At 44.5% G+C, this 58,262-nt stretch overlaps 2 protein-coding genes across 2 annotated transcripts; one reads left to right on the forward strand and one right to left on the reverse strand.

Moving 5' to 3' along the window:
- The first annotated feature begins 14,179 nt into the window (after positions 1-14,179).
- On the forward strand, positions 14,180-25,938 carry LOC127341824 (fasciclin-like arabinogalactan protein 3). Its single transcript, XM_071827116.1, has 2 exons — positions 14,180-14,714; positions 25,637-25,938. Exons 1-2 carry the CDS (start codon positions 14,180-14,182, stop codon positions 25,936-25,938), a joined length of 837 nt encoding a protein of 278 aa, XP_071683217.1.
- A 399-nt stretch (positions 25,939-26,337) lies between these two features.
- LOC139837825 (uncharacterized) lies at positions 26,338-41,122 on the reverse strand. The gene is made up of 3 exons (XM_071827117.1): positions 40,943-41,122; positions 40,745-40,897; positions 26,338-26,910 (listed from the first exon to the last, which is right to left on the reverse strand). Exons 1-3 carry the CDS (start codon positions 41,120-41,122, stop codon positions 26,338-26,340), a joined length of 906 nt encoding a protein of 301 aa, XP_071683218.1.
- Between the last annotated feature and the right edge of the window lie 17,140 nt (positions 41,123-58,262).

Consider the following 58,262-nt stretch of genomic DNA (forward strand, 5'->3'; position numbering starts at 1 on the left):
CACACAAGTGTTTGCTTCTTGAGATGGAGAGAAATAGGTGAACTGACTCAACATAAAAGGTAAAAGAAAGGCCCTTCGCAGAGGGGAGCATTGATTGCTATATTTGTGCTAGAGCTTTGGTTTTGAAAACATAAAGAGAGCATAAAAGTAAAGTTTTGAGAGGGGTTTGTTGTTGTCAACGAATGGTAGTGGGCACTCTAACCCCCTTGCCAGACAAACCTTCAAAGAGCGGCTCCCATGAATTATTTTTATTTTTGGGTGGCACTCCTTCCAACCTTTCTTTCACAAACCATGGCTAACCGAATCCTTCGGGTGCCTGCCAACAATCTCATACCATGAAGGAGTGCCTTTTTATTTTAGTTTTATTATGATGACACTCCTCCCCACCTTTGCTTTCTCAAGCCATGGCTAACCGAATCCTTCGGGTGCCGTCCAACAATCACATACCATGGAGGAGTGTCTATTTTTGTTAATTAATTTGGGACTGGAAATCCCATTGCCAGCTCTTTTTGCAAAATTATTGGATAAGCGGATGAAGCCACTAGTCCATTGGTGAAAGTTGCCCAACAAGATTGAAAGATAAACACCACATACTTCCTCATGAGCTATAAAATATTGACACAAATCAGAGGTGATAAATTTTGAATTGTTTAAAGGTAGCACTCAAGCAATTTACTTGGGAATGGCGGAGAAATACCATGTAGTAGGTAGGTATGGTGGACACAAATGGCATAGTGGTTGGCTCAAGGATTTGGATGCATGAGAAGTATTCCCTCTCGGTACAAGGCTTAGGCTAGCAAGGTTGTTTGAAACAAACACAAGTATGAACTAGTACAGCAAAACTTACATAAGAAACATATTGCAAGCATTATAAGACTCTACAGCATCTTCCTTGTTGTTCAAACCCTTACCAGAAAATATCTAGACCTTAGAGAGACCAATCATGCAAACCAAATTTTAGCAAGCTCTATGTATTTCTTCACTAATAGGTGCAAAGTATATGATGCAAGAGCTTAAACATAATCTATATGAGCACAACAATTGCCAAGTATCAAGTTATTCAAGACATCACCAATTACTACATGTAGCATTTTCTGTTTCCAACCATATAACAATTAACGAAGCAGTTTCAACCTTCGCCATGAAAATTAAAAGCTAAGAACACATGTGTTCATACGAACCAGCGGAGTGTGTCTCTCTCTCACACAAGCATTTATTCAAAAAAAAACAAAAACAAAAGCACACAGACGCTCCAAGTAAAGTACATAAGATGTGACCGAATAAAAATATAGTTTCAAGGGAGGAACCTGATAATTTTGTCGATGAAGAAGGGGATGCCCAAGGCATCCCCAAGCTTAGATGCTTGAGTTTTCTTGAAATATGCAGGGATGAACCACCAGGGCATCCCCAAGCTTAGAGCTTTCACTCTTCTTGATCATATTGTATCATCCTCCTCCTCTCTCGACCCTTGAAAACTTCCTCCACACCAAACTCGAAACAAACTCATTAGAGGGTTAGTGCATAATCAAAAATTCACATGTTCAGAGGTGAAACAATCATTCTTAATACTTATGGACATTGCTCAAAGCTACTGGAAGTTAATGGAACAAAGAAATCCATCCAACATAGCAAAAGAGGCAATGCGAAATAAAAGGCAGAATCTGTCAAAACAGAACAGTCCGTAAAAACGAATTTCTAAGAGGCACCAGACTTGCTCAAATGAAAATGCTCAAATTGAATGAAAGTTGCGTACATATCTGAGGATCACCCACGTAAATTGGCATAATTCTGAGTTACCGACAGAGAATTAGGCCCAGATTCGTCACAGCAAGAAATCTGTTTCTGCGCAGTAATCCAAATCTAGTATGAACCTTACTATCAAAGACTTTACTTGACACAACAATGCAATAAAATAAAGATAAGGAGAGGTTGCTATAGTAGTAACAACTTCCAAGACACAAATATAAAACAAAGTTGCTATAGTAAAATAAACACATGGGTTATCTCCCAAGAAGTTCTTTCTTTATAGCCATTAAGATGGGCTCAGCAGTTTAAATGATGCACTCGCAAGAAATAGTATTTGAAGCAAAAGAGAGCATCAAGAAGCAAATTCAAAACACATTTAAGTCTAACATGCTTCCTATGAAAAGGAATCTTGTAAGTAAACAACTTCAAGAAGCATAATGCAACAAGCATAGAAAAACTAGACAAGCTCAACTTCAAGAATTTCAGCACATAGAGAGGTGTTTTAGTAACATGAAAACTTCTACAACCATATTTTCCTCTCTCATAATAATGTCCAGTAGCATCATGAGCAAACTCAACAATATAACTATCAAATTCAACATTCTTATCATGAGTCTCATGCATAAAATTATTACTCTCCACATAAGCATAATCAATTTTATTAGTTGTAGTGGGAGCAAATTCAACAAAGTAGCTATCATTATTATTCTCATCATCAAATGTAGGAGGCATATTGTAATCATAATCAAATTTATCCTCCATAACAGGCGGCAGCAAAAGACTACTATCATTATAATCATCATAAATAGGAGGCAAAGTATCATCAAAGTAGATTTTCTCCTCAATGCTTGGTGGACTAAAAAGATCATGCTCATCAAAACCAGCTTCCCCAAGCTTAGAATTTTCCATATCATTAGCAACAATGGTGTTCAAAGTATTCATACTAATATGTTCCATGGGTTTTTTAATTTTCGCATCAAACCATCCATGTCTTAACTCAGGAAAAAGAATAAAAAGCTCCATGTTGCTTTCCATTATGCCAAACTAGTGTAAAACAAGAAACAAAAAGATACAATTGCAGGATCTAAAGGAAATAGCTTCGAGTACTTACAACGGCGGAAAATAGCTTAGTAGCCGAGATCCGGAGTGTGAGTACCTTTTACCTTTCCTCCCCGGCAACGGCGCTAGAAAAGTGCTTGCTGCCCAGGACTGGCGCGTGGTTGACGAGGGAGGAAATGGTGTAGCTTTCCTTCGTTCCCCGGCAACGGCGCCAGAAAAGTGCTTGATGTCTACGGGTGCTTCTATTCTTGTAGACAGTGTTGGGCCTCCAAGAGCAGAGGTTTGTAGAACAGCAACAAGTTTCCCTTAAGTGGATCACCCAAGGTTTATCAAACTCAGGGAGGAAGAGGTCAAAGATATCCCTCTCAAGCAACCCTGCAATCACGATACAAGAAGTCTCTTGTGTCCCCAACACACCAAATACACTTGTCAGATGTATAGGTGCACTAGTTCGGCGAAGAGATAGTGAGATGCAAGTATTATGGATGAGTATGAGTGGTAATAGCAATCTGAATAAAATATGGCAGCGAGTAAACATGCAACAAAACAGTAAACAAACGGAGATTCGATGCTTGGAAGCAAGGCCTAGGGATCCTGCTTTCACTAGTGGACACTCTCAATAATGATCACATAATAGAACTACTCTACACTCTTTTGTTGGATGATGAACACCACTAATTGTGTAGGATTACACGAACCCTCAATACCGGAGTTAACAAGCTCAACAATATTCCATATTCATGTTTAAATAACCTTAGAGTGCATGATAGATCAACACAATTACACCAAGTACTAACATAGCATGCACACTGTCACCATCACACTATGAAGGAGGCATAGATCACATCAATACTATCATAGCAATAATTAACTTCATAATCTACAAGAGATTACAATCATAACCTACGCCAAGTACTACACGATGCACACACTGTCACCATTACACCGTGGAGGAGGAATAGACTACTTTAATAACATCACTAGAGTAGCACATAGATGATATTCAACTAGATCACATAAAGAGAGAGATGAACCACATAGCTACAGCGGAGCCCTCAGCCCCGGGGGTGAATTACTCCCTCCTCATCATGGAGACAGCGATGGCGGTGAAGATGGCGGTGGAGACGGCGGTGGAGATGACTCCGGGGGCAATTCCCCGTCCCGGCGGCGTGCCGGAACAGAGACTTCTATCCCCCGAATTGGAGTTTCGCGATGGCGGCGGCTCTGGATGGTTTTCTCTGGTTTCGTCAATCGGGGTCGAGGATTTAGGTCAGGGACGACTAAATAGGCGAAGAGGCGGAGTCGGAGGGTCGACGAGGCGGTGACACAATAGGGCGGCGTGGCCAAGGCCTGGGCCGCGCCAGCCTATCATCTGGTGGGCCTGTGGCCCCCCTCTGGCGGCTCTCGGGTGTTCTGGAAGCTTCGTGGGATTTTAAGATTCTGGGCGTTGATTTCGTCCAATTCCGAGAATATTTCCTTACTAGGATTTCTGAAACCAAAAACAGCAGAAAACAGGAACTGGCACTTCGACATCTCGTCAATAGATTAGTTCCGGAAAACGCATAAAATCATCATAAAGTGTGAACAAAACATGTAGGTATTGTCATAAAACAAGCATGGAACATAAGAAATTATCGATACGTCGGAGACGTATCAGCTCTAAGCACTGTATTTTGGCATACAATTTCCTAGTTGTGCTAAGTAATGTGCACGATAATTTTAGCATGCATGAACATTTTATAAAAGTGAAGGGATCCCAAAAGTGAAAGCATGTACCAGCCTCCGGATCAAATACATATCAATATCTTCCCAATCAAGTTGGGATAGAATTCAAATCATACATACGGATGTACATGGACACATCAAGAACATGGAGAAGCTTTTTTTGAGACGGAGGTAGTAGTTCGAAAATTTTTATCATAATTTATCCAATTTGCGGCGTCGAACACGGCCGCGCAGCGATGGGCAAGAAAGGCCGGGACGACGGGCGGCTGAGGGTGGTCATCTGCGCCATTCGCCGTTGAAGCGATGTTATCCGCGATGGCTTCAATGTTCGTGGCATCGATGACCACTGTCGGAACCGCCGCTATCTTGGTGTACTTCATCAGCGACGGATCTGCGGAGGGCTGGATCGGCGGCTTTGCAGCGCGGTTGTAGACGATGGCTTCAATCGTCTTGGCATCGATTCGCACTCTCGGCACCGGAGGTGAGACATCAACAGGCTCCGACATTGAAGGCTGGGTCTACGCCATCGAAGCGATGTTGTAGGCGATGGCTTCAATGTTCGTGGCATCGATGACCACTGTCGGCACGGCCGCCGTCTTGTTGTCCTTCATCAGCAACGGATCTGAGGAGGGCAATGGAAGTGAGACATCAACAGCCTCCGACATTGAATGCTGGATCTGCACCGTTGAAGCGATGTTGTAGGCGATGGCTTCAATGTTCGTGGCATCGATGACCACTGTTGGCACGGCCGCCGTCTTGTTGTCCTTCATCAGCAACGGATCTGAGGAGGGAAACGGAAGTGAGACATCAACAGACTCCGACATTGAATGCTGGATCTGCGCCGTCGAAGCGATGTTGTAGGCGATGGCTTCAATGTTCGTGGCATCGATGACCACTATCGGCACGGCCGCCGTCTTGGGGTTCTTCATCATTCAACAGATCTGAGAAGAGAAACAAAAGTGAGACAGAGAGAGACATTTCAACTATTTCTGACGGTTAGATCCTCACCAGCACTCTTAGATCTGCGCCACCGCACGCCACCGCACGCACGCCGGAGTAAGAGAGGAAAGAGGAGAGAGGAAGATGCGACTGGAATATGCGACTGCCAGGGTTGGTAGGTATGTGCTCTGCTCTTGTCTCCGTATGCGTCCATCGTGGTAGAGAGAGATATACAGGCCGTTCGATCATAAATGATCGAACGGTGCAAGCGTTCGTTGAGCTTTCAACCAACCAAGATCCGTGTGACATACATCTCGACCAATCAGAGATCAGCCAGTGGGTACAAGTTAGGAAAACTGAGTAGAACTAAGAGGGGGAAAAGTGAGGAAATGTTTATCGGAAGGGCAAAACTGAGTAGGACTGAGTAAAACAAGTGGGCCCGGAGGGGGAAAACTGAGTAACACTAAGTAAAACAGGGGCACCCAAATAATAAAGGGACTAAGGGAAATTGAAGCTTTTGGCATAAAAATTGTAAAATTGTGTTATTTGAACAATATATTACATTTTGGCCGACTAGATATTGTTTGCAATTCAAAGATACACAAGTGTGACGAATTTGGACTCATTTGGACAAAGTTTGTAAGCATAGTGGGTATTTGGGAGGTGTATTGAGCAGAAAGCCCTACATCTTCATAGCTACTAGCTCATGGACTAGGAAGTGGTTTTGAAGCTTTTGGCATAAAAACTTCATATCTCTATATTTCCTTTTCCATTATTATTTCTCTAGGTTGTAGGTAACATAACAAGACTCCATGGGAAGGTTCCACCATGTTTTGAATTATTTTGAATTAAACCCTAAACCCTAAAACCCTAAAACCCTAAAACCCTAAACCCTAGAGAAAATGATAAATGTGGCTTAAATGTGGCATACAAATTGTTCATACACAAAGGGAACCCCAATACAAATTGTTCAACACAAATGGATCCCCAATACAAAGGGAACCCCAATACAAATTGTTCATACAAATTCAAATTGTTCAACACAAAGGCATCCCCAATACAAAGGGAACCCCAATATAAATTGTTCATACAAATTCAAATTAGTTGTTCAGAATAAAATCTTTCTCTTGCTCCTGGTGTGACTCGCTGGGGCCACCACCTTACTCCGGGTAACCCTACCAGGGATATTACCGGTGTCTACCTTCCTTTTGCCCTCTTTCTTGTTCTTCTTATTCTGCGAAGCTTGTGCTTTTTCTTCTGCCATCTGCTCTTTGAAGTTAGCAATAATCTGGGCCATACCACTTTCGGTGCACTCTCGATTATACTGTTCCTTCTCCTCTGGCCTCATCGGTTGAAGCCATTCTACATCCATCTGTTCCCTCTGCTCACAATCCATCGGTTCAAGCAGCTCTACATCCATCTGTTCCCTCTGCTCACGATCCATCGGTTCAATCTCCTCATGTTCAATTGCTGCTTCAATCTCCTCTGCATTTGCTGCTTCAATCTCCTCATGTTGAACTGCTGCTTCAATCTCAAGTTGAATTGCAACTTCATTCTCCTCTGCATTTGCTGCTCCCGCCTGATCTTCCATTCCAAAAGCTGGGTCAACTGGATTTTTACAAAGCCTAGCAATGTGTCCAGGGATTCCACAACGTTTGCACTTACGTTTTCGAATCGGTGCACCACCCTCTGCACTAGCTCTGATCCTATTCTTCCTCGGCCTACCTGCCGGTCTAGTCAATACTGGAGAGTACAGTTTGAAGCCTGGATCGACTTTCATCCATTGGTCTTTTCCCAACAAGGTAGGAACATTCATAGCATATGCAGCCCTAAATTTGGCAACGGAGAAATACTCTGACACATACTGATCAACTTCACCATATTCACCCCCTATAACACTCATGAAAAACAATGCGTGTATGCAGGGTATCCCACGGATCTGCCATCCCCTACAATGGCATGTCCTATCAACCAAACTCACTGGATACCTCCACTGCCTGTTTTTACTGTCAGTGTAGGTTACCTCAGCCTCCATTCCTTTTCTGACGCATTGCATCCTCAATTGTTTTGCCCTGTCATGCAAAGATTTAATCAAAGATGGGAGCATGAGATGGCCAGCATATTTTGTGGATGCAATTCTTTGACGCATATCGATCTTTATCATGATCATCTGCCTAATCTTATCAAATATTTGCCACAGCATAAGCCCTTTCAATGACTTGACCTTTGAATTGAAACTCTCCGCAAGGTTACTTGTTACATAGTCTACCTTGCAAATTTTATTGAATTGGCTTCTTGACCACACCCTACCGTGATGTTCATCCAAGTACTCCTTCACCCCAGATTTTTGTTTATACAACACATCCAAATGAAATAGATGCTTCCTAGAGCTGCATGTGTATGAAGCTGGCCATAGGTTGTCAGTAAAAACTTTACCCTTGATTTTCTTTGTAAAATTATGTACCAAGTGTCGCATACATTCCCTATGCTCCACTCTAGGGAATACTGCTTCTACCGCACTCTCCAAACATTTGCAAGCGTCTGTGTGGATAACAAGTCCCGGTGGATGACCTATAAGGTCGCGCAAATTCTGCAGAAACCAAGTCCAACTTTCCTCTGACTCAACCTCCAAAACTCCATAAGCAACAGGGAACATCCAATTATGTCCATCAACTGCAGTAGCAGCAACTAGCTGTCCTTTAAACCTGCCATGAAGAGCTGTTGCATCCACGGCCAAATAAGGCCTGCAACCGTCCAAAAAGCCTTTCCAGCAAGCTTTGAAACAAACAAAAGCCCTTCTAAAACATTCCTTGTGCATTACCTTCCCGCTTTTCAATTTGTAGGGAACTGTATACTTGTCTATCGCTACAACACTGCCTGGACTAGCCATCTCCACTTCAGCTTTGAAAGTGTAAAGCAACTGAAAGCTTTCATTCCAAGGACCATTGATCTTGTCAAGAGCCATTTCCTTTGAATAGAACATCCTCATGTAAGGTACTTTCATTTTAAACTTCTCAACCATCTTTTTCTGGAGTGCTGTTGGACCAAGTGAAGGAGTTTCTCTCAGCCAATCTAGGATTATATCTGCCAACCACCTAGTCTTCGCTAGCTTTGTTTTCAGCTCTGGCTCTCCCCCTAGAGGTGGACAAGAATGGACGTGCTCATTCTTCTTTATTTGAAACATAATGATAAGGGATGTCAGTAATAGATAACAAATTTTACACCGTGATCTAAAATACACAACTGGTTGGTGTAGTACCTGAACCAAGCTGCTTCTGCGCATTGTGGATGCATGCAGCCTCCACCTACACCTCTTGTATGGGCATTTAACTATGAACCTACCTGGCTCACTTTTAATAACCTCATAATTATTCTTAGAGAGAATGCAATATGTAGTAATTGCATTACGGCAGTCCATCATCGTTTGAAACACGGTGCCTTCTGCAAGCTGAGGATCCTCCCTGTTCCACTCAATTGTTGGCAAGTCATCACCTTCGTAATCGGCTAAAACGAGGTTGTCATTGTTCTCATTCTTTTCTTCATCATCAGTGTCATCAAATCTGGCACCAAAAGCAATATCTTCCATGTATTGATCCTCCATTGCCTGCTTACTGCATCGATCTACCAATTCAGGAAACATCAACTCATCCTCATCATCTTGAGGAGACTAATCCTCAATGTCTGCATCGTCCTCCACATCGATCGTACGAACGATCAGGCTACCACTAGCACTGGGGACAGATGGTGCTGCTGTGGACCTACAAGGAGCGCCGCGGTGCACACTATTAGCAGAGGCAGCAGCAGTAGAGAGACATGATGCCCGACCACCTGATGATGCCCTAGCACCAGATGATGCCTGGCCCCTATCCACATGGATGCTAATTTTACCGAACCGGCAAGAAGCATCATCTGGAACAAATCTTCGCTCCGGGCTATTGAAATATTCGAAATGAACTGCATCGAAAGAGCTCCAGGTGTACTTATCGTAGATGTTAGCTTTGAAATCCCTCAACGAGATGGTGGTTGCAACCACCGCAGAGAAGTAAAACCCATTCTTACAGCGTTTAGAATCACGCGTATAGCTAGAATCCAGCCTAACCACCAGCCGAAAAGCCAGCGCTGGATCCATCCTTTCGAAAAGCAACGCAATTAGTTGAGCAACAACGATTGGCGCTCAAAAACTGCCTACTGTTAATTCACATAGGCAGACGATGCGTACCCAGATGGAATCCATGCGTTAGATCCCTCCGATTCTCAATCTTCTCCACGGCCGACGGGATTAGGCGGCATACCAGACGGAAATACAAAGATGACAGGGGTAGATCCAGATCTGGTGGAGGCGGAGCCCTCTGCGCCTCCCGGGGGTGGTGGTGGGGGCGGGGCCGGCTCGGCGGCGGACGACGCCATAAGGTAGGTGGGCAGGACGGTGTGGCGGTGGACGGGCGGTGTGTGAGCTCCTCCAGTCTCGGGCGGGGGGGGGGGGGGGAAGCTTTGGGTCAGCTCTTCCAGTCAACAGTCAACACATTTCGAAAGCAACGGTCAAGTCAAAACCACCGCGGCTCCCTAGCCGTCACCGGTAACGGAAGACCTCTGACCAGACGGCAACCCTCCCGTCCGAGCGTCTGCGAGGGGTTTCAAACTAGAGGGAGGGGAAACTGAGGAAAAGTTAAGAGGCTGGGGAAAACTGAGTACAACTAACGAACCAGGGGCACGAGAACAAATATCCCTATATTTTATTGATCAAATTAATGGTTAAACTTCATCTTAAACTACGTGCGTACCTCTTAAACTGAGATGAAGGGAGTAAGTACTTGAGACATTCATAAAGCAGGGTTGACTGATAAAGAATCAGCTAAAAAGCAAAGTTCAACGCGGATAGTGTGACTCGATCATTCGATTGAGAAGTAGAAATTGAGCTAGCTCAAATCACTATTAGCTAGGCAGCTAAGAAAGTCTAGATAAGAACATTGGATCGATTGATAGTGGCCAGACAAACCACGATGGTCTTCGCGTCGCGGCAGTGCGCTGGACCTGGCGGCTCCTTTGAGAGTTCGTTCACAGGGCGGAGCATTTGGACTCCGGCTGCGGCCTTCCAGGTTGCTGAAAGCGGACGGGGCAGATCAGCAACCTTCATGCGACGGGGCAGAGTATCTGGAGCGTTGTTGCGAGCCAAGAAACAAGGACACCCTCCCGAAACAACTCTCGCCTAGTTCTCTCCTCCGCGCCGCCGGGCCGGACCGGAGCCGTTCTCGCCGGCGATGCTGACCGGAATATCAAAGGAAGGGCGCTGAAAGTAGTAGTAGGTTTAGTCTTTGTCTAGGTTTACCCTTTGTGGATTTTGGGAGTTGGGGTTGGATCCCATCGGCTGGATTTGGTACGCCCTTTGCTTCGCCGACCTCAAGGCCCTGCTCTGGTGGTGGGAGCTGCGGCTTGGGAGGAAGGTGGAGTTAGGCTAAATTTTGTCAAAAAGGATCACCTGTCCGAGTGAAATGGAAAAAAGGACCGCCTCTCAGTGCAAATGATAAAAGTGCAGTGGTGGCGTGCTCGTCAGCCGACACGTGAAGGGTGCCGCCGCAGCGGGTGGCCGCACGCCCTGCCGCCGTCACCTCTGGCGGCACGTCTACCTGCCCGGCCTTCCGTCAATGGCGTCGTCTGGTGGTGGACCCTGCCGCCTCTGCCCGCAATGGCATGCTAGCGTGGCAGGGTGCCGCCGCACGCCTCCTGCTGGCCGACAGCGCGCCATGCCTACGCGTGAAAGTGTGCATGAGTCCCATGTTTTTGGCTGCGTGTGTGTGATCATTTCCCATGCTTTTGGCTGTGGCGCGTGAATTGATTAATTGTTGTATGGGTGTAACTCGCCCAAGCATGTGTTTGGTGCAGATATGAAACGATTGATACAGGAAATAAAACTGAAAGTACTTTAGCATTGTGACTCCGCATGCTTTAAAAGCAGCTACTGCTCACTCCTCCCAACTCATTGTTCTCACTCACGCGCAACTACTCTCCTTCTCTCGCTTCTCTCGTATGAGCAGATAGAAAATTAGCATAGATAGTGATTAAATCCGTGATTAGGTGCATGAAGCAGTAGAAGGCAGGGCGGAGCCAGAAACGGCCCAAGACTGGTGCTAAAACTGACTTAGTGATGGTAGTTACCTAGGATTTTCATATTTATACCCTTCAAATTTGATCCAAGCTCGTTGAAGATGAGCTGCTTGACCGGTGCTAGAGCACCGGTAGCACCATGCCTGGATCCGCCCCTGGTAGAATGAATAATACTCAAGGTGAGTTATGTGAGATCTTTGATTTTATTCGTACATGCACAATTTTTGTTACCATTTGTTGTTTAGTGCATTGTAGCTTACTTTACTAATTAGACATGCAATACTGGATTAGCATAGCATGTACAGCACAGTGAGATTTTATAAAAGACTTAATTAGAGTTTGGAATGAAATAGGTCGTAATCTAGTTTAGTATTATTGTATGTATGAGCGAAATTTTAACATATGAGCAAATGGATGAATTTATTGAAGAAGTGACTGCGTACGTTAGGCGTATTTTATTAAGTCATGATCTCGTATGTTTCGTGAATTATCGTAATGAATTTTTAGCTATATTTTTGAATTTATATTTTAGGTGAATTCTAGCATGTAGCTGCTCTAGTGTCGTATTATTATATGTATGAGTGAAATTTTAATATATGATCAAATTAAGTAATTTATTGAAGAAGTGACTGCGTACGTTAGGTGGATTTTATAGAGTCATGATCTTGTATGTTTCGTGAATTATCGTAATGAATTTTTAACTATATTTTTGAATTTATATTTTAGGTGGATTCGAGCATACAACTGCTCTATGATTGTTGGTATAGAAGTTAAGCATTTATGTTGTTGCTGATTAATATTATTTGAAAATATCGTGAGGCGTAAATTATTTTTCGAAGAACACCTGTCTATGAATTGAAGTATAAATGGTGTCATAATATTTTTACAGTATTATTTAAGGTAGGATGTTACTAATATTATTTTAAAAATCTGATTGTGCGGTAGGTACGATGGAAAATTTGGTAGTACGTGTTCTATGGGGACGTCGTACGTGACGAATTTGGTGGGGTGGATTTCTCGAACTGCGACTCGATGGAAGTTGCAGTGATAGATATGGTCAATAGAGCATTTGCAGATGTAAGAATAAGCATCCGAGTCCCATTTGGTAAGGGGATGCGTGGCAGGAGGATGAAGGTTGAGGCTCTTATTTGCGTAAAAGGAAATTATAGGACAGGACCTCCCCGTTGGGGTTTGCGGGAGGTTAAAAATGATACAAGTTGGCGTACATACATGAGGTTTGCAAGCACACCTGGTGCTGCTATGTATGGATGGCCGATGGTGTATGTGAAGTTTATTTCAGCTAGTGATGATGCCGGAAGCAGTAGGAGCGCTGCAGAGGAGCAGCTGTCCATCACTGCAGGCCCTAGCATCGGCCCGTCAGAGCAGGTTGCCATCACCGCTGCTCCTAGCATCGGCCCATCGGAGCAGATGCCTAGCCACCATAATGCTAACCCTGGATATTGGTCCGTGGTCATCGACATCAGCGAACACGTGGAGGGATTAACTGAGGTGTTGGATGATGAACCTCGTTCATCTTCGTCTGAATCCTCATCGGACGAAGAACGTGTTGGTCCTTCCCAGAGGGAAATTCCAGGTCCAATGGACCCTGACTTCCTACAGATCATGACCATATGCAATGAATTTCGCTCTGTTCTGGGCCTCGGAGAGGATATTCTGCTAGTTAGGCAAAGTTTTCCTGACAAGGACTCTGCTGACCAGGCAATAAAGAGGTATACATTGGGCATATCTCAGGAGCACGGAGTGAAGCAGTCTGATCAAAGTCAGCTAAAAGTGATATGTGTCTAATTGAATGAGGGATGCAGGGGGAGAGTGATCCTCGAAAGAGGCATATCTCAAAACTAGAACCACATAGTTGCGAGCGGGTTGGGGCTCTGGATAAGCAACGCAACGTCACCGCAAAATATTTTTCACATATCATGCAATTGGGCGGTGGAAAAAGAAATCAATATTAAGAGACTGCAGAAGATTAGATTGGCTTCTATGTCAGCTCCGGAAAGGCAAGGCGTGCTAAGGAGGACATTTTCCAGAGGCTGTATGGCACATATGAGCAAGCATATGGCCTAGCCCCCAGACTGCTCCATCAGATATCATCAAGTAACCCGGGGACTCCAGTATTCAGGAGACAAGGTCAACACCCAAGGTAGCAAAATGAAGAAATACTTGACCATTTATTCTGGGCATTCCCCCAGGCTATACAGGCATTCCAACACTATAGTCCAGTGTTGTCAATAGATGGTACCTTCCTCATTGGAAAGTACAAGGGCACACTCCTGTTGGCAATCGCAGCAGATGCAAACAATCAGCTCCTTCCTATTGCATATGCATTGGTGGAGAGTGAGAACAAAGATAGCTGGTTTTGGTTTCTTTGTTGCTTGAAGATTTCAGTTGTCAGAAAATCGCTCCGATGTTTGCATCATCTCTGATTGCAACACGGGGCTATTGAGCGTGCTCGAATTTATGAAGGTGGCACAAGATCTCTTCTCCAAAATTAGCAGCGCGCCCAACCTATATAACCAGCCATACATCTCGACCATCGACACATAAGTCGCCCCACTCATCCACTCTCTTACATCCTCCATTAGCAACGATGGCCTTAAGGATTCTTCTCCCGCTCCTCCTTCTCGCCGCTGCCACGCCGGCGTCTCTAGCGGCCATCGACGTCGTGCAGATGCTCGCCGGGAAGCCGCAGTACGCGACCTTCCTGAGGCTCCTGAGGGAGACAAAGGTGAGCGAGGACGTGAGCCGGATGAAGACGGCGTCGGTGCTGGTGGTGCCCGAGAGGGCCGTGAAGCCACTCCTCTCCATCCCGGCCGACAAGCTGCGGACGGTCCTCCTCCACCATGTGCTCACCAAGTACTTCGACCCCATCCAGCTCGCCGAGATGAAGACCAACGTCGCCAAGCTGTTGTCGCTGCTCTCCGTCACCAACAAGAACCTCGGCACCATCAACTACTCCATGGAGAAGGACGGCCAGATGTACCTCCGCTCCCCCGGCGCCGACTCCGAGGCCAAGCTCATCAAGGTCATCGCCGCGCGACCATTCTCCATCTCCATCATGGAGATCAGCGCGCCCCTCGTCTGCAAGGAGATCCTCGCCCAGGGCCGTCTGATACGTCTCAAACGTAACTATAATTTTTTATGTTTCATGCTACTTTATTGATGATACATATATGTTTTATACATACTTTATGTCATATTTATGCATTTTCCGGCACTAACCTATTAACGAGATGCCCAAGAGCCAGTTGTTGTTTTCTGCTGTTTTTGGTTTCAGAAATCCTAGTAAGGAAATATTCTCGGAATTGGACGAAATCAACGCCCAGGATCTTATTTTTCCACGAAGCTTCCAGAAGTCCGAAAGGGAAACGAAGTGGGGCGACGAGGCGGCGACATGCCAGGGCCGCGCGGCCAGGCCTGGAGCTGCGCCACCCTGTTGTGTGGGGCCCTCGTGGCGCCCCCTGACCTACCCTTCCGCCTACATAAGCCTTCGTCGATAATAACTCCATTACCGAGAGCCACGATACGGAAAACCTTCCAGAGACGCCGCCGCCGCCAATCCCATCTCGGGGGATTCAGGAGATCGCCTCCAGCACCCTGCCGGAGAGGGGAATCATCTCCCGGAGGACTCTTCATCGCCATGGTCGCCTCCGGAGTGATGTGTGAGTAGTTCACCCCTGGACTATGGGTCCATAGCAATAGCTAGATGGTTGTCTTCTCCTCATTGTGCTATCATTGTCGGATCTTGTGAGCTGCCTAACATGATCAAGATCATCTATTTGTAATGCTACATGTTGCGTTTGTTGGGATCCGATGAATATTGAAATCTATGTTATGTTGATTATCAATATATCATCTATGTGTTGTTTATGATCTTGCATGCTCTCCGTTATTACTAGAGGCTCTGGCGAAGTTGTTACTTGTAACTCCAAGAGGGAGTATTTATGCTCGATAGTGGGTTCATGCCTCCATTAAATCTGGGACAGTGACAGAAAGTTCTAAGGTTGTGGATGTGCTGTTGCCACTAGGGATAAAACATCAATGCTATGTCTAAGGATGTATTTGTTGATTATATTACGCACCATACTTAATGCAATTGTCTGTTGTTTGCAACTTAATACTGGAAGGGGTTCGGATGATAACCTGAACGTGGACTTTTTAGGCATAGATGCATGCTGGATAGCGGTCTATGTACTTTGTCGTAATGCCCAATTGAATCTCACACTACTCATCATAACATGTATGTGCATTGTCATGCCATCTTTATTTGTCAATTGCCCAACTGTAATTTGTTCACCCAACATGCTATTTCTTATGGGAGAGACACCACTAGTGAACTGTGGACCCCGGTCCATTCTTTTACATCGAATACAATCTACTGCAATACTCGTTCTACTGTTTTCTGCAAACATCATCATCCACATTATACATCTAATCCTTTGTTACAGCAAGCCGGCGAGATTGAAAACCTCACTATTAAGTTGGGGCAAAGTACTTTGGTTGTGTTGTGCAGGTTCCACGTTGGCGCCGCACTACACTCCGCTGCCATCAACCTTCAACGTGCTTCTTGGCTTCGATAACCTTGGTTTCTTACTGAGGGAAAACTTGCCGCTATACGCATCACACCTTCCTCTTGGGGTTCCCAACGGACGTGTGCTTTACCGTCACAAGCAGCAAAGCTTTTTCTGGCGCCGTTGCCGGGGAGATCAAGACACGCTGCAAGGGGAGTCTTCCACTTCCAATCTCTTTACTTTGTTTTTGTCTTGCTTTACTTTATTTTATTTACTACTTTGTTTGCTGCATTATATCAAAATACAAAAAAATTAGTTACTAGCTTTACTTTATTTACTGTCTTGTTTGTTTTCCTCATATTAAAAACACAAAAAAAATAGTTACTTGCATTTACTTTATCTAGTTTGCTTTATTTACTATTGCTAAAATGGGTACCCCTGAAAATACTAAGTTGTGTGACTTTACAAACACAAATAATAATGATTTCTTATGCACACCTATTGCTCCACCTGCTACTACAGCAGAATTCTTTGAAATTAAACCTGCTTTACTGAATCTTGTTATGAGAGAGCAATTTTCTGGTGTTAGTTCTGATGATGCTGGTGCCCATCTTAATAATTTTGTTGAATTATGTGAAATGCAAAAGTATAAGGATGTAGATGGTGAAATTATAAAATTAAAATTGTTTCCTTTCTCATTAAGAGGAAGAGCTAAAGATTGGTTGCTATCTTTGCCTAAGAATAGTATTGATTCATGGACTAAATGTAAGGATGCTTTCATTGGTAGATATTATCCTCCTGCTAAAATTATATCTTTGAGAAGTAGCATAATGAATTTTAAACAATTGGATAATGAGCATGTTGCCCAAGCATGAGAAAGAATGAAATCTTTGGTTAAAAATTGCCCTACCCATGGACTGACAACTTGGATGATCATCCAAACCTTTTATGCAGGATTGAATTTTTCTTCACGAAACCTATTGGATTCAGCTGATGGAGGTACTTTTATGTCCATCACTCTAGGCGCCGCAACAAAGCTTCTGGATAATATGACGATTAATTACTCTGAATGGCACACGGAAAGAGCTCCACAAGGTAAGAAGGTAAATTCTGTTGAAGAAACCTCTTCCTTGAGTGATAAGATTGATGCTATTATGTCTATGCTTGTGAATGGTAGGACTAATGTTGATCCTAATAATGTTCCGTTAGCTTCATTGGTTGCTCAATAAGAACATGTTGATGTGAACTTCATTAAAAATAATAATTTCAACAACAATGCTTATCGGAATAATTCTAGTAACAACTATAGGCCATATCCTTATAATAATGGTAACGGTTATGGTAATTCTTATGGGAATTCTTACAACAATAATAGGAATACACCCCATGGACTTTAAGCCATGCTTAAAGAATTTATTAGTACACAAACTGCTTTTAACAAATCTGTTGAAGAAAAGCTTGGGAAAATTGATATACTTGCTTCTAAAGTCGATAGTCTTACTGCTGATGTTGATATTTTGAAATCGAAAGTTATGCCTAATGAAAATAAAGATATTAAGTCATTTGCTACAGCAAACGCCATCCAAGTTAGAATTAATGAGAATATAAGATTGATGGCCGAATTGCGTGCTAGGTGGGATAAAGAAGAAAATGCTAAAGATAACAATGTAGCTAAAGTTTGGACTATTACCACCACTAGTAATGCTAATGCTTCACATGTTGCTACACCTCCTACTATAAATGTTAAAATAATTAGTGTTGGCAATGTTTCCACTTCTAATGCAAAGCCTGCAAAACTGCCTGAACCTGCTAAAACTGCTGAAATTGCTTGTGATAAAACTGCTGAAATTTTTTCTAATGTTGGGGACATTGATCCCATTGCTTTAGATTATAATGGTTTATATTTTGATGATTGTCACATCTCTGAAGTTATAAAGTTCTTACAAAAACTTGCTAAAAGTCCTAATGCTAGTGTTATAAATTTGGCCTTTACAAAACATATTACAAATGCTCTCATAAAAGCTAGAGAAGAGAAATTAAACCGTGAAGCTTCTATTCCTAGGAAGTTAAAGGATGGTTGGGATCCCATCATTAAGATGAAGGTCAATGATTTTGATTGTAATGCCTTATGTGATCTTGGTGTGAGTATTTCCGTTATGCCTAGGAAAATCTATAATATGCTTGACTTGCCACCATTGAAAAATTGTTATTTGGATGTTAATCTTGCTGATAATTCTACAAAGAAACCTTTGGGGAGGATTGATAATGTTCGCATTACGGTTAACAATAACCTTGTCCCCGTTGATTTTTTTGTGTTGGATATTGAATGCAATGCATCTTGTCCCATTATATTGGGAAGACCTTTTCTTCGAACTGTTCGTGCTATTATTGATATGAAGGAAGGTATTATTAAATATCAGTTTCCTCTCAAGAAAGGTATGGAACACTTCCCTAGAAAGAGAATGAAGTTACCTTTTGATTCTATCATTAGAACAAATTATGATGTTGATACTTCATCTCTTGATAATACTTGATACACACTTTCTGCGCCTAGCTGAAAGGCGTTAAAGAAAAGCGCTTATGGGAGACAACCCATGATTTTACTTCTGCACTTTTGTTTTATATTTGAGTCTTGGAAGTTTTTTTACTACTGTAGCAACCTCTCCTTATCTTTATTTTACTGCATTGTTGTGCCAAGTAAAGTCTTTGATAGTAAGGTTCACACTAGATTTGGATTACTGCGCATAAACAAATTTCTTGCTGTCACGAATTTGAGCAGTAGTCTCTGTAGGTAACTCAGAAAAATCTGCCAATTTACGTGAGTAATCCTCAGATATGTACGCAACTTTCATTAAATTTGAGCATTTTCATTTGAGCAAGTCTGGTGCACCTAAAAAATTCATCTTTACGGACTGTTCTGTTTTGACAGATTCTGCCTTTTATTTCGCATTGCCTGTTTTGCTATGTTTGATGGATTTATTTATTCCATTAACTTTCAGTAGCTTTGTGCAATGTCCAGAAGTGTTAAGAATGATTATTTCACCTCTGAACATGTGAATTTTTGATTATGCACTAACCCTCTAATGAGTTGTTTTGAGTTTGGTGTGGAGGAAGTTTTCAAGGATCAAGAGAGGAGGATGATACAATATGATTAAGGAGAGTGAAAGATCTAAGCTTGGGGTATGCCCCTGTGGTTCATCCCTGCATATTTCAAGAAGACTCAAGCATCTAAGCTTGGGGATGCCCAAGGCATCCCCTTCTTCATCGACAACATTATCAGGTTCCTCCCTTGAAACTATATTTTTATTCGGTCACATCTTATGTGCTTTACTTGGAGCATCTGTTTGTTTTTGTTTTTGTTTTGTTTGAATAAAGTTGGATCCTAGCATTCATTGTATGGGAGAGAGACACGCTCCGCTGTTGCATATGGACAAATATGTCCTTAGCTTTACTCATAATGTTCATGGCGAAGGTTGAAACTGCTTCGTTAACTGTTATATGGTTGGAAATGGGAAATGCTACATGTGGTAATTGGTAGAATGTCTTGAATAATTTGATACTTGGCAATTGTTGTGCTCATAAGGATCATGGTTAAGCTCTTGCATCATATACTTTGCACCTATTAGTGAAGAAATACATAGAGCTTGCTAAAATTTGGTTTGCATGATTGGTCTCTCTAAGGTCTAGATATTTTCTAGTAAGGGTTTGAACAACAAGGAAGACAGTGTAGAGTCTTATAATGCTTGCAATATATTCTTATGTGAGTTTTGCTGTACCGGTTCATACTTGTGTTTGCTTCAAAGAACCTTGCTAGCCTAAGCCTTGTATTGAGAGGGAATACTTCTCGTGCATCCAAATCCTTGAGCCAATAACTATGCCATTTGTGTCCACCATACCTACCTACTACATGGTATTTCTCTGCCATTCCAAAGTAAATTGCTTGAGTGCTATCTTTAAACACTTCAAAATTTATCATCTCTGATTTGTGTCAATGTTTTATATCTCATGAGGAAGTATGTGGTGTTTATCTTTCAATCTTGTTGGGCAACTTTCACCAATGAACTAGTGGCTTCATCCGCTTATCCAATAATTTTGCAAAAAGAGCTGGCAATGGGATTCCCAGTCCCAAATTAATTAACCTTCATAAAAAAAATTTTGAAACCTTTAACAGTAGGAAAGGCTCCTACTGTTTTAAAATATTAACACAGGGGTCAAAGGACCCAGTAGTTACATCTGTTACACAGGGAAGTTCAGAAGGGAATACAGGGGGTACAGGAGGGTGTAAGAAGGGGTCTATATCTAGAGGGTAGCTATCAGGCTTCGAATAAAAGTATGTAAATCTGTTTTTGTTCTATGTTCCAGCAAAGCAAAGTCTTGCTTAAAGCGTCTAGCCCAGGAGTCAATATCTGGATTAATGCCCTCAAAAAGTTTCCTGTTTCTCTCTTTCCATATGCTCCAAGAGGCAACAATCACCATTTCCATGTATAAGGGTCTATGCCAATGTGTACGTCCTTGCTCTATAATCTCCAGCCTATCCTTATTTTGCGTCCAAGTCATCTGCAGCTTACTCCAACAGGCTTTACTGAAGTCACAGTAAAATAGCATGTGCTCAATTGTTTCTTCAGGTGGGTAGTGGCACATCAGGCAGTCAAATGAGGAATTCAAGGTGTAGTTTCTTCTTCTCAGCATATTTCTGGTATTCAGTCTATCTACCAGCACAAGCCACCAGAAAAATTTAAGCTTGGGAGTACATTTGGATTTCCATAGCCAAGAGAAAGCAATATGGGCAGTGCACTCCCTGAAGCAAAATTTATAGTAAGCCTTGGAGGAATATTCCACAGCACCCCATTCATATGTCCAAGAGTCATGTGTATCATTTGTGAAATCAATGTAAGAGGATGAGGCTTGCAAGGTTCGAACTTCATCAAGTGCTTGTGGTGTCAGAGGCAAATAAAAGTTTTGTGATAACTGTGTAGAAGCTAGGAAGTCTCTGACTGAAACATCTTCATTCTTGGTGAAGGAGTAGGCTCTCGGAAATTCTTCTGAATTTATGTCTTGTAGCCATTTATCTTTCCAAAAAAGAGTACTTCTTCCATCATTAATATTACTCATAGATATTCCTCTAAAAGTGGGTGAGAGATTAAAGACAGTGCACCACCAATGTGATCCACATGGAGCCATATTATGAGGTACTTTCCCAGTATAATAAGTATTCCAAAGTAAGTGAACCCAGGGGATATCCATTTTGTTATAGAATTTGTGTAGGTATTTGAGGAGTAACCCTTCATTCTGTATTTTGAGATTTAGAATACCAAGTCCTCCTTTATCCTTTGGTTTACAAACCATGTCCCAGGCAGCTAGTGAGTTACATTTCACACCATCATCTGTTTTCTTATTCCAAAGGCAGTGTCTTCTTATTTTCTCCACATGGTCTAGTATTTTTGGATTAATTTGAATGGAACACATGGTAAAGTTTGCAATAGAGGTCAAAAGGGAGTTTACCACTGTGACTCTTCCACTATAATTCATCATTAGGAAAGTTGCAGAGACTCTTCTCTCAATTCTATCCACCAGGGGCATCAGATCTTGGACAGTTGGTTTAGTTGTGCCTAGAGGTAGACCCAAATATGTGAAAGGCATTGAGGCTATATTGCATCCAAGAAGGCCAGCAAATAAATTTGCCTGTTGTGTGGAAAGATTGATTGGTATGAGAGAAGACTTACGGAAATTAATGTATAGCCCAGTGGAGGCTGCATATTTTTGCAGAATATCTTTCATAATCATAACTTGAGTAGTGCATGCTTTCATGATTATAAGTGTGTCATCAGCATATTGGACCACAGGGAAGTCCATTTGGTAAGCATTGGAGAAGGGAGCCTGAAGAATACCATCTCTGAAATATCTATTAATAGCAGACTGCAAAAGATCTGCTGCAAGCACAAAAAGGAGAGGAGACAAAGGATCTCCTTGTCTGACACCACATTTGCAAAAGAATTGTCTCCCAGGTACTCCATTGAGTAGTACAGCAGATTTACCAGTACCAAATATAGCTTGTATCTAGGTTATCCATTTCTCATCAAAACCCATTTGTTTCATAATCTTTATCATGGCACTGTGATCTATAGTGTCAAAAGCCTTGGCAAAGTCTAGTTTGATTAGAAGAATTTCTTGATTAGATTTTTCACATTGATAGATAAACTCAAAAGCCCAAGCAAGGCAGTCCTGGATAGTTCTCCCTTTCAGGAAACCATATTGATTATTGTGGACAATTCTAAGGACTATTTTCTGCAGTCTATTTGCCAGCAGTTTTAGAACACAATTCAGCAAAGTGATTGGCCTGTAATCATTGACTCCCTCTGGATTTGACACTTTTGGGATAAGTGTAATATAACCCATGTTAACACTCTCAAGGTCCAGTTTCCCTTCATAAAAACTGAAGCATAAAGCATATATGTCTTCTTTGATGATAGGCCAACACTTCTTCAGGAATAGTCCATTAAAACCATCAGGTCCTGGTGCTTTATCTACTGGCATAAATTTTATAACATCATCTATTTCTTGGGTAGTGAAAGGAGCAGATAATTCTTCTAGACCAGGAATAGGTGTAATCAAGGATGGCAGATCAAATTCCATTTGTGGTGAAGAGCAGGTACCAAGTCTTGCTTTATAAGTTTGAAATAAAATTTCTTCTTTGTCCTTATGTTCAGTGACAATATCTCCATTAGGCAGTAATAGGGAAGCCACATAATTCCTCCTGTGTCTCTCAGTAGCAATTGCCTGGAAAAATTTAGAGTTTTCATCGCCAAACTTAGTCCATCGAATAGTGCATCTTTTCTTCCAGTAGTCATGCTGATAGGATAGTAATCTAGCCAGATGTATTTTTAAAATCTTCCTAAAATTCATTTCTGGCACAGAAAGAGATCTAACTTCCTCTATTTTATCTAATTCTGCTATGGCTTGATTGCAGTTTTCTATACAAATAGAGAGCTTGGATATAGATTTGCTCCAATGCTTGAGATCATATCTGAGCCTTTTGAATTTGGCATTAAGAGTAGCTGCACTATTCTTTTTATAAACAGGTTTATTCCAGCTATCAGCAACTATCTGTTGGAAACCAGGGTGAGCTGTCCAAAATGATTCAAATCTAAAGAGTTTGCTACCAGGAATCTTGGTCTCAATAGAGATTGTGCATGGAGTATGATCAGATGTTGGTTTACCCTGGATCATAACAGTTGTAGCAGGATATTGGGAAGTCCAATGTGGTGAGGTGAAGAACCAGTCTAATTGCTCAAGAAGAGGGTCATCTTGCATGTTGCTCCAAGTGTATTTCCTCCCTTTGAGTGGGAGCTCAGTGAGATTCTGGACATGAATAATATCATTAAAGGTGAGTATATCATTGACATTCCCTCCAGGTTTATTTCTATTACTTGGTGAACGAATAAAATTAAAGTCCCCAACAATGAGCCAATCTTCCCCAGTAGGAATATTGAGATCATAAAGCCACTGAACAAAATTGTCTCTGTGCTCTCCATTACAAGGTCCATAGATATTAACTAGAGTCCAAGACCGAGAGGATTGTGTGGAGGTAAAATACACCGAAAGTGTATAAGGTTCGCAATGCATAACAATCCCAGTAAATATGGCACTTTTCCATATGACAATTAATCCCCCAGAAGCCCCAATAGAAGGAACATAGACAAATTCATCAAAACAAGAAGGACAACAGGATTTGATAAATTTCAAGTCAAAATGCTCCTTTTTTTGTTTCTTGTAGACAGATAACATCATAGCCACTAAGTTTTATAGCATTCATAAGAGCAAGTTGCTTGGATTTTGCATTTAGTCCACGAATATTCCAGCAGAGTACAATCCATTTTTTCAGGAAGTTCATAATTACTACAAAATATGAAATATAGATATCTAACACTGTCTAAGCAGTGCCAGCATTGCTTGCCACCAGTGCAGTATTCTGGTCATCTGGAATTGGAGCAAGCATCCTCCATGGTATGTGATTGTTGGACGGCACCCGAGGATTCGGTTAGCCATGGCTTGAGAAAGCAAAGGTGGGGAGGAGTGTCATCTAAATAAAACTAAAATAAAAAGGCACTCCTTCATGGTATGAGATTGTTGGCAGGCACCCGAGGATTCGGTTAGCCATGGTTTGTGAAAGCAAAGGTTGGAAGGAGTGCCACCAAAAAATAAATGTTTTATGGGAGCCGCTCTTCGAAAGTCTGTCTGGCAAGGGGGTTAGAGTGCCCACTACCATTCATTGACAACAACAAACACCTCTCAAAACTTTACTTTTATGCTCTCTCTATGTTTTCAAAATAAAAGCTCTAGCACAAATATAGCAATCCATGCTTCCCTCTGCGAAGGGCCTTTCTTTTACTTTTATGTTGAGTCAGTTTACCAACTTCTTTCTGTCTTAGAAGCAAACACTTGTGTTAACTGTGCATCAATTCCTACATACTTGCATATTTGCATTCATCATTACTTTATGTTGACAACTATCCATGAGATATACATGTTACAAGTTGAAAGCAACCGCTGAAACTTAATCTTCCTTTGTGTTGCTTCAATGCCTTTATTATGAATTTACTGCTTTATGAGTTAACTCTTATGCAAGACTTATTGATGCTTGTTTTGAAAGTACTATTCATGAAAAGTCTTTGTTATATGATTCAGTTGTTTAATCATTGTTTTTTCCATTGCTTCGAATCGCTGCATTCATTACATGTGCTTACAATAGTATTGATCATCGTCCCAAGGGTAAGGGCAGGGGCGGCGTCAAGATGATGTCCGCCGACACCGAGGCTGCCGCCGGATCCTCCGTTCAGGCATCGGCTCCGGCTGCCACCGCGCGCTAAGTAATTACAGGTTCAAACACGCAAGCGCCATGAATAGGAAGCCGGCCCGTATATTGTTTTATCATTTTTTTTCTACAACGTAAGTGTACTGACCGTGCCGCACGGTTGTACTTCTCGATGGAAATGTTTTTCGTAGTAGACTTTTCTTTTCTTTTCTTTTTACACCTCTCATATTGTATTTAGTTACGTTTTTGCTCTCACGCATCTACACTGGACTCTTTTCTTCGCGTACTTCCCTTGCTACTACTACATCCGTCTTGGTTTAACAGGCGATCATGCAACCCAAAAAATTACTTTAACCATTATTTTGGTCAATTAAATATAAACTATATGTTGAAAAAATTATATCATTATAAACCTTTTTCAATGCAAAACGAATGGTATAATTTTGTAGACAAATAATTTATATTTTATTGATCAAATTAATGGTTAAACTTCATCTTAAACTACGTGCGTGCCTGAAGGGAGTAAGTACTTGAGACATTCATAAAGCATTGTTGACTGATAAAGAATCAGCTAAAAAGCGAAGTTCAAGGCTGATAGTGTGACTCGATCATTCGATTGAGAAGTAGAAATTGAGCTAGCTCAAATCAGTATTAGCTAGGCAGCTAAGAAAGTCCAGATAAGAACATTGGATCGATTGATAGTGTAACACTGTTAGTGTTACAGGACAAAACCAAACAACGGGAGCAGTGGCCAGACAAACCAACGATGGCCTTCGCGTCGCGGCAGTGCGGCCGGACCTGGCGGCTCCTTTGAGAGTTCGTTCACAGTTCGGAGCATCTGGACTCCGGCTGCGGCCTTCCAGGTTGCTGAAAGCGGACGGGGCAGATCAGCCACCTTCATGCGACGAGGCAGAGTATCTGGGGCGTTGTTGCGAGCCGAGAAACAAGGACACCCTCCCGAAACAACTCTCGCCTAGTTCTCTCCTCCGCGCCGCCGGGCTGGACCGGAGCCGTTCTCGCCGGTGATGCTAGTCGGAATATCAAAGGAAGGGCGCCGAAAATAGTACAGTATGTTTAGTATTTGTCTAGGTTTACCCTTTGTGGAGTTTGGGAGTAGGTGTTGGATCCCATCGGCTGGATTTGGTACGCCCTTTGCTTCGTCGACCTCAAGGCCCCTGCTCTGGTGGTGGGAGCTGCGGCTTGGGAGGAAGGTGGAGTTAGGCGAAATTTTGTTAAAAAGTATCACCTATCCAAGTGAAATGGCAAAAAGGACCACCTCTTAGTGCAAATGGCAAAAGTGTCGTGGTGGCACGCTCGTCAGCCAACACGTGGAGAGTGCCGCTGACAAGGGATTAACTTGTCAATGCCTAAGGATTGTAGACTAGGATTTAGTTGGAAGTAGAGGATAAGTAGATCTCGAGGGTTTCAGCCGGAAAAGTATTCGACTACTAGAAAACTAGGAAGGGCCTGGTGGCGCAGGTCTCCATGATCCGGCACGAAGATGCGGCGCCCATGGAGGAGTAGTCCCTCGTCCAGGCGCCATGGCGCGGCCAGCTCGCCGTCGGCCAGGCGCTGGCACAGCTGCTGCGCATCCGCGGCCTCGGCAGTAGCGCGGCGAACCTCGTCGATGAAGGCGAATGACGGCCCGGAGTGGATGCAGAGGGCCGCACCGACCGTGGGCGCGTCCGCGGCGTCGTCGATGTCGCGGCGGGACAGGGCGTCGGCGACTGTGTTGAGGCGGCCGGGGCGGTACTCGACGGTGAAGTCGAAGCCAAAGAGCTTGCTGATCCACTGATGCTGCATCACTGTGGAGAGGCGCTGATCCAGCAAGAACTTCAGGCTGTAGTGGTTCGTGCGCACACGGAACGTCCGGCCCCAAAGATAGGCCCGCCAGTGGCGCACCGCCTGGACCTGCCCGATCAGCTCGCGCTCATATGCGGCGAGCTTGTGGTGGCGCGCGGCGAAGGGGCGGCTGAAGAAAGCGAGTGGCCCCTCGCCCTAGTGAAGGACGGCACCGAAGCCGATGCCGGAGGCGTCGCAGTCCACCACGAACGGCTCATCGAAGTCCGGCATCTGAAGAACGGGGCCCGTCGTGAGTGCCCGCTACAGGGCGGCGAAGGCCGTGGCCGCCTCCTCGTCCAAGGAGAAGGTGTCGCGGCGAAGCAGGCGCGTGAGAGGTGCGGCGATGAGGCCAAATGTAACAACCCAAAAATTTCAAAACAAAACAAATGAATTTCCCTAGTTCCAAATTTTGGAACCAACAAAAACTTTTATTAAAATGAGATTGATACATATAGATCTTGTTTAAATCTTGTGTTTTGCCATGATGAGTGTTATTATGCTTATGTGCTAAACCCTAAAACCCTAAAGTGATCAAGTGAAGATCACCAACCCAATAAAATAAAAGAGAAAGAAATCAAATAAGAAAGAGGTATATGTGCCTATGGCTATTTTTATAAAACTTTACCCTAAGCCTTTCTACTTTGCTCAGAGGTTTGGAAAACCTTCCTACACCTTACCTAGTACCTATCAAACCAAATCCAAGTGGTTTCCAAAGAAAATAAAAAGAAACTAAAAATGCCATAGAGGCATATGAGAGAAAAATGCAAATTTGAGAATTTGAGGATCTTGACCCTAGGACTTGTTGTGAATGGTTGGATCACTCCTATATACCATTTCAACACTTAACAACATCAATTGGGCCAAGAACACTCAAATCCAAAAATCAAATGCCACATATGCATAGAAGCATATGTGCCACATAGCCATTTCACCAAACTTTGACCTATGGCTTTAAACCTTGACCAAATGGTGTGAAACCATCTCTCAACCTAATATAACACTAAATTGACCCTAACCCATGTCCAAGTAAAGCAAGGTGAACCCTTTTCAAAAATAATAAAACTTAACACATCACCTCTTATGTGTTATGGCCAATTTTGCAAATCCTTGATCAATACCTTGTGAAATGGATTCAATGGTTTGAATATGTTTCTAAACTAATAAGAATCACCTTAGAGTCAACAAAAGTCAAATCAAATGGAGAGAAATCAATTGGGGAGAAAATCCCATTTTCACTCACACACACATAGAGCCAAATTTGCAAATCTTCAACCAAGGCCACCATGGCTTGATCTCTTGCTTGTAGAATACTTATATTTGATAAACAAACACAATTGCATCAAAGAAACAAGAATCCAATCAAAGGAAATCTCATTTTTCAAATCACATATGATAATGGTCATATGTCACTTTTATATTTTCTTCCCCACTTTGCACCCCTGGTTTTGACCTTTCTTCAACCAAACTTGACCAACTCTCTCCATGTCATCCAAGACCATGTCAAGGTCAACAACTTCCATGTTGACCATCCTTGCTGAAGTTGACCAGGTTGACCAGTATAGTGTTGCCAAGTGGAGACTTTGGATTAAAGAGAAGATGAGCCCCTTTTTGAATTCTTGCAAACCTTCACCAAAATGAACCCCACCACCACCATTCCATCTCTATGAATATATGTTTGAGACCCACCAAGGGATTTTCCAAAATTTGAAACTTTTTCTCTTTCGGGCATTTCTACAAACACTTTGCAGGCAGAACCCATTTTGATGCCCATGCTGCAATTTTGGTTGGACTTGGTCCAACCCTGGCCCTTGCCTGCTGCTCTGGAGACTCACCACACCTCTGGGCACCAGTACAGGCCACTGCACCCCTCTCTCTTGGTCACCATGACCAAAACCCAACCCATGCCGGCCACCATTGACACCCACATGCTCACTTCCTCTCCTCTCACATCCATCTCCCCTCACCTTGTCAATCGACTTCCCCTGACCCTCCTGAAGCTGCCCCTGCAAGCCCTTGACCAAGTTGACATCGCCACCGGCCAGAAACTGACGTGAACCGACGCGCCCAGAAGCGCCCATGCGCGACAGGACGCGCATGGTGACGCCCCGGAGCACGCCAGAGCGCGTCGTCGCCTCGTCGCCTCCACCTCCCCCCTGACCTCAGCTTCTGCACGGAGCATCGCCACGGCACCAGTTAGCTCCCAGACAACCCCATCTCCCCGCTCGAGCACTGTCGCCGTCGTCACCATCGACGACTGTCCGCCACGGTACAACACGCGCGCGTCACGCTCCTGCTCGCTACAGACCCTCGTTTTCAGTGCCTTCAAGCGCGTCGTGATCCCCGTGACGTAAGGAAGAGAGCAACATCACCGCCCACTCCTCTCCGCCACTGTGCCGTCGTCGCCATGACCGACCAACCCATGCCGCGCTGCCCCTCCTCGCCCGCTATAAAAGCCGACGCTCCTCGGACGGTTTCTGCACACCAACGAGTTCTCCTCTCCCTCCTGAACCTCCTCGACCTCTTCCCCTCTCCGATTACACCCCACCTCGCCGGAATTTGGCCGGAGCCCGCCGCTGCAGCAGCTCAACGAAGCCGACGTTGCCAAGCACCCCTGGAGCCGCCGCGACCCTCCCTCGACTCGCCTTCGTCGACCAGTTCATTTGCCCGCCTCGCCGACCTCGCTGGACGTCGGTAAGCCGCCCATCTCCACCCTCCTGGCCGCCGGTAGGGTTAGCCCTCGCCGGAGCTCGTCGACGATGAGGACACACCGCAGCCGTCCGATCTCCTTAAATCCCACGGTCCACAACACAGCCTACCGGTTCGGTGTTTTAAAAGAACTGACAGTGGACCCCCACTGTCAGGCGGCCCGCTCGCATCGCCAGCGAAGCTGGGCCGGCCCATTTCGTTTCCCGCCCGCGTTTGAAATTCAAACTGGTTTATTTCTTTTTCATTTAAATTGCAATCTGGTGACAAATTTCAAAATTTAATAGATCCAAATCTACTGAGCCAATTTCAACAAATTTTATATTTTTGGAAATCTCATCAAAAACTCTATCCAATGCCACTGGATTGAAACCTAGATCTGGTATAGAATTAAAGTGAGAAAATAAACAAGGCAGGTACTTTTCTGCCTAAGAATAATTCTTAAAAATCAACCATAAACTATTTTGAGGTGGTTCCACCTCTCAAAAATCACATTTGATGTTGTCTATTTTATTATGTAATAAAATACTATAGTTGTTTCATATGATCATGGGCTAAACTCAAATGATGGCTATCTGGCCATTACTAGCCCATTTAAATTATTGTCCAAATTTAAGATTTCAAATCTATGAGGTATAGCACCTCATTTAAATCATCTTCTCAAGTTGTATGAAGTAGTGTGATAACCCTAGTTGCTTGGCCTCACTTTTGTTCACTTAATATTAAATGTTTGCCTTAGTAGCATGATAAATTGTTCCAACAAATTATTAAATCCTATGGGAGTGTTTCTCTCATTTAAATCTTGTCATGAACAATTCAAAATGAGGTAGAGACTCTGGTCATTTAGGTCTCATATGAATTGTTGATGATATTAAATCTTTACCTTGTTAGGATTAAAAGGTATGAGGTGTTCACCTCATTTAAATCACTTTCTCAAATGATAAGTATGAAGAGGTTGACTTGGGTCAACCTAGGTCATATTTTATTCATAAGAGAAATTAAATCTTAATGAGACAATGAGAAGAAGTTATATCTCTGAATAATTAAAAGCAACACCTTATTTAGTATGAGAGGAAATTATTTTTCCTAAATAAGATAACAACACTTTTACCCACTTAATAGTAATAAGTGATGCTAGTTTACTTGTGTAAATTATATGAGGTGTTTTACTTCATTTAAATCTTGTCCCAAGTACTTTCATATGAAGTTTGAACCCCGGGTCAAAAACTCTCACATGAAATACTTGGAGATTTAAATCATAATAGTCACTATTAAATGGTATGAGGTATCCCTACCTCATTTAAATCATTTTCTCAAGTGATGATGATGAATGGTTGACCTAGGTCAACATAAATTCATGTGTGATGATTTGAGAAATTAAATCTTAAAGAAGATTCAATGAGAGGAAACTATTCTTCCTCAAAACAATACCACCAATGCACCAAATTGTATTAATTATGTGAATAGAATAGTTTGTGTGAATATATGTGATGTTGGGAAGAGCCAATGAATTGTTTGGTGATTGTATCCTCGTATTCGTATTTTAGACGCTAGTACCGAGGAGTATCAAGAGGAGGAGGAAGTCTACTTCCAGGAAGAGGAAGACCACTTTGATCAGTACACCACTCAAGGCAAGCTAGTATTCGTGCATGCTATTACCAATGCAAGCTATGTTATTTGAAAGCTATTACCAATGCAAGCTAACACCCTTGCAAGCTAATAGTCTTGCAAAGTGCAAAGCTCTACTAGAGCAAGGCACACCCACCACTACTTTTTACTTTATGCTTATGATCCTATTTCCCAGTTTTATTCTTACAAGCTTTGGTTTTTGATTATTTATAACTTGCTTTTATAGTTAACTTTGGTCTAGAAATAGAGTACTACAAGAGTATCAAAATTAGCCTAGCAAGCTCCAAGATATTTAGCATCCCTCAGGACTAGTTGCTAGTGCTCAATATCAGAATTGACTACTCTAGAGGGGAACTTGTGAATTGAAAAGACTTTGAAAACCTTGGAATGATGAGTCATTCTATTGAAAGATTTTGAAGGTGAATATGACTGGTGAATGACTTGGTGAATTTTACAAAAACTGATGGTTGGGTTTGGATGCGATACCATTCCAATTTTGCAAGTACCCCCACAATACGATATGGGTAGGGCTTAACTAGAAGTTTATGTATCTTAGTATGGGTTCCCTCTAAACAAGCGTCATCGGGGTTATGCTGGAGGCTGCCTCTACAAAAGTGAAGTGATGTGATATGACGTGAAATGAGGTGAATGTCCGGCCCAAGCCCTGTGCAGTTCCCAGGCTGACAGTTTGTCTTCACTGGGAGGCCAAGCTCATGGGGAGAGATGCCTATACTAAGATATGTAAGTGAAAGGTTATGGTTGGTAGTCCGCACACGGAGTGTGGTAAATCAGGGCCGCTTAACCCTGACGGATTATTGCAAATGTTGTGGCACAAGTGTACGACCTCTGCAGAGTGTAGATCTATTCGAATAGCCGCGTCCACGGTTATGGACGGTTGGAAAGGCCATACTGTTCCGTCATCAGACCATTTTTTCTTTCAAAATGTGACATGTGAAGGGTGATTTTGAACTTGAAAAGTTGAATGGTGCCTTGTGATTTGAATTGAAAGGTGACTTTGACTTTGAATCACAACTGAGTTGTGGGAATGACACTAATGTTCCCACTTGAGTTAGTTGAGCAAATGAAGGTTTTTGATTATTAAAATGTTTATGAAATAAAGCGGCTTTCTGCAAATGAAACTAGAGCTTAGCATCCCCTTCTATAGTTGATAGTGTTTACCTTAGTATTAGTTTGCGAGTACTTTAAAGTACTCATGGCTTTGTCCCTGGCTATTCAAATGGCCAGACTATGAAGAGGAGTACCGGAACCCGGAAGAAGGACAGCAGGACGTCTACGACAACTAGGATCACTCCTGACGTCAATAGTTGCCTGTGGAACAGATGGACCACGACCGCTACGCTACTTCGCTTCCGCTATGTGTTTTGTAATTGATCAATGGATCATCTAGTATTGTAATGAGACTGGATCATGTGATCCTTTGTTGTAAGATAATTATGCGTTGTAATAAATGATGTGTTGTGATATTAATCTATTATGTCTCGCAAAAACAATATTCCTGGGATTGCGATGAATGACATAATAGGCATCTGGACTTAAAAATCCGGGTGTTGACAAGTTGGTATCAGAGCCATTGTTTGACCTTAGGAGACCCTAGTTAGAATGGACGTACGCAAAACTTAGCTTCAAAAAACCAAAGAAGTGAATAATTGTGAAAAACTTATTCTCACTCTTATCCTTGAAATCTTTTTCAAAATGAGAAATTCATACTCTACTTTCTTTGTAGCACTATCTAAAATTTTGCACACTTGAATACTTCTCTAAATTTACTCCTCCTCTTTGCTCACAGATGAAGTACCAATGGGAGTCCTATAAGCTTGGATCCGGAGACGACAAAAGTTTCGAAAAGGAACTGAAGCAACTGGTGGACTATCTGGGACATCCGTATCCCGAGTTCTTCGGAATACCCCTCAAGGCTCAGTCAGGAGAACCACCTCAGTGGGACGTCTCTACTGATCTACGAAGGAAGCTTGATGCCCCAGTATGGGAAACCATATGGTTTTCTCAGAACGGGAAACACTTGGAAGGAAGGACTAGACAAAGCTATGCAAGAAGCAATTTCCCGTCTGTGTGGACAAAATGAGGACAAGATCAAGAACACTCGCTTCATTTACTACCCAAGACATGACTCCATGGGAAGATCAATGACCATGCCCCCACCACAACCAAAGATGAACCCCTATGAAGCACCTCAGGACTTCAGCGGTACAAAACCCGCAGGGATTTGGACAACGCCCTCGCCTCTCGCCAAGCACCTCACCCGTGAAGACGAAGAAACCCCCCCCTGAAGAGTAGTATCACCCGAGCACTTAAGTAGGTGTGAGTTGTATCAGGATCCCCCTTGTATCGTAGAGCGATGAATGGTTCTTCAAACCAACGGTGTGTTAGATTTGTAATGTATGATGCTTGGTATGAATGAAAAAGTGTTGTTGGTTTTTACCCCCGCAACACTACTCAAGTTTTCAATTTTATGAACTTTTAAACTTAACAAAACAAACCATAGAAAATTCCCTCTTATCTTATCATCTACATCCATGTTCAGATGGCCCCTCCCAATCGCACCAACGACGCGATGATGCAACCGCTGCGGACAATGATGGCAGACCGAGAAGTCGAAAGAGCTGAACGCCAAGCCAACCTTGCGGCACCGCAGCAGATAGCTCAGAACAATCAAGGCCATCATGATCACCCAGGATCAAAGCTAAAGAACTTCGAACACCAACCCTCCGGTATTCAACAAGACCGAAGAGCCCCTCGATGCTGATGGTGGCTCCAGACCATGGAGAACAACCTCGAAGTTGCGCAAGTTGAAGCCGCAGAGAAAGTGCTGTTTGCCACCCATTATACGGCGGGACCAGCCAGAGCTTGGTGGACCAGCACCCGTGCCATGAATGCGGGATGATGATGACACGGGAAGACTTCAAGATTAAGTTTAGCAAATACCATGTGCCCCAAGGACTGATCAAAAAGATGAGAGACGAGTTCCGTGAACTCAAGCAAGGAAGAATGTCCGTGGTGGAATACCGCGACAGGTTTCTTACTCTGTCAAGGTACGCCCCGGATGAGACCGGCACCAATGAGAAGCGAAAGGAAAGATTTCTGAACGGACTGCACGACGAGATGCAAACTGTGTTAGTGAACATTCCGTTCGCTGACTTAGAAGCCCTGGTAGACTCAGCCATACAGATGGAAGGAAAGCTGCATCAGGCCAACGAAAACCGCAAGAGAAGAATGATGAACCAGAGTGGACCCCACCATAACCAGAAGTATCGAAATAACTCCTCTGGAGGATTCACCCCAAGATACAACAAGCCCCCTGCCCAGAATTATCGCCCCAACTACACCAACAACAACGGAGGACCCCCGAAGCACGGAGGGAACAACAACAACAACAACAACCGCCCCAACAACAGCAACAACAATGGAAACAACAACAACCCCAATACCGCCCCGAGGACTGGAAGCAATGCTACCCCCGTCAACCCCAAAGACAAGTCCACCGTCAACTGCTATGAATGTGGAGTTGTGGGTCACTTCTCCAAGGAGTGCCCCAAGAAGCTTGCCAGGATTGCCGCCAATACCGCAGCACCTGCTCAACAACAGCGCCGCTTTGCTGGAAGAAGGAACCAGAACAACAACAACGGACGTTTCTACCACATGACTGCCACTGAAGCTCAGGAAGCACCCCAGACAATGCCAAGTATGTCTTCCTATTAAGAAAATACTCAATCTCTCTTAGGAACCTAACTTTCCTTAAAATCTCGGGACGAGATTTGTTTAAGGGGGAAGGGTTTGTAACAACCCAAAAATTTCAAAACAAAACAAATGAATTTCCCTAGTTCCAAATTTTGGAACCAACAAAAACTTTTATTAAAATGAGATTGATACATATAGATCTTGTTTAAATCTTGTGTTTTGCCATGATGAGTGTTATTATGCTTATGTGCTAAACCCTAAAACCCTAAAGTGATCAAGTGAAGATCACCAACCCAATAAAATAAAAGAGAAAGAAATCAAATAAGAAAGAGGTATATGTGCCTATGGCTATTTTTATAAAACTTTACCCTAAGCCTTTCTACTTTGCTCAGAGGTTTGGAAAACCTTCCTACACCTTACCTAGTACCTATCAAACCAAATCCAAGTGGTTTCCAAAGAAAATAAAAAGAAACTAAAAATGCCATAGAGGCATATGAGAGAAAAATGCAAATTTGAGAATTTGAGGATCTTGACCCTAGGACTTGTTGTGAATGGTTGGATCACTCCTATATACCATTTCAACACTTAACAACATCAATTGGGCCAAGAACACTCAAATCCAAAAATCAAATGCCACATATGCATAGAAGCATATGTGCCACATAGCCATTTCACCAAACTTTGACCTATGGCTTTAAACCTTGACCAAATGGTGTGAAACCATCTCTCAACCTAATATAACACTAAATTGACCCTAACCCATGTCCAAGTAAAGCAAGGTGAACCCTTTTCAAAAATAATAAAACTTAACACATCACCTCTTATGTGTTATGGCCAATTTTGCAAATCCTTGATCAATACCTTGTGAAATGGATTCAATGGTTTGAATATGTTTCTAAACTAATAAGAATCACCTTAGAGTCAACAAAAGTCAAATCAAATGGAGAGAAATCAATTGGGGAGAAAATCCCATTTTCACTCACACACACATAGAGCCAAATTTGCAAATCTTCAACCAAGGCCACCATGGCTTGATCTCTTGCTTGTAGAATACTTATATTTGATAAACAAACACAATTGCATCAAAGAAACAAGAATCCAATCAAAGGAAATCTCATTTTTCAAATCACATATGATAATGGTCATATGTCACTTTTATATTTTCTTCCCCACTTTGCACCCCTGGTTTTGACCTTTCTTCAACCAAACTTGACCAACTCTCTCCATGTCATCCAAGACCATGTCAAGGTCAACAACTTCCATGTTGACCATCCTTGCTGAAGTTGACCAGGTTGACCAGTATAGTGTTGCCAAGTGGAGACTTTGGATTAAAGAGAAGATGAGCCCCTTTTTGAATTCTTGCAAACCTTCACCAAAATGAACCCCACCACCACCATTCCATCTCTATGAATATATGTTTGAGACCCACCAAGGGATTTTCCAAAATTTGAAACTTTTTCTCTTTCGGGCATTTCTACAAACACTTTGCAGGCAGAACCCATTTTGATGCCCATGCTGCAATTTTGGTTGGACTTGGTCCAACCCTGGCCCTTGCCTGCTGCTCTGGAGACTCACCACACCTCTGGGCACCAAGACAAAGCCACTGCACCCCTCTCTCTTGGTCACCATGACCAAAACCCAACCCATGCCGGCCACCATTGACACCCACATGCTCACTTCCTCTCCTCTCACATCCATCTCCCCTCACCTTGTCAATCGACTTCCCGACCCTCCCCGAAGCTGCCCCCGCAAGCCCTTGACCAAGTTGACATCGCCACCGGCCAGAACCGACGTGAACCGACGCGCCCGGAGCGCCCATGCGCGACGGGACGCGCATGGTGACGCCCGGAGCACGCCAGAGCGCGTCGTCGCCTCGTCGCCTCCACCTCCCCCCTGACCTCAGCTTCTGCACGGAGCATCGCCACGGCACCAGTTAGCTCCCAGACAACCCCATCTCCCCGCTCGAGCACTGTCGCCGTCGTCACCATCGACGACTGTCCGCCACGGTACAACACGCGCGCGTCACGCTCCTGCTCGCTACAGACCCTCGTTTTCAGTGCCTTCAAGCGCGTCGTGATCCCCGTGACGTAAGGAAGAGAGCAACATCACCGCCCACTCCTCTCCGCCACTGTGCCGTCGTCGCCATGACCGACCAACCCATGCCGCGCTGCCCCTCCTCGCCCGCTATAAAAGCCGACGCTCCTCGGACGGTTTCTGCACACCAACGAGTTCTCCTCTCCCTCCTGAACCTCCTCGACCTCTTCCCCTCTCCGATTACACCCCACCTCGCCGGAATTTGGCCGGAGCCCGCCGCTGCAGCAGCTCAACGAAGCCGACGTTGCCAAGCACCCCTGGAGCCGCCGCGACCCTCCCTCGACTCGCCTTCGTCGACCAGTTCATTTGCCCGCCTCGCCGACCTCGCTGGACGTCGGTAAGCCGCCCATCTCCACCCTCCTGGCCGCCGGTAGGGTTAGCCCTCGCCGGAGCTCGTCGACGATGAGGACACACCGCAGCCGTCCGATCTCCTTAAATCCCACGGTCCACAACACAGCCTACCGGTTCGGTGTTTTAAAAGAACTGACAGTGGACCCCCAGCATCGGCCCGCTCGCATCGCCAGCGAAGCTGGGCCGGCCCATTTCGTTTCCCGCCCGCGTTTGAAATTCAAACTGGTTTATTTCTTTTTCATTTAAATTGCAATCTGGTGACAAATTTCAAAATTTAATAGATCCAAATCTACTGAGCCAATTTCAACAAATTTTATATTTTTGGAAATCTCATCAAAAACTCTATCCAATGCCACTGGATTGAAACCTAGATCTGGTATAGAATTAAAGTGAGAAAATAAACAAGGCAGGTACTTTTCTGCCTAAGAATAATTCTTAAAAATCAACCATAAACTATTTTGAGGTGGTTCCACCTCTCAAAAATCACATTTGATGTTGTCTATTTTATTATGTAATAAAATACTATAGTTGTTTCATATGATCATGGGCTAAACTCAAATGATGGCTATCTGGCCATTACTAGCCCATTTAAATTATTGTCCAAATTTAAGATTTCAAATCTATGAGGTATAGCACCTCATTTAAATCATCTTCTCAAGTTGTATGAAGTAGTGTGATAACCCTAGTTGCTTGGCCTCACTTTTGTTCACTTAATATTAAATGTTTGCCTTAGTAGCATGATAAATTGTTCCAACAAATTATTAAATCCTATGGGAGTGTTTCTCTCATTTAAATCTTGTCATGAACAATTCAAAATGAGGTAGAGACTCTGGTCATTTAGGTCTCATATGAATTGTTGATGATATTAAATCTTTACCTTGTTAGGATTAAAAGGTATGAGGTGTTCACCTCATTTAAATCACTTTCTCAAATGATAAGTATGAAGAGGTTGACTTGGGTCAACCTAGGTCATATTTTATTCATAAGAGAAATTAAATCTTAATGAGACAATGAGAAGAAGTTATATCTCTGAATAATTAAAAGCAACACCTTATTTAGTATGAGAGGAAATTATTTTTCCTAAATAAGATAACAACACTTTTACCCACTTAATAGTAATAAGTGATGCTAGTTTACTTGTGTAAATTATATGAGGTGTTTTACTTCATTTAAATCTTGTCCCAAGTACTTTCATATGAAGTTTGAACCCGGGTCAAAAACTCTCACATGAAATACTTGGAGATTTAAATCATAATAGTCACTATTAAATGGTATGAGGTATCCCTACCTCATTTAAATCATTTTCTCAAGTGATGATGATGAATGGTTGACCTAGGTCAACATAAATTCATGTGTGATGATTTGAGAAATTAAATCTTAAAGAAGATTCAATGAGAGGAAACTATTCTTCCTCAAAACAATACCACCAATGCACCAAATTGTATTAATTATGTGAATAGAATAGTTTGTGTGAATATATGTGATGTTGGGAAGAGCCAATGAATTGTTTGGTGATTGTATCCTCGTATTCGTATTTTAGACGCTAGTACCGAGGAGTATCAAGAGGAGGAGGAAGTCTACTTCCAGGAAGAGGAAGACCACTTTGATCAGTACACCACTCAAGGCAAGCTAGTATTCGTGCATGCTATTACCAATGCAAGCTATGTTATTTGAAAGCTATTACCAATGCAAGCTAACACCCTTGCAAGCTAATAGTCTTGCAAAGTGCAAAGCTCTACTAGAGCAAGGCACACCCACCACTACTTTTTACTTTATGCTTATGATCCTATTTCCCAGTTTTATTCTTACAAGCTTTTGGTGTTTGATTATTTATAACTTGCTTTTATAGTTAACTTTGGTCTAGAAATAGAGTACTACAAGAGTATCAAAATTAGCCTAGCAAGCTCCAAGATATTTAGCATCCCTCAGGACTAGTTGCTAGTGCTCAATATCAGAATTGACTACTCTAGAGGGGAACTTGTGAATTGAAAAGACTTTGAAAACCTTGGAATGATGAGTCATTCTATTGAAAGATTTTGAAGGTGAATATGACTGGTGAATGACTTGGTGAATTTTACAAAAACTGATGGTTGGGTTTGGATGCGATACCATTCCAATTTTGCAAGTACCCCCACAATACCTGATATGGGTAGGGCTTAACTAGAAGTTTATGTATCTTAGTATGGGTTCCCTCTAAACAAGCGTCATCGGGGTTATGCTGGAGGCTGCCTCTACAAAAGTGAAGTGATGTGATATGACGTGAAATGAGGTGAATGTCCGGCCCAAGCCCTGTGCAGTTCCCAGGCTGACAGTTTGTCTTCACTGGGAGGCCAAGCTCATGGGGAGAGATGCCTATACTAAGATATGTAAGTGAAAGGTTATGGTTGGTAGTCCGCACACGGAGTGTGGTAAATCAGGGCCAGTTAACCCTGACGGATTATTGCAAATGTTGTGGCACAAGTGTACGACCTCTGCAGAGTGTAGATCTATTCGAATAGCCGCGTCCACGGTTATGGACGGTTGGAAAGGCCATACTGTTCCGTCATCAGACCATTTTTTCTTTCAAAATGTGACATGTGAAGGGTGATTTTGAACTTGAAAAGTTGAATGGTGCCTTGTGATTTGAATTGAAAGGTGACTTTGACTTTGAATCACAACTGAGTTGTGGGAATGACACTAATGTTCCCACTTGAGTTAGTTGAGCAAATGAAGGTTTTTGATTATTAAAATGTTTATGAAATAAAACTGGCTTTCTGCAAATGAAACTAGAGCTTAGCATCCCCTTCTATAGTTGATAGTGTTTACCTTAGTATTAGTTTGCGAGTACTTTAAAGTACTCATGGCTTTGTCCCTGGCTATTCAAATGGCCAGACTATGAAGAGGAGTACCAGAACCCGGAAGAAGGACAGCAGGACGTCTACGACAACTAGGATCACTCCTGACGTCAATAGTTGCCTGTGGAACAGATGGACCACGACCGCTACGCTACTTCGCTTCCGCTATGTGTTTTGTAATTGATCAATGGATCATCTAGTATTGTAATGAGACTGGATCATGTGATCCTTTGTTGTAAGACAATTATGCGTTGTAATAAATGATGTGTTGTGATATTAATCTATTATGTCTCGCAAAAACAATATTCCTGGGATTGCGATGAATGACATAATAGGCATCTGGACTTAAAAATCCGGGTGTTGACACCAAAGTCCTGGATGTACCTCCGGTAGTATCCCGCGAGGCCCAAAAATCCGCGAAGAACTCGCGGCGACTGGGGCGTCGGCCAGGCGGCGACGGCGGCGACCTTGTCCGCGTCCATCGCGACACCATCGGCGGAGATGAAGTGGCCCAAGTACGCGACGGAGGTCATGCCAAACGAGCACTTCGAGCGCTTGAGATGAAGACGATGCGCTCGAAGCTCGTTGAAGATGATAGCCACGTGCTGCAGGTGCTCCGCCCAGGATGCGCTGTAGATCAAAATATCATCAAAGAAAACAAGCACAAAGCGACGTAAGTAGGGGTTGAGCACATCGTTCATCAGGGCCTGGAAGGTCGCCGGCGCGTTGGAGAGGCCGAACGGCATCACCAAAAACTCGTAGTGGCCATGGTGAGTGCGGAACGCCGTCTTGGCGATATCGTCCGGGTGCATGCGCACCTAATGATAGCCCGAGCGCAAGTCGAGCTTGGTGAAGAAGCGCGCGCCATGCAGCTCGTCCAGGAGCTCATCCACGACGGGGATGGGGAACTTGTCCTTGGACGTGACGGTGTTGAGGGCGCGGAAGTCGATGCAGAAGCGCCACGTGCCGTCGGCCTTGCGCACAAGGAGCACGGGGGCGCAGAACGGCGACGTCAAAATCCGAATGATGCCTTGTGCTAGCATGATCGCCACCTGGCGCTCGAGCTCGTCCTTCTGCAGCTGGGGGTACCAGTACGGCCGCACAGCGACGGGCGCCGTGTTCGGCAGCAGGTGTATGCGGTGGTCACGGGGCCGCGAGGGAGGGAGGCCCTACGGCTCGTCGAAGAGGTCGCCGTGCTGCTGCAGTAAGTCGGCCAGGAGCGGATGCACCTCGTCAAGCGCGGCAGCCATCAGGTGGAGCTGCGGGGATGCGCCAGTGCTGCCCAAGCCCTTCCAGTGAACACGGCGGCTGCCCTCGCGCCAGAAGATGAGGGACAGCACGTCGAGGTCCCACAGGGTGGGGCCTAAGGTGCTCAGGAAGTCGAGGCCGAGGATGAAGTCGTAGCAGCCCAGGTCGATGCCGACGCAGTCGATGGAGAACGGCTCATCGCCTACGAGCACGAGAACCTGTCGCACCACGCCCTAGCACGTAAGACGGTCCCCGTTGGCGACGGTGACGTTGTACTTCTCCGATCCCGCCGGCTGGAGAGCGAGGCGGCGCATGGCGGTGTTGGACAGGAAGTTGTGCGTCGAGCCCATGTCCACCAGCGCATTGAGACGCTCCCCATTGATCGTCACCGGGAGCAGCATCGTCTTTGCCGTCTTGATGCCCGCCATAGCATGAAGAAAGACGACGAAGGTGGACGCTCGACCGGCGCGTAGGTCGTGACACCGGCCTCGGTGATGGTGGCGGCCGCGAGCTCGGCGGTGAGGGCCTCCACGTCAGCGTCGTCGACGGTCTCCAGGTAGAAGAGGCGGGCGCACGTGTGGCCCGACGCGTACTGCTCGTTGCAGTTGAAGCACAGCCCCTTGCGGCGCCGCTCGAGCTGCTCCGCAACCGTCAGCCACTTGAAGGGGCAAGTCGGCGCAGGAGGGCCGGCGGGCACAGCGGCCGGCGCGGGGCGCGGCGGGGCGGTGGGCGTCGGGGCGGTTCGGAGCGCGGGACGAGCGCTGCCACGTTGCGCGTAGACCTGCTGCATGGCGATGGCGCGCTGCTCGTAGGCCCGTGCGTAGTACGTGGCCCTCTGCAGGTCCTCAGGCTCGCGCATCTCGACGTCGACGCGGATGTAGTCGGGGAGGCCGCCGACGAAGAGATCGGCGCGCTGCCGCGCCGAAACGCCCGGGGCATGGCACGCGAGCGCCTGAAAACGGTCGGCGAAGTCCTGGACCGTGGTGGTGAAGGCGAGGCCTCCCAGCTCGGCGAGGCAGCTTCCGCGTAGGGTCGGCCCAAGCCACTGGAAGCACAGGTCGCGGAAGCGGTCCCAGGACGGCATCCCGCCCTCGTCCTGCTCGAGGGCGTAGTACCAAGTCTGCACGGTGCCCCGTAGGTGATAGGAGGCGATCCACGTGCGGTCGGCACTGAGCGTCCGCTGCCCCCGAAAGAACTGCTCACACTGGTTCAACTAGTTCAGGGGGTCGGTGGCGCCATCGTAGGTGGCGAACTCCAGCTTGGTGAAGCGGGGTGGCTGCTGCGCCAGAGGCGTGACCCCGTAGGCGCCCTCCTGGCGGCCCGGGGTGAAGGACGTGCTCTCGGCGAAGGGGGCAGCAAGCCCGCCAGGACCGCCAAAGGTGTGGGCGGGCTGGTGAACCGTCGTCCGCGCCGCAGTCTGAGTGTAGACGGGCGACGCGTCGGTCCATGTGGGGATTGGCGAGGGCGATGGCGGCCACCACGCGGGGCGGCCCTTGCTGGCGACGGAGGCGGGCGGTGTCGGGGTGGCGGACAGGGCCGGGACGGCGGCCGGTGGGGGTAGCGGGTGCTGGCCGGCTTTGATCTCCGCGAGCTCGAAGCGGATGGCGCGGAGACTGTCGGCGAGGTCCGCCAGTGTAGCGGGCAGGAGGTCGAGGCCCGTGGGGGCGGCGGCCTGGATGGCAGCGGCCCCCTGGTCTCCGTCGGCGGCGGCGGCAGCCTCCGGCGGCGCGTGGGCGCCTGTCATGGCGGCGGAGGTGGCGGGGGTGGTGTTGGTGGCGGCGGCGGACGTGGCGGTGATGGGGTCGACGGGGAGGCTGTTGGAGCCCATTAGACCTAGGCAATCTGATACCAAAGTAGTAGGGACTAGGGTTCTACCGGATCTAGGGCGGAGGTTGTAAGGGTGGAAGTGAGGGCGGAGAGGTTGGAGGGCTCGGCGCCGGCGGCTGGGCGCCGGCGCGGAGGAAGGAGGCGGTGGCTAGGGTTGGGTGCGGCTGGGCGCAGGGGGTCTCCCGTCTCCTTTCAGGAGACGAGACAGTATGATACTGAATATTTGTCTGATTAATCACGAAGGGTACATGTGTTTATATAGGAGGACGGCCTCCTCTAAACCCTAACTTACTTGGGCTAAGCCCCTAATTTACTTGGGCTAAGCCCACAACTAGCCACTAGTGGGCTTCTTGCGTGTATAGGTCAGACCGACCATAACACAATCATACCAAAAGAAGTGAAAAATATAAAAGACAACAAATAGTAAGGAACAGAAGTACTTATCATCACATTTTTTATCTTTCTAGAGTCCTCCTAATTAAGGCACAAAGTATAGAAAAGCTAATCCAAATAGGGAAAGCCGTGGGACATGACCAAATTTGCTAAATTGACAAAACTCACCTCAACGATGCCAAATTTTGTGGCATCCATCCAACCAACTGAGCAAGGACGGCAACATCCGCAAGATGAGGGGCTGGTGCTCATATGCGAGGAATAGAAAATGCATCCCAACCTGTATATCCAAGAATCTTAGTGAGGGATCAAATCATTTGGGGTGGCAGCATCCGCAAGATGATAATATGAATGTGAATAAAGGAAGCATGTTGATCTTGTGCTTTTAACGACAAATCGAAGTAAAATAATTAGGTCAAGCTTGTGGCGCACTTTTCTCCAGCTACTGCCAACATATAATGCTCTGCTTGTGGAATATAATGTCTGCTTGTGGAAAAATATAGATATGCAAGCTGGAGGATCATATATATGCAACACATGAACAAATATCACATATGAGCATGCAGCAGGGAAATTGCACACTGATAACCAGGCTAAAATAAAAACTAATCCCCTTAACTTTTCATCTTAGAAAAATACAAACATGTATATGAACAACCAATCTGACCGTATTTCTTCTTTGTGGAGTCAAAAACTGAACCATGCAGAAGAATACACATTAGAACAAAAGGATGCAAACATGCATTTGAAAAAGTTATATTCACTAACGGAAAGGATGCACAAAGGTAACAGTGGAAAGGGAAGAAAGACCTAGACAAAAGTGCAGCCCATCAATGGCCTCTGTGATCATCGTCAGACACACTTAACTCGAATAGCCAACACCTTGCAAGCCAAAGAAGAATCAGGCTTCCAAATTTATAGCACCACTTAGAAAAAATATATGAGGTTTCAAAAAATATATTAGGAAACCAAGTCCCATATCTGTTAGAAAATTGAATATGAGATTTCAACAATAAATGTCAGTTCCCCTATTTGTAGTCCAACCTGCAGAAAGTGAACCTGAGAATATCAAACTCACTGGAATCAATATTTTTGTGTTTGCGCGTGAACTTGAATGGTAATAACAACATATAGTGAATACACTTCTTCTATCTAATTTTTCCGGCACACTTTACTATTTCAAACTCATCTTGTTGATTCAAACGAAAGAATATAATCTCCGATCACACTTATAAAATACACTTGCCAAAATAATAGCAGTTAAGCACTTCCCGTTTTAAGAACAAAATCTAAATAAAAGATGCATCCAGCATGATGGTGTCTTTAAGATAATTGGCTATTATCAATCTAGCTGTGGAAAATAATGTGGTACCGGAGATGCATGATGTGAGGAAGACGGGACAACGAAAATAATTAGCTTCTTACATGAAAAGGTCATATTCAAACACTGACACATCAGATTTGGTTGCAATCTCACAAACAACCTGTTGGATAAAAAGGTTGTAGGTATAACCGTATAAGCAAACAATGATCCCAATTCCCAGGGTAACAATCTAGCCAAATAACGCCCTATGGAACTAAAACAATGATTCTTTTACCAGACAACATAACATTGGAAAAAAAAATTCTTTGCAAGGGAACAACTCATATAAATCCGGTAGCATGGGGAGAAAATGTGTAAGTGTGCTTAGGAACATAATTCAAAAGGATAGTGAAATAGAATGACCAAGCTAAGACACACTAATGCTATACAACAACAATACCTTGGTCCACTATAATGAAGTCACCCATGGACAGCCGTTGTGCCGACAAGAGGTCATATGATGGGATTTATCATACCAATTCGTCCATTTGAGGAGCTCATGGATTTATCCATGCCTACCTTGTAACTCCATGTTAATAACTGCATCAAGGAGCTCTCAGCGAGAATCTCAATGTCTGGCAAAGATCTGTCACAATAAATTAAAATTGTACTGCTGAGCAAACTTCACCAGGCACTTGCATGCATACAAGTAACAAATGATGATATCCAAAAGTATCCTTTTAAAATCTATGAGGATATTATGAAGATTCTCCAACAAAAACATTGTTTGTTTTATCTATAATAAACCCATATTACCAAGAGTTTTGTCATCACGTACCTCACAAGGCAAGTGAAAATCAGAAGCACCGACCACGCATGGCGCCAGTAGGGAGCATGGAGGCAGCAAGTAAGCTACAAAAGTGTTGGATCTCCTGAGTCTCATACTCACAGTTATTGGAACTTAAAAAATTTACTCTCATGATGCAAGATAAAAAAAAATTATATCAACTGAAATTAGACTCGATTATTTGGATTCTTATTTACATAGGTTCTGTTATCCACTTTTGCAAGCCATTTTTTCTATTTTACCTTCCAGGATTCACTTAGCTTATTTTGTCAGACTTAGCCTTTACCTTCTGATCTGCAACTTTTTCCATCTTTTATTATTTTGCAGGAGTAATTCATGCACGTGGTTTCAGTTCGTGGCGTGAGATTGCAACTGGTCCGTATAGAGTTCAAGAGTTGGGGCACAACCTTTGTTGTATATTTCCTCTCCTATTCTGTCCGACCACTAGCCTTCTTCATTTCTTTGTTTGTTCATGATTATATGCCCTGTTAAAGCCCACATTGTTACATATTATACTGCAGAAATATATTTTAGAAAATCATGCCAAAACTTTAATATTACCTCTTCAACCCAATATTTGGATCCTGTAAACGCAGGTAAAAATGGATAAGAATTCACAAAGAAAATGATGAGAAGGATGCAAGACCTATTATGGAGCCAAGTGAGTTGCAGCAATATGCCCAGCAGTAAGAAAATGGTCCTCCAGCTACTTATATTGTAAATATCTCTGCGAGTGTTCTCTGATTAGACAAATTAAATTATATCGGACTCTAGGTAATCTAAAACGGATGGCGGCTAAAACCCTAGAGCTCTGGCGACTCCAACCCTAGCCGCCGGTGGTCTCCATTACCGGTGATCTTCACCTCGCTGGCGTCCGGGAGTGTTCCTCTCTCTACACTCTCCTCTCTAGGTAATCTCCTTCCTCCTTTCTCTCCTCGCACCAATCTCCATGGCTCCTCCTGCATGGAAATGGAGTGTTTCCTACGTAAAGGCCCAAGATCTGGTTTCTGGCTTCAGTGATCCCATGATGGGAGAATTGTATCTCTGGACTCACACAGATTGGATGGGTCTTATGACCACCAAGGGTACTCCCATTGTTGGTAAATTTCTGCGTAAGGGTGATGTGATAGATGTGGGATCTGTCTTGGAATTTCCAGTCTATACTGTAAAGGTGATCCAATGTGTCCAATCCCCACATGGCAATTGTGATGCCACAATTACAGAGCTCATGCAGATGTCTGGATCTGATTCAAACCCTAAGGATAAGGGTTGGCTTGTCACATATTCTACTCATAGAGATCTTTGGCGTGGCCGCATGAAATCATACGATGGATCTCTTTTTTTCTCTGCCAAGCACAATTGGCTGTTGTTGAAAGATGCTAGAGGGGCAATGGTGGGCAGACGTGGCATCAAGCCGACTGATAGTTTCTCTCTGGGATCGAAGATTTCCTTCCCGAATCATGTGATCAGAATGGGGTCAGCCTGGCCAGTGATATTGAAGAATTCTGGTTTGAGGAATGCTGATTCTGCGACCAGTAGCAATCTGGATCACTCTCTCTCCACTGATAATAACGGAGTTTCTGCTGATGAAGGTGGTGAAGAAGTTCACTCCCATCATGTTGATGATCAGGTCTTGCCTTCTTCTGCAGTTTTTGATGCTATATCTATGAAGTTGGATTTTTCATATGGGTACAAGTTTAAAGATGAGGTTAAAAGAAAGTTTGGCTCTACAGTTCATCCTCTGGGTAAATCAAATCATTTTCTTTTAGTTGTCTCCTTTGGTAGAGCAACTTTTAAGTTACATGAGGATGTAGTGGGGATTGCTTTAGAGTCTTGTATTGGAGGCAATTGTGATGATCTGGCAGTGAAATATCTTAATGACAGAGTTTTTCGCTTCTCTGTTTCTTCCAAAGCAGTGGGTTTCATGGTTAATGCACTAAGATCTTTTTCATGTTCATCTTTTAAGTGCTATTTTCATCTTTGGAGCAATGGAGGACCATATTGGCATAAAGAATTTCTTCGGGCAGCGGTTGTGACAAGGAGTGGATATTGGTAAGCCCTAATAAGGGTAGAACAGATAAAGCTCTAGCTGCTCTTCATACTACTCCACGGAAATCTGCTTTGCGTGCTAGACAGTTCACTGCATCTGTTAAAAAGAAGCTAACCTTTGCTGAGGAGGTGGCATATCCAGCATGCCCTGGGTATGTTGCTGCCAATCCTACTTCATCACAGATTGAGTCTAATTCTGACAAGGTTATAATTGCTTAAAATATTATTAAAGCTGGTCAGAACTTTGATATTTCTTTTGGCACCATCTCTTATCAACTAGATAATTGTCAGGGACAGATACATTATGTAAACAATGGATCAGAGGCAACAGTAAGGCCAAATCTGGATGCTCAAACCACTGCTCAGGCTAGATGTGATCTTGATGGGCTTGAAGATGTAATAGATGACATTGCATACCGTTTTTGGGAGTGTGGTAGATGTTTGTCAATGGGCCATAACTCAATGGGCTGTACCAGAGACATACGGTGTCGAACTTGTTTTAATTATGGTCATAAAGAAAAGAGTTGTCTTATTTGGCTGACTAAAAAAGGGAAAAGTGGGTGCCCAAATTGGTAAATGCGGTGGGGCAGGGTGCGATTTCCCAATAGAGTCCAACTCAAGTGCCCCCTGTCAAGTTGCCTGTTATGTCTAAAAGTGGACAGGCGTCGCAGAGTCCTGTTACATCGCCTCGAGAAGCCCAACCAGCGCTTGTCTTGTCTTCCTCCTTGCAAAATCCACAGAAGCCGTCGAGTAGCACTTCGTCTCCTCCCTCGCCGGCAATGGCGAACTTTGAAGTGGATCCGGCGCGGTGGCTGCCGTTGGGGCATCACATCATAGATGGTGGGCCAACAAGGCTTCCAAGAACCTTCTACAATCCATCGGTAACGCCTCCTGTTCGCCATGGAAATTTCTTGGTAGCTGTTCTTGAACCTGCACCGCCAGCTGCGGATGAGGGGGTATGGAGAGATCTTGTCAGGGATTTTATCCAGCAGCATCATCAGAGAGCAGTTGAGAGTTTTCAGCCCTGTCTGTTTGGCATTGGTCTTTATGAGTTGCGTAGTGCTGCTGCTGTTTATGCTCTGCTACAGCAAGCTCCGTTTGAAATACAACCTGATGTCTTTGTGCGTTTTGTGCCACATAATGATCGCCATAATCATAGAGCTATGCAAGGGACTCGTACTGGATGGCTCATGGTGCTTGCTGTACCTCTTGACTTCCGCAATGACTATGACATTGCCCATGCTGTTGCAGCTTTTGGTAAATTTCATAGTTGGCATCAAGATGACATTATTAAGGAGAGAACGCTGATTAATGCAACCTTTGATTCTCCAGCTTTAGTACCAAGGGATATTGTTTTTGGCCATTACTCTGCTTTTGGAGGGATCAAGGAAACATGGACTGCTCCTGTGTATATCTTGGGTGCTAATTTTGCTGAGCAGCTGCCTGCAGATGAAGATCAGATGCCATTGAATGGCAATCCACATCCTTTGCCTGAAAATCTGATGCCTCAGGACAATTTCTTTGTATTACCACAATTTCCAGAGATTGGTTGGAACAATGCACCTCACCATGATCAGGGTCAGCAGGTGAATGGGCAGCAGGGGAATCAGCATGTGGTGCAAGAGGATGTTCAAGAAAATGACTTACCAGATCAGCAGGCAGAGGAGGAACTTGTTGATGATTCAATTGTGGCAGATCCATCAGGGTTGGCATCACCTTTGGCTGAGCATGGGATGGAGGTTGATCAGACAGTGTATAATCAGGTCATTCATCTGGGTATGGTCAGAACTGTTTTTGGGCCAGTAGTTCCTCCCTCAATGCAATGCCAGAAGTTACTTGATGTCATCCTGCCTTCTATGTTTTCTGCTTTCCTTCCCAAATCTCCAAGGGTTTGGACTATACAGACTAGGCTGCTTTCTGATTGCCTTTGGCCTAATGTGACTGATATGCAGAAGTGTCTGTTCTCCACAGTACACAAGCTTTTGCCTCCTTTGCACAGAAAGAAGAGAGCCAACAACATGTATTTGTGTCATACAATGGACGATGTGGTTGATATGGAATCACCTGCTACACCTGTTGCATCTTTTTCTGCTTCTTCAGTACCTCAGATAGGCAACAAAAGAAAGAGTCGAGCACCTAAGTCAGTTGCTATAGTGGATACTGCTTACAGAAGAAGCACACGTAGCTGCACTAAAAGAGATGGGCATAAGCCAGTGTCAATGAGTGATACTGTCACAAGGTCAAGGAAGAAATCCAAAGCTCAAGTGAAGGATTTGAAGAAGGAGGTTGCTTCACAGAAGAAAACTCAGACTCATGAGGGTGAAGCTGAGGGGAGTGCTGCTGAGGTTCCTCCTGAAACCCCTTTAACTGTCATGCAGCATGTTGGGATTGCTTTGGGTATTGAACCAGCATTGCTTACAGAGGACAAGCTTAAGGCACCTCTGAAGGGTAACAAGAAGAAGACTCTTCCCAATGATAAGTAGGCACAGCAAGAATTCAAGGAAGGGGCACCTTGTTTTTGTTGCCCCATCTTTTGTTAGAGGTCTCATGTGGTTAATCTTTTTATATCAGTGGTTTGGTGAAAGCTTTTGTCCAGTATTTTGTGCCCCTTGGCAGTTGGGTTATTACTTCTGTACTGGGTCAGTTGTCATGGTGAACTTCTTGTATGGCTATATTTGTACTTCCTATTACATGAGGCTTGTAGTCTGCATGTTTGTTGCTATCTTTTTATCAGTTCTCCATGTGTGCACAACATAATAGACAATGGAGAATTCTGTGTTGGAATGTCAGAGGTTTAAATTCTGATAAACACCAAAGCGCTCTTAGATCAAAAATTGAAGAAAGTCAATGTTCTGTCATTTGCATACAGGAAACAAAATGTGAAGTTATTGATCATAAGTTACTAAGGAAATGTTGCCCCAAAAGATTTTATAGCTTTGTGTATTCACCTTCTGTTGGGGCCTCTGGAGGTATTTTAGTTCTATGGAATTCTCCTATTTTTGCTGGGAACTTAATTGAAATACAGAGATATGGAGTCATTGTTAATTTCACATCTGTGCATAATGGGGAAAATTGGAATTTGGTATCAGTTTATGGGCCTTGTCAGGGTGAGTTAAGAGATGAATTTGTGCAGTGGTTATATAATCTTCATATTCCACCTGGGAGTAATTGGCTCCTACTGGGAGATTTTAATTTCATAAGATCAAGTGAGAATAGAAATAAACCAGGGGGTGATATAAATGATATGTTTTTTGTTCAATGAGATAATTGGACACTTGGGGTTGCTTGAGTTGCCACTTAAGGGGAGAAAATACACCTGGTCAAACATGCAAAGCCAACCTTTACTGGAATAATTGGATTGGTTCTTTACTAGCAATGAATGGATTTCTACATATCCTAATACTGTAGTGCTGCCATTAGCCAATATAGCATCAGATCATATCCCTTGTATGGTGAATATTGATACAGTTATTCCTAAGGCTAGTATTTTCAGGTTTGAGAATTACTGGACTGATCAGCCAGGGTTCTTAGATTGTGTAAAAGCTGTTTGGAATGTTAAATCTACCAAGGCTTACAGTTCTGCTGTGTTAGCTGATAAATTTAAATCTTTAAGATATGTGTTGAAGAAATGGCATACAAGTTTATCAAAGTTAAAAGCTAATATACAGAATTGCAATAAAGTGATTTTCCTAATGGATAACTGATGTCTACGGGAGCTTCTATTCTTGTAGACAGTGTTGGGCCTCCAAGAGCAGAGGTTTGTAGAACAGCAGCAAGTTTCCCTTAAGTGGATCACCCAAGGTTTATCGATCTCAGGGAGGAAGAGGTCAAAGATATCCCTCTCAAGCAACCCTGCAACCACAAAGCAAGAAGTCTCTTGTGTCCCCAACACACCTAATAGGTGCACTAGTTCGGCGAAGAGATAGTGAAATACAGGTGGTATAAATAAGTAGTAGCAACGGCACCAGAAAAGTGCTTTGCCCAGGACAGTAAACAAGCAGTAGTAACGCAGTAAAACAGTAAACAAGCAGCGATAGCAGTATTTAGGAGCAAGGCCTAGGGATCATACTTTCACTAGTGGACACTCTCAACATTGATCACATAACAGAATAGATAAATGCATACTCTACACTCTTTTGTTGGATGATGAACACATTGCGTAGGATTACACGAACCATCAATGCCGGAGTTAACAAGCTCCACAATTCAATGTTCATATTTAAATAACCTTAGAGTGCATGAAAGATCAACACGACTAACCAAGTACTAACATAGCATGCACACTGTCACCTTCACACTATGTAGGAGGAATAGATCACATCAATACCATCATAGCAATAGTTAACTTCATAATCTACAAGAGATCATAATCATAGCATACACCAAGTACTAACACGGATGCACACACTGTCACCATTACACCGTGCAGGAGGAATAGAACTACTTTAATAACATCACTAGAGTAGCACATAGATGAATAGTGATACAAAACTCATATGAATCTCAATCATGTAAAGCAGCTCATGAGATTATTGTATTGAGGTACATGGGAGAGAGATGAACCACATAGTTGCTGTCAAAGGAGCCCTCAGCCTCGGGGGTGGATTACTCCCTCCTCATCATGGAGGCAGCGATGGCGGTGAAGATGGCGGTGAAGACGGCGGTGGAGATGGCTCCGGGGGCAATTCCCCGTCCCGGCAGGGTGCCGGAACAGAGAGTTCTGTCCCCCGAATTGGAGTTTCGCGATGGCGGCGGCGTTACAGTAGCTTTTCTGGAGTTTCGTCAATTGGTACTGCGTTTTTAGGTCGAAAGGGGTTTTATAGGCGAAGAGGCGGCGCAGGAGGGGCACCAGGGCGCCCTCCCCATAGGCCGGCGCGGCCAGGGGCCTGCCCGCGCGGCCAGGTGGTGTGGGGCCCCTGGGCCTCCTCTCCGGGTCTCCTTCGGTGTTCTGGAGCCTTCCGGGAAAAATAGGAGGTTTGGCGTTGATTTCGTCCAATTCCGAGAATATTGCCCGAACAGCCTTTTCTGGAACCAAAAGCAGAAAAACAGAACGGCACTGTGGCATCTTGTTAATAGGTTAGTTCCGGAAAATGCATGAAATCATCATAAAGTGCAAGCAAAACATGTAAGTATTGTCATAAAACAAGCATGGAACATCAGAAATTATGGATACGTTGGAGACGTATCAGCATCCCCAAGCTTAGTTCCTGCTCGTCCCGAGCAGGTAAACGATAAAAGAATAATTTCTGTAGTGACATTGATGCAGCCCGACCTTCGGTCTTCACCGCATCATGTGCTTCATCGCCAAGACGGCACGCTAAGGTGAATCTTCTCCTTTACGCGTGCCTCGAATCGCCTATTTGGGACGATATACTACTTCATACTCCGACATATCTTGATGATAGGAACTCGATGACAAGTACGGAGAGAAGAGAGGATGCCATGGAGACCCGAGGACGCAAGGCCGATGTCACGGAGGCATGGAAGAGAAGGAGGAAGAAGAGCTGGACGCTCCAGGCCGGAACTTCCGCCCGACATCGCCGGAACTTCCGCCCCGGACACCGTCAAGGCGAAGATGCTCGCACAGCAGAGCTGTGGCCGGAACTTCCGCCCCTGATGGCCGGAACTTCCGCCCGACCGGAACTTCCGCCCTCAGGAGCCGGAACTTCCGCCCCATCGAACCTCAGCCAGATCTCAGCCCCCTTTGGCTTGTAACTTACCCCTTCATCCCCTTGCCTATAAATAGACACCTACCCCCACCTTCATGAGGGAGAGATGATGTTTAGATGAATTGGCTTATGCCTCTATTATCCCTTAGTGGATTTGGGAAACCCCCACCTTAGGTTAATTCCTATTGTACCACCCGGGCTCCGATCGAATCCTATTGTATCTCTTTGGCGACTTCTATCAAGTTGGTCTTTTGCTTGCACTTCTATCCTTTAGATCTTTTGCTTGCACTTCTATCGATTTGGTCTTTTCGCCCTTCTAGATTCATAGGATCTCGATACTTCGATCTTTTTGCGGGACTTCTACCGAAAGGTCTTTTCCCTTGCAACTTCTATCGAGTTGGTGGTTCGGGCCAACGAGGACAAACCGATTGTGTGTGTGCGTGTGTTTGTATCGTGTTCTTCGCGTTCATCCACTTCCCCGCGAATCCCCCTCCGCAATCACACTCACCCGGGTCAAACCGTGAAGATTGGGCACACCCTCGGGCTTAGCCCGCATCATATGGTATCTGAGCAAAGGTTGCCACGGATTTGACCCTCCGATTCCACCAATTTTGCCCAAAAATTTCCCCAAAAAATTTTCCCCAAAAAATAGCTCAAATTTGGATCTGAGAATTTGTTGCGTTTCTTGTGGTTTTGGTCCACAGATCTGTTGTCTTGGGTGTTGATCTATCATCCCTCAAATTTTCACCGTCAAATTCCATCATTTGCCCCTCGAAATCCAGCGATTTGTCCCACAGTTTCCGCCCCGAGTTCGTGTTGTTCATCGTCCCAGATTCAGATCGAGAAATTTCTGTATTTCCGGTACTTCCGGCCGTGCAGCCCGGAACTTCCGCTCGCGCTCATTTTTTTTTTTCCATCTGCTTCACTGAGCAACACCACCACGCGCCGCGAGTATCCCCGTGATTTTTCCCCTGGCCACGATCTCCACGCTGCGCGCGCCCACCATCCGATCGCCAAACAGCGCCGCCGCTCGCCTCGTACACGCACGCCGCACGCGTCTGCAGCAAGCCAAGCCCACGCCGCCATTTGGCCCAACCGCGCCGCTCCCCCAGGCCCACACCACGCCAGCGCCCCGCTCGCCCACAACCGCCGCGCGCCTGCTACCGCCTCGAACCACCGCCCGCGCGCAACCCACAGGCCCCGCCTGGCCAACCACCACCGCAGCATCCGCTGCCGCACACCTCGCCTCCATCCGCTGCGCTCGCCCGCACGCGTCGCTAGCCCCGGCCGCTCGCAGCGCCAACCGCCCCACTCGATCGCTAGCCAAGGCCGCCCCGCCGCCAGCAACTACCTTGGCCGCCCGCTCGCGCGTGCCCCGCCCAGGCCCAAACGCCGCTCCAGCCTTGGCCCACCCCGCGCAGCTCAGCTCCAGGCTCACTTCGCCCCGCGCCGCAGCAATCAGCGCAGCAATCACCCAAATTTCCGTCACGAGCCACAAAATCGCCAGAAATTTTTCCAGGACCGGAAGTTCCGGCCCTTACAACCGGTACTTCCGGCCGAGCGGAAGTTCCGCCCAACTTCCGTCCAACTTCCGAAAATCGCAATTTCCTACGCAGTAAGCCCCTGGTTCCAAATCAGTTGTTTCCGGAACTTGACCGGAAGTTCCGCCCGGCGCACAGTTTTGACCCAAAATTCGTCCAGTTTTGACCCCAACTTTGACCCAACTTTTGACAACTTTCCGGAACCCGTTTGACTTCAAATTTTGACCAGTTTGACCATCCATTTGACTCCAATTTTGACAACTTTCCCGAGCCCATTTGACTCCAAAATTTTGACCACTTCGATCGCTCGTTTTGACCCAACTTTTCGGGCATTGACTTAATTTGCTCGGTTTCCGATTTGGAGTGCATTGGTTGTCAAATCCGCTTCCGCGCCTACACCAACACCGCGACGACACCTTTGGCACCCCGGATTCCGGCGCAACTTCGACATCGTCATCGACACCACCTTCGATCATCGCAAGTTCGTGTGCTTGACACCGCCTAACATCAATAGGTATAACTTGCCCCACCCCTTGTAGCCCCGTTTCTTTCTTTGTGTACCTATCCCATTGAGAGTGACTTTCCGAGTGTTGCGAAGCATTGCACAAGTGTCACGACCGTGAGAGGGTGTGTGTGTGCGTTGTGTTGAGCAAAGCTCCGAAGCAAGCTCGGTGAGAAAGATACACAAAAGAAGAAAAGTGTGACATATACATAGAGAAAAATAAAGCTTCTAAGCATAGAAAAAAAAAGTGAAAAAAAAAGAGAAAAAGAAGAAGAAATACAAAAAGAGTGTGTGTCCACCGATACAAAGGAGTGCAAAGCTTGTGAGCACTAAGAGAGAAAAGAGAAGAGTGACATTTGTGCAAATCTTGTTGTTTCTCTCATATGCAACCGAGCTACGGTCTCTCTTGTGTTGGCGCGACACCGAGCTAATAGTCTTCGTTAGGACCATCTTTGTTACTTTCTCACTTCCTTGGTCGCGCTAACCCCATTGTTCTTCCTTGTGTGTGTTTCCGTGTTTCCTTGACATAGATCACCGCTTTTGACATTTGACTTTGGATCTTACCCACATTTGACAATAGACATTTTCTTTGGTTCTTTTCGTTTGCTATCCACTTCCTCACCTACCACCATATAGAGTTCTTAGCCTTTTGCGTGTGCTTTGAGTGTGTGTGTGAGTACATATCAGTTATTCTCTAACTTGAACCATTTTCTCGATTTTGGTTTGCTAGTTTTGACCTTTGGTAGTTTTCCTTCCACCACATACATACACCCTTCCTAGTGAGAGCCACCCAAAATGACCCCACAAGAAAAGGCCGAGATGAGAGCCTACTTCGCCGATTTAGATGATCAAATAGCCAAGATGACCACCCAAGATAAAGCCGAGTGCAAATCCTACTTCAAACACCTTGAGAGCAAGAGTGACACACCACATGAGTTGAGTGAGGACGCTTTGATTTCTTACACATTAACCTCTACTCCTCTTGTGTTGTCTTCCTCTTTGCTAGGTTGCTCGGACATCGACGACGCCATTGCCATGGAGATGAGGGACTCCACTATATGTGAGATGAGCGACTCAACTATATGTGAGATGAGCGACTCCACTGTATGTTAGATGAGCGATTCCACTATATGTGAGATGAGTGCATCCACTATATGTGAGCTTGAGTGCATACACCTTGTGGATATGAGTGATACACCGAGTGAGATGAGAGTGGTAGTTGATAGGTCATGTGAGACCATTTCGAATTCTAACAACTTACCCTCTACCTCTAGTGTGTTTCCTTGTGTCTCATTAGGTCCCATGGATGACAAGTTCCCGATCATGGAGAAGATGTACATGGTGCATGAAGATGATGCTATCACACCATGCTTGATTGAAGATGAACATGGAGGCCACATGGAGCCTACCTCTTCCACAACACCTACTTCAAATGAGTCGGACTACAAAGGTAACAACATAGGTGTTGATGATGCCATGATCCCACTAGTGGACATGATGACTTGTGAGTTCATGCATGATGATGATGATACAATTGCTATGTCATATGCTTCTTTCACATTCCCATGTCATACTTGTGATACAACTATTGTTGATCATGTGGAATTAGTTGCTTATGATAATACCACCATGCCATGCTATGAGAGTTTCGCTTTCTCTCCTATTGCTTGCAATATGTCGAACAATTGCTCTTTCCCATGTATTGCTTGCAATGATGATGATGATGTTTGTGTTGTGACAACCTTGCCGAACAATTGCTCTTTCCCTAGGTTTGTCGACAACAATGATAAAATCTTGAACATGTTTTGCGAAAAATGCTTGCAATACTCTCGCATTAGTGCAACCAAAATGTTGAACACTCGCTCGTTCAAATGCTTGGTTTGCCATAATGTTAACATGCTTGTAAATGAGATTGCCCCCATAGCTCTCTCAAATTTTGGAGACTTTGCATATATCCATGTTGAGCATGTTCCCATGTTTACTCCGCATATTCACCATATCTATTATGATGCTTTGCTTAACGCTAATGGTGATGTGCAAAAGAAATGGACCATCATGATGGATGATGTGTTCATATACCATGCACACACGTTGTTTGCTTTGCCTATTGTGTGTGTAGGTACACGGAAGACAAGGTCAACCTCGATTGAGCACGAGTTGACCAAACGAGCTCTTGAGAGCATAATTCAAGTGAGTACAAGATCGAACCCGGCTCTAATACCTTTCCCATGCTTTGCATTGAACATGCCGAACAATTTCTCTTTCTTATGGTTCTTTTGCAAGCATGATGATGTGATTCTTACCGTTGGTGTTGCCTCAAACAAGTTGACCAATTGCTCTTTCATTTGGTTTGTTGGCACACACGGTTGTGCAAATGTTTTCTTGGTGAACGTTTTGGAAGATATGTTGTGTGTTGCACCAAATATGAGGACCAATTTCTCTTTCCAATGGTTTGTGTGCACACATGTTGATGATATTTTGGACACTCTTCCGTATGTGTTTTTGCCAAACTCTCCACTTATTGCTTCAAGGATGTTGAACAATTTCTCTTTCCGATGCCTTGAGTGCAATCATGCACATGAGTTTCTACATGAGATGGACACCATGGTCGTCTCACAATTTGGAGTTTTTGTGTTCCCACATTTGGAAGATGTTCATATGGAGTTCTTACACATTGACCTTGCACATGCATTATTCTTGATAAATTTGTGTTGTGCTAACGGTGTTGTGAACAAGAAAGGACATGTCATCGATGATGTGCTCCAATATCACATACAAACATACTTTGCTTGGTCTTTGTTGTG

Source organism: Lolium perenne, chromosome 3 (assembly GCF_019359855.2).
Source record: "Lolium perenne isolate Kyuss_39 chromosome 3, Kyuss_2.0, whole genome shotgun sequence".
Taxonomy (NCBI): Eukaryota; Viridiplantae; Streptophyta; class Magnoliopsida; order Poales; family Poaceae; genus Lolium; species Lolium perenne.

What these genes read in the sequence shown, in the direction of transcription:
- LOC127341824 (XM_071827116.1), top strand. Translation starts at nt 14,180, where the DNA reads ATGGCCTTAAGGATTCTTCTCCCGCTCCTCCTTCTCGCCGCTGCCACG. An exon ending in CCGTCTGATACGTCTCAAAC is followed by an intron (nt 14,715 to 25,636) that starts GTAACTATAATT and finishes TTAGTGTTACAG; the next exon opens with GACAAAACCAAACAACGGGA.
- LOC139837825 (XM_071827117.1), bottom strand. Translation starts at nt 41,122, where the DNA reads ATGCTAGCACAAGGCATCATTCGGATTTTGACGTCGCCGTTCTGCGCC. An exon ending in TCCTGGACGAGCTGCATGGC is followed by an intron (nt 40,898 to 40,942) that starts GCGCGCTTCTTC and finishes GGCTATCATTAG; the next exon opens with GTGCGCATGCACCCGGACGA. An exon ending in ACCCCTACTTACGTCGCTTT is followed by an intron (nt 26,911 to 40,744) that starts GTGCTTGTTTTC and finishes GTCCTTCACTAG; the next exon opens with GGCGAGGGGCCACTCGCTTT.